The 72,089-nt window shown below is 43.9% G+C and overlaps 1 protein-coding gene across 1 annotated transcript; it reads right to left on the bottom strand.

The window, feature by feature from the left end:
- Nucleotides 1-2,803: 2,803 nt before the first annotated feature.
- On the bottom strand, nucleotides 2,804-48,644 carry LOC147980108 (uncharacterized). The gene is made up of 2 exons (XM_087515480.1): nucleotides 47,422-48,644; nucleotides 2,804-3,221 (listed from the first exon to the last, which is right to left on the bottom strand). Exons 1-2 carry the CDS (start codon nucleotides 48,642-48,644, stop codon nucleotides 2,804-2,806), a joined length of 1,641 nt encoding a protein of 546 aa, XP_087371606.1.
- Between the last annotated feature and the right edge of the window lie 23,445 nt (nucleotides 48,645-72,089).

Below are 72,089 nucleotides of genomic sequence, written 5' to 3' on the forward strand. Positions count from 1 at the left end.
AGCAAAGTGTTCTTGAGGGCACACGGGAATTTCATCTAGTCGCTTTCATCATCTTGGTTTGATTTGCGTTCGCTACTTTGATAATTTGATATGTGGGTGGACCGGTGCTTGGGTGTTGTTCTTACTTGAAAAAACCTCCCACTTATGATTAACCCCCTCGTGGGCATCCGTAACTACGAGAAAAGTATTAAGATAAAATCTAACCATAGCATTAAACATTTGGATCCAAACCGGTCCCTTACGAAGTAGCGCATAAACTAGGGTTTAAGCTTCTGTCACTCTAGCAACTCATCATCTAATAACTACTCCAAAATGCATTCCCTGAGGCCCAAAGATGGTGAAGTGTCATGTAGTTGACGTTCACATGACACCACTAAGGGAATCACAACATACATATCATGAAAATATCGAACGCATATCAAGTTCACATGATTACTGCAACATGACTTCTCCCATGACCTCAAGAACAAAAGTAACTACTCACAAATGATATTCATGCTCAAGATAAGAGGGTTATTAAATAACATAATGGATCTGCATATAATATTCCACCAAATAAACCATATAGTAATCAACTATAAGATGTAATCAACACTACTAGTCACCCATAGGTACCAATCTGAGGTTCCGGTACAAAGATTGAACACAAGAGATGAACTAGGGTTTGAGAGGAGTTGGTGCTGTTGAAGATGTTGATGGAGATTTCCCTCCCAAAGATGAGAGGGTTGTTGGTGATGACGATGGCTTCGATTTCCCCCTCTGGGAGGGAAGTTCCCCCCACGGAATCACTCCGCCGGAGGGCAAAAGTGCTCCTGCCCTAGTTCCGCCTTGAGACGGCGGTGCTCTGTCCTAGAAGTCCTCCTCTTATTTTTCTAGGTCAAAATGACTTATATACCAGAAGATGGGCACCGGAAGTGGGTGGGGCTGAAAACAAACCACCAGGGCGCGCCTGGGGGCCTGGCGCGCCCTGGTGTCTTGTGGTCACAAGGTGGCCCCCTCCGGTAGTTATTTGCTCCAGTATTTTTATATATTCCAAAATAATTCTCCGTAAATTTTTAGCTCATTTGGAGATGTGCAGAATAGGTATCTCTGACGTAGCTTTTTCAGGTCCAGAATTCCAGCTGCCGGCATTCTCCCTCTTTGTGTAAACCTTGCATATTATGAGAGAAAAGGCATTAGAATTACTCCACAAAGCATTATTATACATAAAAACATTATGAATAATAGTAGGAAAACATGATGCAAAATGGATGTATCAACTCCCCCATGCTTAGACCTCGCTTGTCCTCAAGCGAAAAACCGATATCGAAAAACATGTCCACATGCTTAGAGAGAGAGAGAGGCGTCGATAAAAACAAAATACAAACATAGCAGCATCATGCTTATTATTATAACAACAACAAACTTTATCATATAAATTCTCATGAACAAGTAACAATTCATCACAACATCAAAGTAAAAGCATAAAATCCACTAAAAACCAACAAACTATGTTCTCAGTCAACTTTGCAACTACAATTCATCATCTTTTCAGGAAGGGTCTCGCATCGGAGCCTTTTGGCAAGTCCACATAATCAACCATCATTTAATCTTCCATGATTGCTAACACTCACCTTATACCCATGAGCAAGAAGTTTCAATCACACACATAGAAATATAGGGGCTTATAGGTTTGCCTCCCAACGTTTTCACCTCAAGGGTGATGTCAACAATAATAACTCATGCTCACTCATATCCAACTGGATATATGTGTCTAGATCTTTCATCACCACATGATGCTTGCAAAAAGAGAAAATAAAAAAGGAATAGGGGAGAATACTTTGACTCTGGCATAAAAGTAAATAGATGAAAGTAAAAGATAGGCCCTTCGCAGAGGGAAGTAGAGGTTGTCATGCGCTTTTTGGTTTGTATGCCAAATCCCTTAATGCGAAAGAACATCATGTTATATTGTCCCTTATGATAGCAACCTTTATTATGCAGTCCGTCACTTTTATTACTTTGCCATCGCAAGTTCATACAACACTCAATTTTCTCACACTAAATGATCAAACACTTTTCGAACCAATTTTTATCGCCTTATTGCGCCGATGACAACTTGAAGGATCTTACTCAATCCATGGGTAGGTATGGTGGAATCTCAAAACAAGATTCGGGTTTAGGGTTTTTGGATGCACAGGTAGTATCTCTACTTAGTGTGGAATTTTGGCTAGCAAAGACATTGAGCAAGCACCACATGTTGAAGGATCTATGAAAATATAACTTTTGTGTGAATATGAACAAACATAAATCATTACATTGTCTTCCTTGGCCAACGTCAACAATTTTGACATATAATATTCAATGGGGGCTCACAATCATAAAAGATGTCCACGATAGTGTATTTGCATGTGAATCTTCTCTTCCCTTATTAATTCTTTCTTGAGTTGCATCATTGACCAATGATGTGTTTGTCAATCTCCAATAAATTTTACCACTTATACTTTTACTTATGTGATGTCACTACTTACCATAAGATTAGCATATGATCTTTTCCAATTATTTCATTTTATTTGATTGCAACATAAAAGTAAAGAAGCAAAAACTCAAACTAAACTTTATTATATAACTCTCGCTCAATTACATAGATAGATCACAAGAACTAATACTCGAAGATAGATCATGCTAAACTTTTATTCAACTAACTCATGATAAAACTAAAGATCGAACTAAAATAGGTAAAGGCGATAAAAGTGATGGTGATACGATACCGGGGCATCTCCCCCAAGCTTGACAAAAGCTAAGGGGAGTGCCCATACCCATGTACTCAAGTCTCCTTTAGTGGGGAAGATGATGATGGTGGTGGTGGTGAGGTCATGTTCTTCTTCTCCAGCTTGCGTCGGAGGCTAAAATTATCCTCCCTAAGATCCTCATTCTCTAGCTCAAGCTTTAATATCTTCTTGCATAATGCTGCCTTGCTATCTTGTAGAAAATGAGAAGGGATAGATTGGGTTTTAGTTTTGTTGGTGAGGCTTGACTTCTTGAGCTCCACATGTGTATCTCCAAGTTGAGGTAGTGTAACTTCATCTTCATCTGAGGATGCATCCTCCATATCATCCGGATCGATGTCCTCCTCATCCCTGAACCAAAAATATGGGAAGGTCTTCTTAAAGACATTTGGATTGAGAGGCTGGTGAGAAACATGCCTCTCTCCCTCTGAATCTTGAGACAACATATTTTTAGATCTGTTAGAAAGACAGCAAGAAACAAGAACAGAAGATTTCTCCGTGATGAAGTGGTCAATACGTTCGGGGGGTATACAAAGATTTTTTTATCTTGAGAAATAAGCAAACGTGAGGAAAACGGAGTCGGGAAGGTTCCCGAGGTGGGCACAACCCACCTGGGCGCGCCAAGGAGGGCAAGCGCGCCTTGGTGTATCGTGCCCTCCTCGGTTGCCTTCCTGATTGTTTCTTATTTTCCTAATTTTTGTTGTATTCCAAAACTAACAGAAAATTTTCGGAGTTCGTTTACTTACTGTATCACGTACCTCCTCTTTTTTAGGATTCTGGAGTGTTCTGGAAGGTTTCTTTTATGTGTTCTTCCGGTGTCATGGTTTGGATAATATTGCTTTCAACATTAATAGGCCTACCAGAGATATAATGTTTGATGCTTTGTCCATTGACCACCTTCGGGTTTGTACCTTCGGCATTATTGATCTTAATGGTTCTAGAACGGTAAACCTCTTCGATAATATAAGGTCCTTCCCACCTGGAAAGAAGTTTCCCTGCAAAGAATCTAAAACGAGACTTGTACAAAAGAACATATTCTCCAACTTTGAATTCCCGCTTTTGGATTCTTTTTCCATGCCATCTTTTAACTTTTTCTCTGAATAATTTGGCATTTTCATAAGCTTGGGTTCTCCATTCATCTAGTGAGCTAATATCAAATAACCTCTTTTCACCGGCAAGTTTGAAATCATAGTTGAGTTCTTTAATTGCCCAATATGCTTTATGTTCTAACTGAAGAGGCAAATGACAAGCTTTTCCATAAACCATTTTATAAGAAGACATACCCATAGGATTTTTGTAAGCTGTTCTGTAAGCCCAAAGTGCATCATCTAATTTCTTAGACCAATTCTTTCGGGACCTATTGACAGTGTTTTGTAATATTAATTTTATTTCTCTATTGCTAACAACTTGACCACTAGATTGAGGATGATAGGGAGACAACTCTATGTTTAACATCATATTTAGCAAGCATTTTACGGAAGGCACCATGAATAAAGTGTGAACCACCATCATTCATAAAATATCTAGGGACTCCAAACCTTGGGAAAATAATTTCTTTAAGCATTTTAATGGAAGTGTTGTGATCAACACTGCTAGTTGGAATAGCTTCTACCCACTTAGTAACATAATCAACAACAACCAAAATATGAGTATACCCATTAGAGGAAGGAAAAGATCCCATATAATCAAAACCCCAAACATCAAATGGTTCAACAACAACAGAATAATTCATAGGCATTTCCTGACGCTTACCGATATTACCAATTCTTTGACATTCTTCACAAGATAAGACAAACTTATGGGCATCCTTGAAGAGAGTAGGCCAATAAAAACCAGATTGCAATACCTTGTGAGCAGTTCTATCTCCCGCATGATGTCCTCCATAAGCTTCAGAATGACATTTCCGTAGGATTTGTTCCCGTTCATGCTCAAGTACACAATGTTTAATAATACCATCTACTCCTTCTTTATAAAGATGTGGGTCATCCCAAAAATAATGTCTTAAATCATAAAAGATTTTTTTTTTCTTTTGGTATGTGAAACTAGGTGGTATATATTTAGCAACAATGTAATTAGCATAGTTAGCATATGATACGTCTCCAACGTATCTATAATTTTTTATTGTTCCATGATACTATATTATCTGTTTTTGATGTTTTATATGCATTAATATGCAATTTTATATGATTTTTGGGACTAACCTATTAACCTAGAGCCCAGTGCCAGTTTATGTTTTTTCCTTGTTTTAGAGTTTCGCAGAAAAGGAATACAAAACGGAGTCCAAACGGAATGAAACCTTCGCGATGATTTTTCTTGGACCAGAAGGCATCCAGAGGACTTGGAGTGCAAGTTAGAGAAGCCACGAGGCGTCCACAAGGTTGGAGGGTGCGCCCAGGGGGGTAGGGCGCAGCCCCGCCCTTGTGGGCCCCTCGTGACTCCACCGACCTATTTCTTCCGCCTATATATTCTCAAATACCCCAAAACCTTCCAGGGGAGCCACGAAACCACTTTTCCACCGCCGCAACCTTATGTACCCATGAGATCCCATCTAGGGGCCTTTTCTGGCATCCTACTGGAGGTGGATTTGATCACGGAGGGCTTCTACATCAACACCATCACTTCTCCGATGAAGCGTGAGTAGTTTACCACAGACCGACGGGTCCATAGCTAGTAGCTAGATGGCCTCTTCTCTCTCTTTGATTCTCAATACAAAGTTCTCAATGTTCTTGGAGATCTATTCGATGTAATACTTTTTTGCGGTGTGTTTGCCGAGATCCGATGAATTGTGGATTTATGATCAGCTTATGTATGAATATTATTTGAATCTCCTCTGGATTCTTATATGCATGATTTGATATCTTTGCAAGTCTCTTCGAACTATCGATTTGGTTTGGCCAACTAGATTGGTTTTTCTTGCAATGGGAGAAGTGCTTAGCTTTGGGTTCAATCCTGCGGTGCTCGATCCTAGTGACAAAAGGGGAACTGACACGTATTGTATTGTTGCCATCGAGGATAACAAGATGGGGTTTTCATCATATTGCTTGAGTTAATCCGTCTACATCATGTCATCTTACCTAATGCGTTACTCTATTCTTATGAACTTAATACTCTAGATGCAGGCAGGAGTCGGTCGATGTGTGGAGTAATAGTAGTAGATGCAGAATCGTTTTGGTCTACTTGACACGGAAATGTGCCTATATTCATGATTATTGCCTTAGATATCGTCATAACTTTGTGCTTTTCTATCAATTGCTCAGCAGTAATTTGTTCACCCACCGTAATATTTTCTATCCTGAGAGAAGCCTCTAGTGAAACCTATGGCCCCCGGGTCTATTTTCCATCATATAAGTTTCCGACCTACAATTTTAGTTTCCTATTTACTTTCTTCGCAATCTTTTACTTTCCGTTCCATAAACCAAAAATACCAAAAATATTACTTTACCGTTTATCCATCTATATCAGATCTCACTTTGCAAATAACTGTGAAGGGATTGACAACCCCTTTGTCGTGTTGGGTGCAAGTTGGTGTTTGTTTGTGCAGGTATACGGTGGCTTGTTGCGTTGTCTTCTACTTGATTGATACCTTGGTTCTCAAAAGCTGAGGGAAATACTTACTCTACTTTGCTGCATCACCCTTTCCTCTTCAAGGGAAAAACCAACACAAGCTCAAGAGGTAGCAGCATACCAAGGTGTGTTGTGAGAAACAGTTGTTGCAGCTAGTTGTTCATCAGGAAAACTATCATCAATAGGTAGTGGGTCATCAAGAATATTTCCTAACCTAGAAAAGTTATCTGCTACGGGGTTCTCAGCTCCTTTCCTATCAATGATATGTTAATCAAATTCTTGTAGCAAGAGAACCCACCTAATGAGTCTAGGTTTAACATCTTTCTTTTCCATAAGATATTTTATAGCAGCATGATCAACGTGAACAATTACTTTGGAATAAACAATGTAAGATCTGAATTAATCACAAGCAAACACAACTGCTAAAAATTATTTTTTAGTAGTAGCATAATTTCTTTGGGCACTGTCTAGAGTTTTACTAGCATAATGGATGACATTTAATTTCTTATCAACTCTTTGTCCTAGAATAGCACCACCAGCATAATCACTAGCAACACATATAATTTCAAAAGGCAAGTTCCAATCAGGTGGTTGAACTATAGGTGCGGAAGTTAAGAGTTTCTTAAGTGTTTCGAAGGCTTCTACACAATCATCATAAAAAACAAATGGAATATCCTTTTGTAAAAGATTAATAAGAGGCCTAGAAATATTAGACAAGTCTTTAATAAACCTCCTATAAAAACTAGCACGACCAAGGAAACTACGAATACCTTTTATTTGGGACATGGCATTTTGTGAATTGCATCAACTTTAGCTTTATCCACCTCAATACCCCGTTCATAAATTTGATGCCCCAAGACAATACCTTCATTAACCATAAAGTGTCACTTCTCCCAATTCAAGATAAGATTAGTTTGTGCACATCTCTGCAAAACTCGATCAAGGTTGCTTAAGCAATCATCAAAAGAAGTTCCATAAACATAAAAATCATCCATGAAAACCTCAAGAATCTTTTCACAAAAATCAGAGAATATAGCAACCATGCATCTTTGAAAGGTAGCAGGTGCATTGCATAACCGAAAAGGCATACGTCTATAAGCCTAAGTTCCAAAAGGACAAGTAAAGGTGGTTTTCTCTTGATCAGGTTGTGAAACAGGTATTTGATAAAAACCAAAATATCCATAAAGAAAACAAAAGTGTGTATGCTTAGATAATCTTTATAGCATTTGATCAATAAAAGGCAGAGGGTAATGATCTTTTCTAGTAGCTTTATTTAATTTTCTAAAATCAATTACCATTCTATAACCAGTAACAATTCTTTGTGGAATAAGTTCATTTTTATCATTTGGAACAACAGTAATACCTTCCTTTTTAGGGACACAATGAACATGACTTATCCATCTACTATCAGCTCTGGGATAGATTATACCTACTTCTAGAAGCTTCAGTATTTCAGTTCTTACCACTTCTTTCATCTTAGGATTCAAACGCCGTTGCTGATGAACAACGGGTTTAGCATCATGTTCCATTTTAATCTTGTGCTGACAGAGAGTGGGACTAATGCCCTTAAGATCATCAAGACTATATCCAATAGGAGAACAGTGCTTCTTTAGAATTTTTAGTAATCTTTCTTCTTCATGTTTTGAAAGGTTAGCACTAATAATAATAGGATATATCTTTTTCTCATCAATATAAGCATATTTCAAAGTGTCAGGCAATTGTTTTAATTCAAACACATGATCACCTTTAGGCGGAGGAGGACCTCCAAGAGTTTCAATAGGCAAATTGTGTTTAAGTAGAGGTTGTTGTTCAAAGAATATTTTATCTATTTCATTTCTTTCACGCAAGTGCATATCATTTTCATGGTCAAGCAAAGGTTGTTCTAAAGGATCAGTAGGAGGCATAGCCATAGAAGCAAGACCAATTATTTCATACTTACTAGGTAATTCTTTCTTATGAGGTTATCTACTAAACTTGGAGAAATTAAAGTCATGAGACTCATCACCAAAGCTAACACTGACAGTTTGTTTATGGCAATCTATAGTGGCATTAACAGTGTTCAAGAAAGGTCTACCAAAGATTATGGGACAAAAGTCATCTTGTGGGGAACCAAGAACTAGAAAATCAGTATGGTATTTTATTTTCCCACACAAGACTGCAACATCTCTGACAATCCCAAGTGGTGTGTTGGTGTCTCTATTGGCAAGTTTAACAGTAACATCTATATCATTCATAATTTCTTGGTATTTAGATGCATTAAAACTAAGCACCCTTCCAGCCCTCTCAGGCCATCAGCATTTCTAATTGTTGGATCATCACTTTTAGTCGTTTTTGGCTGTCGGATTTGTTGTTAGTCCCACCTAAATCTGGTGTGCAGGCTGACACACGCGTCAGGCTGTGCTGGCCTTTTTGGGCCGCTGCCGCGGTGGCTTTTTTGGGTGTCTTACGTTCAATTGGGCCTACCGGACTACTTGGCCTGTACTAACATCCCGTCCAACATCGCAACACAAGCATAGAACCCTAAAACAACGAATGTTCGTGACCTGGTCTCTTTCGCTTTCGCTGCCAGACTGATGTGGGGTATCAGATTGCAATGGCGGCTACGCTGGGTGTGCAAGGACAAGGTGGACAGCCCCTCGATGGTCCGTTCGGTCGCACGAATGACGTTCGATTGCACAAACATGAGCGCCGCCACCAGATGGGGCGCGGACGCCAGCGACGTGGCCGGATGGGGTATGATAGTCAACAACCATGAAGTTTAATCATGAACGATGATTGACTGAGTCAGCGGACAGCGCCTCCGCTGCTGGGTTCTCCGTGAAGGCAGCGATGTTGGGTCATGATTGATTGATCTCCATGACCCATTGTTCTCCTCCCAAGCCCGCAGCTCTTGCCTCTGTCCAATCTACACAAGCCAGCAGCAACAAGGTGAGCGCCCCACCACCTCCCCCATATGCATTTTTTTCTTAGATCTTGCTCTTCGGTTCTTGCTGTTGATGGAAGGCAGCGTGTGTTATGGATATGTGTAAGTGTTTTGCAATTTTTATTGACGGAAAAGTTGTTGATTATATGTTTCCTTTGGAGCAACCAATCTATACATTGTTTGGTCATCTCCACCCCTCTGTGCTATGAAGCTTGATTTAATTGTTTCCACTAGATCATTTGTATTTTTTCATTTTATTGATAATATTATTGCTTGTTTACTATCTTATCATGACTGGAAAGTTGAAATGCTTAATTCTGATCCAAAATGGCATGATCCCAATCAAGACAAACTATGAATTCTACAAGTAAATAATTAAAATTTCATTTTTAGTCATCTCAGTAAGATATTCTGACTACCAATAAAATAGCATGGTACACATTTCATTGTTTAGTTGATGTCATGGGTACTAATTACGACATGTGTTTCTGATTAAAAAAAGCAATCGATGAGGGGATCCATGAGTGTTTCTTATTCGAACTACATGTATCTTCATATGCTGAATCGAGTCATACAATAATCAATGAGGGGATCCATGAATTGCGGAAGGCAGAGGCTACGAGCTGGAGCGTGGGATACTGCCGTCATTGTTGCCTCTGCTTGCATAGTCTGCTGCCATGCACATAACCCCCCGGTACATACCTATTAGGCACACAGATGAATGTGAGATTTTCATATAGTTCGAGGTTGCCTATTTTACCGGCTTGTGAGAATATCTCGTGTAAAATAATAGATGAGGGTAAAATGGTGATTAAGGCTCTTTTATCTCGCGTTGGTTGTCTGGTTGTGATGCTTTTAAATGAAAAGTGGATAATTACATTGACGGACAGATTCCTAATTCAATATATACATATTCTCATTTTAAATTAAGTCTAAGGATGACTGATTGAATGTATAAGCAAGTCGGTATTTATTGCATAAATGCCACCACATTTGGTGTTCTTGAGCTTATTTTCAGCTTGCACATTTTGTTGGGTCCTTGAGGCCACCTAGATTCTGATGAGAGGGGAGCTTGCACATTAGAAGCTAATAGTTTTTTTATCAAAAGATACTCAAGTTTTTATGTAGCATCAAGTGGCTGGCTTGCGATCTTCTTCACCATTTACTTTAGGTATCTCTCAGTTATAAAATTGGGTAAAGTTCATTCAGAAGAAGTGAAGCAACATGACTATGCTGGTGGTCATTTATATTAATTTTTTTGCAAACTATATCTCAATATATTCTTATATGTTTTATAAAGCAGGTGCCTAAATCGCTCCACCATTAGCATGTGGGGTGTATCGTAATTATCACAGACACATAACATGCATGCACATGCACGGAGAACTAAACAATTTAGGCAATTCTCATTTGACACATAGGTTTTATGTTCACAAATTCAAAGATATAGTAAGGACGGTTCCATAATCATACTCAGTTTAGGATTCTCAATTGATAGATGGTGTTCTCTTACTTATATTAGGAAACCGCCTCCTTGGGTACTATTGTTGTTTGCTTCAGCAATATATACCATGTTGTTGCTTAATAGGGAGCAATTATATCTACTTTTCTCGAGAGACTACCCATTTAGTTATTTCCTGGATTGACCTACCTTACTATTAATCACTTCGTTGATACTTCCATATAAGAAATTGTAAGTTGTTTGGCATGTAACACAACTTGACCGATTGTTTCACATTAACCTACTCACATTGGATATTGAGATTAAGAAACCTTTTCTTACTGTAGATTAGATCAAATTCTTCAACCGCAAATATGAGCAAGTACACCTTAAGACACAATGCCATTGCAAAGACATACCAGAAGAAAGCAAAGCATGGTCCATGAAATGATGTATAGTACTCCCTCCATTCTGCAATGAAAATGACAAGGGCTTTCTACACCGCCCAAAAGACAGTACTGCATTTCATAAGACCTTGATATCTACTCAAGATTGAATACAAAAAAAGAAAACAAGGTTGCAGATGCTTTGAGCAAAAGAGATTCTCTTATGATGGCAGTCACTGCAGTTACTCCTGCGTGGAGCTTTGGTGAGTACCACATACTCAGGGTTCTGGTTTTGTCGGTTTATAAGTTTTGATTTGTATTTTTTGTTTGGTGTGCACATAAATGATGTGTTGTTGTATATGTAGACATGTGTTCTTATGCTATAAATCATGGATTGGTTGTACCATGATTTGAGGAACATGGTTTTCTTCATTGTAATCTGAAATACTTCTGATTTCCAATCTTTTCTTTTAGATTTTCTAGGACACACAAGCCTAATATGAACATGGAGAAATAGCCACTTATGGAAATAAGTAGCATGTTCTTCTAGGATGGATAAAATAAACATACATATTTCATGCCTATATATATGAGTGAAAATGACTATCATTCTATCGTAAAAATGGACGGGTGTGGCAACACGTGCCATCAATGATCTAGCAAGGTAAAAGGAATAACACTCACGCTAGCACCTAAGTCACATAAACCAGGATAACAATAATCTCCTATTTTAACTGAGACAACAGGCATGCCAACAACAGGTCTATGTTTATCTTTTTCATCGGGTTTAGCAATTCTAGCAGCTTCATCGCAAAAATAGATAACATGCCCATCAATATTTTCTACCAGGAGATCTTTAATCATAGAAACACTAGGTTATCCTTTAATTTGCTTAGAGGGTTTAGGTGCTTTAATATTGCTTTTGCGAACCACAGTTGAAACCTTAGCATGTTCCTTTATCCTAACAAGGAAGCGTGGTTTTTCAATATAAGCAGTAGGCACAACTGGATCAACATTGTAAATGATAGTTTCATCTTTAACTATGATCGGTTCTTTAATAGGGGATGATATTTAAACTACTTCTCCTTAGGGAGATCAACATGAGTAGCAAATGATTCACAAAAAAGAGGCTACTATCTCAGAGTCAAGCCCATATTTAGTGCTAAACTTGTGAAAAGCATCGGTATTCATAAAGGATTTAACACAATCAAACTCAAGCTTAATACCTGACTCTTTACCTTCATCGAGTTCTGAATCTTCAGAGTTTCATTTAATTCTTTCTAAAAGATCCCACCTGAATTAAATAGGCTTCTTCATAAAAGATCTAGTACAAGAAGTATCGAGCATGGATTGATCATCACGAGAAAGCCGAGCATAAAAATTCTGAATGATAATTTCTCTCAAGAGCTCATGATTGGGGCATGAATACAACATTGACTAAAGCCTCCCCCAGGCTAGAGTGATACTTTCTCCTTCACGAGGCCAAAAATTATATATATATATATTTCTCTCATGAGCTCATGATTGGAATTATATATATATATATATAATTCCGATCATGATGAACTAGATGCATAGGATAATTTTTTTGGTGAAATTCCAATTTCAATTGATTCTAGTTCCAAGATCCAATATCATCGCATAGCCTATACCATGTCAATGCTTTTCCCTTCAAAGATAAATGGAGAACCTGATGGAAATATGCCCTAGAGGCAATAATAAAATGGTTATTATTATATTTCCTTAATCATGATAAAGGTTTATTATTCATGCTAGAATTGTATTGACCGGAAACTTAAATACATGTGTGGATACATAAACAAATACTGTGTCCCTAATGAGCCTCTACTAGACTAGCTCGTTGATCAAAAGATGGTTAAGGTTTCCTAACCATAGACATAAGTTGTCATTTGATAAATGAGATCACATCATTAGGAGAATGATGTGATGGACAAGACCCATCCGTTAGCTTAGCATATTGATCGTTCACTTTATTGCTATTGCTTTCTTAATGTCAAATACATATTCCTTCGACTATGAGATTATGCAACTCCTGGACACCGGAGGAATACTTTGTGTGCTATCAAACGTCACAACGTAACTAGGTGACCATAAAGATGCTCTACGAGTATCTTCGAATGTGTTTGTTGAGTTGGCATAGATCGAGATTAGGATTTGTCACTCTGAGTATCGAAGAGATATCTCTGGGGCCTCTCGGCAATACACATCATAAGAAGCCTTGCAAGCAAAGTGACTAAGGAGTTAGTTATGAGATGATGTATTATGGAACTAGTAAAGAGACTTGCCGGTAACGAGATTGAACTAGGTATGAAGATACCGACGATCGAATCTCGGGCAAGTAACATACCGATGGACAAAGGGAATAATGTATGTTGTCATAAGGTTTGACCAACAAAGATCTTCGTAGAATATGTAGGAGCCAATATGGGTATTGTTGGGTTTCGTAGTAATTTCAAAAAATTTCCTACGCTCACGCAAGATCATGTGATGCATAGCAACGAGGGGGAGAGTGTTGTCTACGTACCCAACGCAGACCGACTGCGGAAGCGGTGACACGACGTAGAGGAAGTAGTCGTACGTCTTCACGATCCAACCGATCAAGCACCGAAACTACGGCACCTCCGAGTTCGAGCACACGTTCAGCTCGATGACGATCCCCGGACTCCGATCCAGCAAAGTGTCGGGGAAGAGTTCCGTCAGCACGACGGCGTGGTGACGATCTTGATGTACTACAGCAGCAGGGCTTCGCCTAAACTCCGCTACAGTATTATCGAGGTATATGGTGGCAGGGGGCACCGCACACGGCTAAGGAATAGATCACGTGGATCAACTTGTGTGTTCTAGGGTGCCTCTACCTCAGTATATAAAGGAGCCAAGGGGGGAGGGGGGCGCCGGCCAGGGAGAGAGGCGCAGGAGGAGTCCTACTCCTTCCGGGAGTAGGACTTCCCCCCCAATCCTATTCCAACTAGGATTCCCAAGGGGGAAAGAGAGAGAGGGGGGCCGGCCACCTTCTCCTAGTCCTAATAGGACTAGGGGAGGGGGAAGTGGTGCAGCCACCTTGGGCTGCCCCTTTCTCCTTTCCACTAAGGCCCATGAAGGCCCATATGGCTCCCGGGGGGTTCCGGTAACCTCCTGGTAACCCGGTAAAATCCCGATTTCACCCGGAACACTTCCGATGTCCAAACATAGGCTTCCAATATATCAATCTTTACGTCTCAACCATTTCGAGACTCCTCGTCATGTCCGTGATCACATCCGGGACTCCGAACAACCTTCGGTACATCAAAATGCATAAACTCATAATGAAACTGTCATCGTAACCTTAAGCGTGCGGACCCTACGGGTTCGAGAACAATGTAGACATGACCGAGACACGTCTCTGGTCAATAACCAATAGCGGGACCTGGATGCCCATATTGGCTCCTACATATTCTACGAAGATCTTTATCGGTCAGACCGCATAACAACATACGTTGTTCCCTTTGTCATCGGTATGTTACTTTCCCGAGATTCGATCGTCGGTATCCAATACCTAGTTCAATCTCGTTACCGGCAAGTCTCTTTACTCGTTCCGTAATACATCATCTCACATCTAACATATTAGTTATAATGCTTGCAAGGCTTATGTGATGTGTATTACCGAGAGATCCCAGAGATACCTCTCCGACAATCGGAGTGACAAATCCTAATCTCGAAATACGCCAACCCAACATCTACCTTTGGAGACACCTGTAATGCTCCTTTATAATCACCCAGTTACGTTGTGACGTTTGGTAGCACCCAAAGTGTTCCTCCGGTAAACGGGAGTTGCATAATCTCATAGTCATAGGAACATGTATAAGTCATGAAGAAAGCAATAGCAACATACTAAACGATCGGGTGCTAAGCTAATGGAATGGGTCATGTCAATCAGATCATTCAACTAATGATGTGACCTCGTTAATCAAATAACAACTCATTGTTCATGGTCAGGAAACATAACCATCTTTGATTAACGAGCTAGTCAACTAGAGGCATACTAGTGACACTTTGTTTGTCTATGTATTCACACATGTATTATGTTTCCGGTTAATACAATTCTAGCATGAATAATAAACATTTATCATGATTATAAGGAAATAAATAATAACTTTATTATTGCCTCTAGGGCATATTTCCTTCAATCTCCCACTTGCACTAGAGTCAATAATCTAGATTACACTGTAATGAATCTAACACCCATGGAGCCTTGGTGCTGATCATGTTTTGCTCGTGGAAGAGGCTTAGTCAACGGGTCTGCAACATTCAGATCCGTATGTATCTTGCAAATCTCTATGTCTCCCACCTGGACTAGATCCCGGATGGAGTTGAAGCGTCTCTTGATGTGTTTGGTCCTTTTGTGAAATCTGGATTCCTTTGCCAAGGCAATTGCACCAGTATTGTCACAAAAGATTTTCATTGGACCCGATGCATTAGGTATGACACCTAGATCGGATATGAACTCCTTCATCCAGACTCCTTCATTCGCTGCTTCCGAAGCAGCTATGTACTCCGCTTCACATGTAGATCCTGCTACGACGCTTTGTTTAGAACTGCACCAACTGACAGCTCCACCGTTTAATGTAAACACGTATCCGGTTTGCGATTTAGAATCGTCCGGATCAGTGTCAAAGCTTGCATCAACGTAACCTTTTACGGTGAGCTCTTTGTCACCTCCATATACGAGAAACATATCCTTAGTCCTTTTCAGGTATTTCAGGATGTTCTTGACCGCTGTCCAGTGATCCACTCCTGGATTACTTTGGTACCTCCCTGCTAAACTTATAGCAAGGCACACATCAGGTCTGGTACACAACATTGCATACATGATAGATCCTATGGCTGATGCATAGGGAACATCTTTCATATTCTCTCTACCTTCTGCAGTGGTCGGGCATTTGAGTCTTACTCAACTTCACACCTTGTAACACAGGCAAGAACCCTTTCTTTGCTTGATCCATTTTGAACTTCTTCAAAATTTTGTCAAGGTATGTGCTTTGTGAAAGTCCAATTAAGCGTCTTGATCTATCTCTATAGATCTTAATGCCTAATATGTAAGCAGCTTCACCGAGGTCTTTCATTGAAAAACTTTTATTCAAGTATCCCTTTATGCTATCCAGAAATTCTATATCATTTCCAATTAGCAATATGTCATCCACATATAATATCAGAAATGCTACAGAGCTCCCACTCACTTTCTTGTAAATACAGGCTTCTCCGAAAGTCTGTATAAAACCAAATGCTTTGATCACACTATCAAAACGTTTATTCCAACTCCGAGAGGCTTGCACCAGTCCATAAATGGATCGCTGGAGCTTGCACACTTTGTTAGCTCCCTTTGGATCGACAAAACCTTCCGGTTGCATCATATACAACTCTTCTTCCAGAAATCCATTCAGGAATGCAGTTTTGACATCCATCTGCCAAATTTCATAATCATAAAATGCGGCAATCGCTAACATGATTCGGACGGACTTAAGCATCGCTACGGGTGAGAAGGTCTCATCGTAGTCAATCCCTTGAACTTGCCGAAAACCTTTTGCGACAAGTCGAGCTTTGTAGACAGTAACATTACCATCAGCGTCTGTCTTCTTCTTAAAAATCCATTTATTTTCAATTGCTTGCCGATCATCGGGCAAGTCAACCAAAGTCCATACTTTGTTTTCATACATGGATCCCATCTCAGATTTCATGGCTTCAAGCCACTTTGCGGAATCTGGGCTCACCATCGCTTCTTCATAGTTCGTAGGTTCATCATGATCTAGTAGCATGACTTGCAGAACAGGACTACCGTACCACTCTGGTGCGGATCTTACTCTGGTTGATCTACGAGGTTCAGTAGTATCTTGATCTGAAGTTTCATGATCATTATCATTGGCTTCCTCACTAACTGGTGTAGGTGTCACTGAAACAGTTTTCTGTGATGAACTACTTTCTAGTAAGGGAGCAGGTACAGTTACCTCGTCAAGTTCCACTTTCCTCCCACTCACTTCTTTCGAGAGAAACTCCTTCTCTAGAAAGGATCCATTCTTGGCAAGGAATGTTTTGCCTTCGGATCTGTGATAGAAGGTGTACCCAACAGTTTCCTTTGGGTATCCTATGAAGACACATTTCTCCGATTTGGGTTCGAGCTTATCAGGTTGAAGCTTTTTCACATAAGCATCACAGCCCCAAACTTTAAGAAACGACAACTTTGGTTTCTTGCCAAACCACAGTTCATAAGGCGTCGTCTCAACGGATTTTGATGGTGCCCTATTTAACGTGAATGCGGCCGTCTCTAGAGCATAACCCCAAAACGATAGTGGTAAATCAGTAAGAGACATCATAGATCGCACCATATCCAGTAAAGTACGATTACGACGTTCGGACACACCATTACATTGTGGTGTTCCGGGTGGCGTGAGTTGCGAAACTATTCCACAGTTTTTCAAATGTACACCAAACTCATAACTCAAATATTCTCCTCCACGATCAGATCGTAGAAACTTTATTTTCTTGTTACGATGATTTTCAACTTCACTCTGAAATTATTTGAACTTTTCAAATGTTTCAGACTTATGTTTCATTAAGTAGATATACCCATATCTGCTTAAATCATCTGTGAAGGTGAGAAAATAACGATATCCGCCACGAGCCTCAATATTCATCGGACCGCATACATCGGTATGTATGATTTCCAACAAATCTGTTGCTCTCTCCATAGTACCGGAGAACGGTGTTTTAGTCATCTTGCCCATGAGGCACGGTTCGCAAGTACCAAGTGATTCATAATCAAGTGGTTCCAAAAGTCCATCAGTATGGAGTTTCTTCATGCGCTTTATACCGATATGACCTAAACGACAGTGCCACAAATAAGTTGCACTTTCATTATCAACTCTGCATCTTTTGGTTTCAACATTATGAATATGTGTATTACTACTATCGAGATTCAATAAGAATAGACCACTCTTCAAGGGTGCATGACCATAAAAGATATTACTCATATAAATAGAACAACCATTATTCTCTGATTTAAATGAATAACCGTCTCGCATTAAACAAGATCCAGATATAATGTTCATGCTCAACGCTGGCACCAAATAACAATTATTTAGGTCTAATATTAATCCCGAAGGTAGATGTAGAGGTAGCGTGCCGACCGCGATCACATCGACTTTGGAACCGTTTCCCACGCGCATCGTCACCTCGTCCTTTGCCAGTGCCCGCTTATTCCGTAGTCCCTGTTTCGAGTTGCAAATATTAGCAACAGAACCAGTATCAAATACCCAGGTGCTACTGCGAGCTCTAGTAAGGTACACATCAATAACATGTATATCACATATACCTTTGTTCACCTTGCCATCCTTCTTATCCGCCAAATACTTGGGGCAGTTCCGCTTCCAGTGACCTGTCTGCTTGCAGTAGAAGCACTCAGTTTCAGGCTTAGGTCCAGACTTGGGTTTCTTCTCCTGAGCAGCAACTTGCTTGCCGTTCTTCTTGAAGTTCCCCTTCTTCTTCCCTTTGCCCTTTTTCTTGAAACTAGTGGTTTTGTTAACCATCAACACTTGATGCTCCTTTTTGATTTCTACCTCCGCAGCTTTCAGCATTGCGAAGAGCTCGGGAATAGTCTTGTTCATCCCTTGCATATTATAGTTCATCACGAAGCTCTTGTAGCTTGGTGGCAGTGATTGGAGAATTCTGTCAATGACGCAATCATCCGGAAGATTAACTCCCAATTGAATCAAGTGATTATTATACCCAGACATTTTGAGTATATGCTCACTGACAGAACTGTTCTCCTCCATCTTGCAGCTATAGAACTTATTGGAGACTTCATATCTCTCAATTCGGGCATTTGCTTGAAATATTAACTTCAACTCCTGGAACATCTCATATGCTCCATGACGTTCAAAACGTCGTTGAAGTCCCGATTCTAAGCCGTAAAGCATGGCACACTGAACTATCGAGTAGTCATCAGCTTTGCTCTGCCAGACGTTCATAACATCTGGTGTTGCTCCAGCAGCAGGCCTGGCACCCAGCGGTGCTTCCAGGACGTAATTCTTCTGTGCAGCAATGAGGATAATCCTCAAGTTACGGACCCAGTCCGTGTAATTGCTACCATCATCTTTCAACTTTGCTTTCTCAAGGAACGCATTAAAATTCAACGGAACAACAGCACGGGCCATCTATCTACAATCAACATAAACAAGCAAGATACTATCAGGTACTAAGTTCATGATAAATTTAAGTTCAATTAATCATATTATTTAAGAACTCCCACTTAGATAGACATCCCTCTAATCTTCTAAGTGATTACGTGATCCAAATCAACTAAACCATAACCGATCATCACGTGAGATGGAGTAGTTTTCAATGGTGAACATCTTTTATGTTGATCATATCTACTATATGATTCACGCTCGACCTTTCGGTCTCCGTGTTCCGAGGCCATATCTGCATATGCTAGGCTCGTCAAGTTTAACCTGAGTATTCTGCGTGTGCAAAACTGGCTTGCACCCGTTGTAGATGGACGTAGAGCTTATCACACCCGATCATCACGTGGTGTCTGGGCACGACGAACTTTGGCAACGGTGCATACTCAGGGAGAACACTTCTTGATAATTTAGTGAGAGATCATCTTATAATGCTACCGTCAATCAAAGCAAGATAAGATGCATAAAAGATAAACATCACATGCAATCAATATAAGTGATATGATATGGCCATCATCATCTTGTGCTTGTGATCTCCATCTCCGAAGCACCGTCATGATCACCATCGTCACCGGCGCGACACCTTGATCTCCATCGTAGCATCGTTGTCGTCTCGCCAATCTTATGCTTCCACGACTATCACTACCGTTTAGTAATAAAGTAAAGCATTACATCGCGATTGCATTGCATACAATAAAGCGACAACCATATGGCTCCTGCCAGTTGCCGATAACTCGGTTACAAAACATGATCATCTCATACAATAAAATTCAGCATCATGCCTTGACCATATCACATCACAACATGCCCTGCAAAAACAAGTTAGACGTCCTCTGCTTTGTTGTTGCATGTTTTACGTGGCTGCTACGGGCTTAAGCAAGAACCAATCTCACCTACGCATCAAAACCACAACGATAGTTTGTCAAATAGACTCCGTTTTAACCTTCGCAAGGACCGGGCGTAGCCATACTTGGTTCAACTAAAGCTGGAGAGACAGTCGCCCGCAAGCCATCTATGTGCAAAACACGTCGAGGGAACCGGTCTCGCGTAAGCGTACGCGTAAGGTTGGTCCGGGTCGTCTCGTCCAACAATACGGCCGAACCAAAGTATGACATGCTGGTAGGCAGTATGACTTGTATCATCCACAACTCACTTGTGTTCTACTCGTGCATATAACATCAACATAAATAACCTAGGCTCGGATGCCACTGTTGGGTTTCGTAGTAATTTCAAAAAATTTCCTACGCTCACGCAAGATCATGTGATGCATAGCAACGAGGGGGAGAGTGTTGTCTACGTACCCAACGCAGACCGACTGCGGAAGCGGTGACACGACGTAGAGGAAGTAGTCGTACGTCTTCACGATCCAACCGATCAAGCACCGAAACTACGGCACCTCCGAGTTCGAGCACACGTTCAGCTCGATGACGATCCCCGGACTCCGATCCAGCAAAGTGTCTGGGAAGAGTTCCGCCAGCACGACGGCGTGGTGACGATCTTGATGTACTACAGCAGCAGGGCTTCACCTAAACTCCGCTACAGTATTATCGAGGTATATGGTGGCAGGGGGCACCGCACACGGCTAAGGAATAGATCACGTGGATCAACTTGTGTATTCTAGGGTGCCTCTACCTCAGTATATAAAGGAGCCAAGGGGGGAGGGGGGCGCCGGCCAGGGAGAGAGGCGCAGGAGGAGTCCTACTCCTTCCGGGAGTAGGACTTCCCCCCCAATCCTATTCCAACTAGGATTCCCAAGGGGGGAAAGAGAGAGAGGGGGGCCGGCCACCTTCTCCTAGTCCTAATAGGACTAGGGGAGGGGGAAGTGGCGCAACCACCTTGGGCTGCCCCTTTCTCCTTTCCACTAAGGCCCATGAAGGCCCATATGGCTCCCGGGGGGTTCCGGTAACCTCCCGGTAACCCGGTAAAATCCCGATTTCACCCGGAACACTTCCGATGTCCAAACATAGGCTTCCAATATATCAATCTTTACGTCTCGACCATTTAGAGACTCCTCGTCATGTCCGTGATCACATCCGGGACTCCGAACAACCTTCGGTACATCAAAATGCATAAACTCATAATGAAACTGTCATCGTAACCTTAAGCGTGCGTACCCTACGGGTTCGAGAACAATGTAGACATGACCGAGACACGTCTCCGGTCAATAACCAATAGCGGGACCTGGATGCCCATATTGGCTCCTACATATTCTACGAAGATCTTTATCGGTCAGACCGCATAACAACATACGTTGTTCCCTTTGTCATCGGTATGTTACTTGCCCGAGATTCGATCGTCGGTATCCAATACCTAGTTCAATCTCGTTACCGGCAAGTCTCTTTACTCGTTCCGTAATACATCATCTCACAACTAACATATTAGTTATAATGCTTGCAAGGCTTATGTGATGTGTATTACCGAGAGGGCCTAGAGATACCTCTCCGACAATCGGAGTGACAAATCCTAATCTCGAAATACGCCAACCCAACATCTACCTTTGGAGACACCTGTAATGCTCCTTTATAATCACCCAATTACGTTGTGACGTTTGGTAGCACCCAAAGTGTTCCTCCGGTAAACGGGAGTTGCATAATCTCATAGTCATAGGAACATGTATAAGTCATGAAGAAAGCAATAGCAACATACTAAACGATCGGGTGCTAAGCTAATGGAATGGGTCATGTCAATCAGATCATTCAACTAATGATGTGACCTCGTTAATCAAATAACAACTCATTGTTCATGGTCAGGAAACATAACCATCTTTGATTAACAAGCTAGTCAAGTAGAGGCATACTAGTGACACTTTGTTTGTCTATGTATTCACACATGTATTATGTTTCCGGTTAATACAATTCTAGCATGAATAATAAACATTTATCATGATTATAAGGAAATAAATAATAACTTTATTATTGCCTCTAGGGCATATTTCCTTCAGTCTCCCACTTGCACTAGAGTCAATAATCTAGATTACACTGTAATGATTCTAACACCCATGGAGCCTTGGTGCTGATCATGTTTTGCTCGTGGAAGAGGCTTAGTCAACGGGTCTGCAACATTCAGATCCGTATGTATCTTGCAAATCTCTATGTCTCCCACCTGGACTAGATCCCGGATGGAATTGAAGCGTCTCTTGATGTGTTTGGTCCTTTTGTGAAATCTGGATTCCTTTGCCAAGGCAATTGCACCAGTATTGTCACAAAAGATTTTCATTGGACCCGATGCACTAGGTATGACACCTAGATCGGATATGAACTCCTTCATCCAGACTCCTTCGTTCGCTGCTTTCGAAGCAGCTATGTACTCCGCTTCACATGTAGATCCTGCTACGACGCTTTGTTTAGAACTGCACCAACTGACAGCTCCACCGTTTAATGTAAACACGTATCCGGTTTGCGATTTAGAATCGTCCGGATCAGTGTCAAAGCTTGCATCAACGTAACCTTTTACGGTGAGCTCTTTGTCACCTCCATATACGAGAAACATATCCTTAGTCCTTTTCAGGTATTTCAGGATGTTCTTGACCGCTGTCCAGTGATCCACTCCTGGATTACTTTGGTACCTCCCTGCTAAACTTATAGCAAGGCACACATCAGGTCTGGTACACAGCATTGCATACATGATAGATCCTATGGCTGATGCATAGGGAACATCTTTCATATTCTCTCTACCTTCTGCAGTGGTCGGGCATTTGAGTCTTACTCAACTTCACACCTTGTAACACAGGCAAGAACCCTTTCTTTGCTTGATCCATTTTGAACTTCTTCAAAATTTTGTCAAGGTATGTGCTTTGTGAAAGTCCAATTAAGCGTCTTGATCTATCTCTATAGATCTTAATGCCTAATATGTAAGCAGCTTCACCGAGGTCTTTCATTGAAAAACTTTTATTCAAGTATCCCTTTATGCTATCCAGAAATTCTATATCATTTCCAATTAGCAATATGTCATCCACATATAATATCAGAAATGCTACAGAGCTCCCACTCACTTTCTTGTAAATACAGGCTTCTCCGAAAGTCTGTATAAAACCAAATGCTTTGATCACACTATCAAAACGTTTATTCCAACTCCGAGAGGCTTGCACCAGTCCATAAATGGATCGCTGGAGCTTGCACACTTTGTTAGCTCCCTTTGGATCGACAAAACCTTCCGGTTGCATCATATACAACTCTTCTTCCAGAAATCCATTCAGGAATGCAGTTTTGACATCCATCTGCCAAATTTCATAATCATAAAATGCGGCAATCGCTAACATGATTCGGACGGACTTAAGCATCGCTACGGGTGAGAAGGTCTCATCGTAGTCAATCCCTTGAACTTGCCGAAAACCTTTTGCGACAAGTCGAGCTTTGTAGACAGTAACATTACCATCAGCGTCTGTCTTCTTCTTAAAAATCCATTTATTTTCAATTGCTTGCCGATCATCGGGCAAGTCAACCAAAGTCCATACTTTGTTTTCATACATGGATCCCATCTCAGATTTCATGGCTTCAAGCCACTTTGCGGAATCTGGGCTCACCATCGCTTCTTCATAGTTCGTAGGTTCATCATGATCTAGTAGCATGACTTGCAGAACAGGACTACCGTACCACTCTGGTGCGGATCTTACTCTGGTTGATCTACGAGGTTCAGTAGTATCTTGATCTGAAGTTTCATGATCATTATCATTGGCTTCCTCACTAACTGGTGTAGGTGTCACTGAAACAGTTTTCTGTGATGAACTACTTTCCAGTAAGGGAGCAGGTACAGTTACCTCGTCAAGTTCCACTTTCCTCCCACTCACTTCTTTCGAGAGAAACTCCTTCTCTAGAAAGGATCCATTCTTGGCAACGAATGTTTTGCCTTCGGATCTGTGATAGAAGGTGTACCCAACAGTTTCCTTTGGGTATCCTATGAAGACACATTTCTCCGATTTGGGTTCGAGCTTATCAGGTTGAAGCTTTTTCACATAAGCATCACAGCCCCAAACTTTAAGAAACGACAACTTTGGTTTCTTGCCAAACCACAGTTCATAAGGCGTCGTCTCAACGGATTTTGATGGTGCCCTATTTAACGTGAATGCGGCCGTCTCTAGAGCATAACCCCAAAACGATAGTGGTAAATCAGTAAGAGACATCATAGATCGCACCATATCCAGTAAAGTACGATTACGACGTTCGGACACACCATTACATTGTGGTGTTCCGGGTGGCGTGAGTTGCGAAACTATTCCACAGTTTTTCAAATGTACACCAAACTCATAACTCAAATATTCTCCTCCACGATCAGATCGTAGAAACTTTATTTTCTTGTTACGATGATTTTCAACTTCACTCTGAAATTATTTGAACTTTTCAAATGTTTCAGACTTATGTTTCATTAAGTAGATATACCCATATCTGCTTAAATCATCTGTGAAGGTGAGAAAATAACGATATCCGCCACGAGCCTCAATATTCATCGGACCGCATACATCGGTATGTATGATTTCCAACAAATCTGTTGCTCTCTCCATAGTACCGAAGAACGGTGTTTTAGTCATCTTGCCCATGAGGCACGGTTCGCAAGTACCAAGTGATTCATAATCAAGTGGTTCCAAAAGTCCATCAGTATGGAGTTTCTTCATGCGCTTTATACCGATATGACCTAAACGACAGTGCCACAAATAAGTTGCACTTTCATTATCAACTCTGCATCTTTTGGTTTCAACATTATGAATATGTGTATTACTACTATCGAGATTCAATAAGAATAGACCACTCTTCAAGGGTGCATGACCATAAAAGATATTACTCATATAAATAGAACAACCATTATTCTCTGATTTAAATGAATAACCGTCTCGCATTAAACAAGATCCAGATATAATGTTCATGCTCAACGCTGGCACCAAATAACAATTATTTAGGTCTAATATTAATCCCGAAGGTAGATGTAGAGGTAGCGTGCCGACCGCGATCACATCGACTTTGGAACCGTTTCCCACGCGCATCGTCACCTCGTCCTTTGCCAGTGCCCGCTTATTCCGTAGTCCCTGTTTCGAGTTGCAAATATTAGCAACAGAACCAGTATCAAATACCCAGGTGCTACTGCGAGCTCTAGTAAGGTACACATCAATAACATGTATATCACATATACCTTTGTTCACCTTGCCATCCTTCTTATCCGCCAAATACTTGGGGCAGTTCCGCTTCCAGTGACCTGTCTGCTTGCAGTAGAAGCACTCAGTTTCAGGCTTAGGTCCAGACTTGGGTTTCTTCTCCTGAGCAGCAACTTGCTTGCCGTTCTTCTTGAAGTTCCCCTTCTTCTTCCCTTTGCCCTTTTTCTTGAAACTAGTGGTTTTGTTAACCATCAACACTTGATGCTCCTTTTTGATTTCTACCTCCGCAGCTTTCAGCATTGCGAAGAGCTCGGGAATAGTCTTGTTCATCCCTTGCATATTATAGTTCATCACGAAGCTCTTGTAGCTTGGTGGCAGTGATTGGAGAATTCTGTCAATGACGCAATCATCCGGAAGATTAACTCCCAATTGAATCAAGTGATTATTATACCCAGACATTTTGAGTATATGCTCACTGACAGAACTGTTCTCCTCCATCTTGCAGCTATAGAACTTATTGGAGACTTCATATCTCTCAATTCGGGCATTTGCTTGAAATATTAACTTCAACTCCTGGAACATCTCATATGCTCCATGACGTTCAAAACGTCGTTGAAGTCCCGATTCTAAGCCGTAAAGCATGGCACACTGAACTATCGAGTAGTCATCAGCTTTGCTCTGCCAGACGTTCATAACATCTGGTGTTGCTCCAGCAGCAGGCCTGGCACCCAGCGGTGCTTCCAGGACGTAATTCTTCTGTGCAGCAATGAGGATAATCCTCAAGTTACGGACCCAGTCCGTGTAATTGCTACCATCATCTTTCAACTTTGCTTTCTCAAGGAACGCATTAAAATTCAACGGAACAACAGCACGGGCCATCTATCTACAATCAACATAAACAAGCAAGATACTATCAGGTACTAAGTTCATGATAAATTTAAGTTCAATTAATCATATTATTTAAGAACTCCCACTTAGATAGACATCCCTCTAATCTTCTAAGTGATTACGTGATCCAAATCAACTAAACCATAACCGATCATCACGTGAGATGGAGTAGTTTTCAATGGTGAACATCTTTTATGTTGATCATATCTACTATATGATTCACGCTCGACCTTTCGGTCTCCGTGTTCCGAGGCCATATCTGCATATGCTAGGCTCGTCAAGTTTAACCTGAGTATTCTGCGTGTGCAAAACTGGCTTGCACCCGTTGTAGATGGACGTAGAGCTTATCACACCCGATCATCACGTGGTGTCTGGGCACGACGAACTTTGGCAACGGTGCATACTCAGGGAGAACACTTCTTGATAATTTAGTGAGAGATCATCTTATAATGCTACCGTCAATCAAAGCAAGATAAGATGCATAAAAGATAAACATCACATGCAATCAATATAAGTGATATGATATGGCCATCATCATCTTGTGCTTGTGATCTCCATCTCCGAAGCACCGTCATGATCACCATCGTCACCGGCGCGACACCTTGATCTCCATCGTAGCATCGTTGTCGTCTCGCCAATCTTATGCTTCCACGACTATCACTACCGTTTAGTAATAAAGTAAAGCATTACATCGCGATTGCATTGCATACAATAAAGCGACAACCATATGGCTCCTGCCAGTTGCCGATAACTCGGTTACAAAACATGATCATCTCATACAATAAAATTCAGCATCATGCCTTGACCATATCACATCACAACATGCCCTGCAAAAACAAGTTAGACGTCCTCTGCTTTGTTGTTGCATGTTTTACGTGGCTGCTACGGGCTTAAGCAAGAACCAATCTCACCTACGCATCAAAACCACAACGATAGTTTGTCAAATAGACTCCGTTTTAACCTTCGCAAGGACCGGGCGTAGCCATACTTGGTTCAACTAAAGCTGGAGAGACAGTCGCCCGCAAGCCATCTATGTGCAAAACACGTCGAGGGAACCGGTCTCGCGTAAGCGTACGCGTAAGGTTGGTCCGGGTCGTCTCGTCCAACAATACGGCCGAACCAAAGTATGACATGCTGGTAGGCAGTATGACTTGTATCGTCCACAACTCACTTGTGTTCTACTCGTGCATATAACATCAACATAAATAACCTAGGCTCGGATGCCACTGTTGGGTTTCGTAGTAATTTCAAAAAATTTCCTACGCTCACGCAAGATCATGTGATGCATAGCAACGAGGGGGAGAGTGTTGTCTACGTACCCAACGCAGACCGACTGCGGAAGCGGTGACACGACGTAGAGGAAGTAGTCGTACGTCTTCACGATCCAACCGATCAAGCACCGAAACTACGGCACCTCCGAGTTCGAGCACACGTTCAGCTCGATGATGATCCCCGGACTCCGATCCAGCAAAGTGTCGGGGAAGAGTTCCGCCAGCACGACGGCGTGGTGACGATCTTGATGTACTACAGCAGCAGGGCTTCGCCTAAACTCCGCTACAGTATTATCGAGGTATATGGTGGCAGGGGGCACCGCACACGGCTAAGGAATAGATCACGTGGATCAACTTGTGTGTTCTAGGGTGCCTCTACCTCAGTATATAAAGGAGCCAAGGGGGGAGGGGGGCGCCGGCCAGGGAGAGAGGCACAGGAGGAGTCCTACTCCTTCCGGGAGTAGGACTTCCCCCCCAATCCTATTCCAACTAGGATTCCCAAGGGGGGAAAGAGAGAGAGGGGGGCCGGCCACCTTCTCCTAGTCCTAATAGGACTAGGGGAGGGGGAAGTGGCGCAGCCACCTTGGGCTGCCCCTTTCTCCTTTCCACTAAGGCCCATGAAGGCCCATATGGCTCCCGGGGGGTTCCGGTAACCTCCCGGTAACCCGGTAAAATCCCGATTTCACCCAGAACACTTCCGATGTCCAAACATAGGCTTCCAATATATCAATCTTTACGTCTCAACCATTTCGAGACTCCTCGTCATGTCCGTGATCACATCCGGGACTCCGAACAACCTTCGGTACATCAAAATGCATAAACTCATAATGAAACTGTCATCGTAACCGTAAGCGTGCGGACCCTACGGGTTCGAGAACAATGTAGACATGACCGAGACACGTCTCTGGTCAATAACCAATAGCGGGACCTGGATGCCCATATTGGCTCCTACATATTCTACGAAGATCTTTATCGGTCAGACCGCATAACAACATACGTTGTTCCCTTTGTCATCGGTATGTTACTTGCCCGAGATTCGATCGTCGGTATCCAATACCTAGTTCAATCTCGTTACCGGCAAGTCTCTTTACTCGTTCCGTAATACATCATCTCACATCTAACATATTAGTTATAATGCTTGCAAGGCTTATGTGATGTGTATTACCGAGAGGGCCCAGAGATACCTCTCCGACAATCGGAGTGACAAATCCTAATCTCGAAATACGCCAACCCAACATCTACCTTTGGAGACACCTGTAATGCTCCTTTATAATCACCCAGTTACGTTGTGACGTTTGGTAGCACCCAAAGTGTTCCTCCGGTAAACGGGAGTTGCATAATCTCATAGTCATAGGAACATGTATAAGTCATGAAGAAAGCAATAGCAACATACTAAACGATCGGGTGCTAAGCTAATGGAATGGGTCATGTCAATCAGATCATTCAACTAATGATGTGACCTCGTTAATCAAATAACAACTCATTGTTCATGGTCAGGAAACATAACCATCTTTGATTAACGAGCTAGTCAACTAGAGGCATACTAGTGACACTTTGTTTGTCTATGTATTCACACATGTATTATGTTTCCGGTTAATACAATTCTAGCATGAATAATAAACATTTATCATGATTATAAGGAAATAAATAATAACTTTATTATTGCCTCTAGGGCATATTTCCTTCAGGTATCCAGGTTCCGCTATTAGTTATTGACCGGAGAGGTCTCTCGGTTATGTCTACATAGTTCTTGAACCCGCGGGGTCCTCACGCTTAACGTTCGTTGACGATATGGTGTTACATGAGTTATATGATTTGGTGACTGAATGTTGTTTGGAGTCCCGGATGATATCACGGACATGACGAGGACCTCCAGAATGGCCTGGAGGTAAAGATTGATATATAGGACGGTACTATTTGGACACCGAAAGAGTTTCAGGGAGTACCGGGTAGTCATCGGGTCATCGGAAGTTGTTTCAGTAAGCCCCCGTGAAGTTTATGGGCCATATGGGCCAAGAGAAGAGAGCACACCAGCCCACAAGGGGCTGGTGCACCCCTCTATGGCAGCCGGACCTAGGGGAGAGAAGTAAAGATGGGAATAGGTCTCCTCCTTCCTTCCCTGTCCTCCTCTTTCCTTTCCCCTTAGGGGAATTGTCAGTGTCAAAACCGGTGGATCTCGGGTAGGGGGTCCCGAACTGTGCGTCTAGGTCGGATGGTAACAGGAGGCAGGGGACACGATGTTTTACCCAGGTTCAGGCCCTCTTGATGGAGGTAAAACCCTACGTCCTGCTTGATTAATATTGATGATATGGGTAGTACAAGAGTAGATCTACCACAAGATCAGAGAGGCTAAACCCTAGAAGCTAGCCTATGGTATGATTGTTGTTTGTCCTACGGACTAAACCTCCCCGGTTTATATAGACACCGGAGAGGGCTAGGGTTACACAGAGTCGGTTACAATGGTAGGAGATCTACATATCCGTATCGCCAAGCTTGCCTTCCACGCCAAGGAAAGTCCCTTCCGGACACGGGACGAAGTCTTCAATCTTGTATCTTCATAGTCCAGGAGTCTGACCGAAGGTATAGTCCATCTATCCGGACACCCCCTAATCCAGGACTCCTTTAGTAGCCCCTGAACCAGGCTTCAATGACGACGAGTCCGGCGCACAGATTGTCTTCGGCATTGCAAGGCAGGTTCCTCCTCCAAGTACTTCATAGAAGATTTTGAACACAAAGGTAGTGTCCGGCTCTGCAAAATAAGTTTCCACATATTGCTATAGAGAGAATAATACTTACACAAATCTAATCTGCTGACGCATTCCGCAGCGTGACATCACACCATGGCCAAGTCTTTATTCGAATCATTTTACTATCCCACCTCAGCGCGTTTAGCGAGGCGGTTTCCTTGGCACGTCTTGTTAAAGCAGAGATCGTGTCCCCTTATTCCGGGATTCTCATCAATACGGGTGTGGGTAACCCAACCGCGCCATTGACTATGGCGCTTGGGAGATAAGCGAGTTTTATCAGGCTGGTGGGGGCGCATAGTCGCGTCCGCCCATATAAGGGGATAAGGATCCACCTTCTCATCCGCGCCTTCTTCCTCCTTTGCCTATCCATTTCCGCGCACTCGAGCTCCAGCGCCCAAGTCCGCACACCCCACCTCAACCTTCTCCAGCCATGTCCGGAGCGGGAGGCAAGTGGATGGTCTCCTCCGTCACGGAGGGACACATCAAAAAACTAAGGAAGGCCGGATACTTGTCTAATGACATTGCGCACCGGCTTCCCGAAGAGGGGCAGCTCATCCCCACCCCTAGGCCTCATGAGAGGGTGGTGTTCCTCCCCCATTTCCTCCGCGGACTGGGCTTTCCTCTCCACCCATTTGTCCGGGGGCTCATGTTCTACTATGGCCTGGATTTCCACGATCTGGCCCCGAACTTTGTCCTCAATATCTCGGCGTTTATCGTCGTGTGTGAGGCTTTCTTCTGCATCCGCCCCCATTTCAGCCTATGGCTCAAGACTTTCAACGTCAAGCCGAAGGTGGTGCGCGGCACTCAGGCGGAGTGCGGAGGCGCCATCGTGGGCAAGATTCCCAACGTCCTATGGCCCGAGGGCTCCTTCGTGGAGTCCCTAAAGGGGTGGCAATCGAGGTGGTTTTACATCACCGAGCCGCGCGACCCTGAATGGGTCGCAACCCCCGAGTTCTGATCCAGACCCCCTACGCGGCTCACCTCCTGGAAAGAGACGGGCCTGTCGTGGGGTAAAGCAGGAGAGCTGACCGGACTCCAAACATGCGTCCAAACCCTGGTGGACAAGAAGCTCAAACTTGTCAACGTAGTCCAGGTTATGCTCATCCGCCGGATTCTCCCGTGTCAACAACGGGCTTTCAACCTGTGGGAGTTCGAACCGGCGTAGCACCAAACTCTGAGCATGCTCTTCGACACGACGTACGAAGATGCCTGGAAGGTGCTTTTCAAGGGTGCCGAGGCCCCCGCATCCGCTACCGAGGATCGCGGATTCAGCACGCAGCGTCGCGCTCGTGCGATAAGCTATTCTTACCTTTTACAGGGTATTAGTTCTTCATAGTTTGACTCTATGCGGGATCTAAGCTCCCTTACCTTTGACAAGATTGGCAGGAGACGTCCGGACAGATCAACTGTCTGGCTCCTTTGCCCGAAGGCCCAGCGGACGCTCGCTTGGCGAAGCTGCTGGTTCCGGCACCCTATGTGGTGCCGGAGAAGAAGGCCAAGAAGAAGGCCACGGGGACTCGAAAGAGTGCCCGACGCCTGGGGGCGTCGGATTCATCATCGACAACTCCAAGACGCACTCCTCCCGTGAAGACGACGAGGAGGAAGAAGTGACCTCTCCCCCTCCAGCGGGGGGAGAGAAGAAAAGGAAGGCCGCCCCAACTGGGGAGGCCGAAGGGTCCAAGAAGGGGAAAACCCTTCCTCCGGATGGCCCCACTAACGCCGACGACGGCGAAGAGGAGTGGCTGCACAGGGCCAAGCCCCTGGCGAGATCGTAAGTGTCCGAATACCAGAGTGATTCATAGTATTCCTCCATTGCACAGCTTTTCCTTATGTCAAACATGTTTATGCAGTCCGCCCAAGGCCGGGCTCGATGAGTCGTCGGGCGGCTCCCTGGATTCGTCGGATGTGAATTCACTTCCGACGGCTTCCTCCCCCACCCTACGGACGACGTCGAGGTGGCGTCCCAACAGGTTCCAAGCCAGGAGGAGGTGGTCCTGGAGGCGCCGCAAGGCGACCTCCCGGACTCCAGGCGTAGAGGGGATAGAACCCCCAAGGGCACAGCGCCGGAACCTTCAACGGTTCCGGACTCCGGTAGGCAGCCTCCTTCCAAGAGGGGCAAGCCTACCGAGCCGGTGACCTCCGTCCAACTGGAGGCACCGGACAATTTGCTGGAGGTACTTAAAGGCGCCTCCATCGACGAGGAGCACCGCACTATTATGAGTGCGGTGATCGAGAAGGTTCAGTCCGTCAAGAGCGGACTGACTGAAGCTTGTGCCAGCCTTCTAATAGGCTTTGAGGTAAGTAAAGAATAAAAATATTACCGCATAGACAGTAGTCCCTGATGCTCTGTTCGGCGTTTGGAAAGAAAAGCCAAATAGAGGATCTAATAACATTCACAGGAGTCTAACATAATCAAGTCAATATGCGTATGCAGGCTTCGCTGCTGGCCTCCGCCACACTGACTGCGGAGGTGGATACGCTGAAGCAAAACCTCACGCGGTCCAAGAACGAGCTCGGCCATACCAAGAGGCAACTCGAGGAGAAGGAAGGTAAGTAATACCTTGCGCAATTATATAGAGAAGATGTGGTTGCAAAAAATGACAGGATCAACGTGCTATTATAGGGGCCACGACCGAGGTGGCAACCCTTAAGCAAGTGCTGTCCGAGGCCGAAAACAGAGCGGCCGCGGAGCGCACGGAGAGAGAGAAGCAGGAGGCGCGGGTGGAGGAGGTGCAGAAAGAGCTCCAGGCTCTCGTGAAAAAACACGAGAGTTTGGAGCTTGACTCAAAGACGCAAGCGTCCGAGCTTGCGGCAGCCCTCAAAGCGCGAAGTCTGCCCAGGCCGAAGCCTAGAAAGCCCTCAAAGAAATTGACATGATGAAGAAGATAGCGGTGGGTAAGGCATTCATTATGCAAAGCAAGCACGTGAAAGTGAATTACTTGTTACTTACCCGAGTCTGGAGCTCTCCAGGAGCATTCACAGATTTGCCCCGCAGTGCGTCTGATGCCGCCGCCTACTATCGAGCCGAGGAGGGGAGCTCGACGGAGAAGGTGTTCTGGTCTGAGTATGCTGAGGCCAGACACCTGGTGCCTCTGAGCGACCAGCTGAAGCAAATGGTCGAGCTCCACAAGGTGGCCGAACAGGCCATAAAGGGCCTCGTAGTTCGGCTTTGGCCTGGAGAGGCTCTGCCTGGGAGCTACTTCGGGCTGGTGAGGCGGCTGGTGGATGCCTGTCCACGGCTTGAAGTAATCAAGCGCTCCGTCTGCATCGAAGGTGCCCGTAGGGCGCTTTCCCGTGCGAAAGTGCACTGGGGCAAGATGGATGCGGAGAAGCTGGTGAAGGATGGGCCGCCGCCGGGCAAGAGCATCGCGTCCCAGAAGCGTATTATGAGGGCGTCCTAAAGGGTGCCCACCTTATAGCGGATGAATGCTCCAAAGATGTAATTTTTGAGTAAACTCGCATTTGTGATCATGTACGCTGAAAACTTGTTCATATGCGCTAAGCAACACTTTTGAATTTAAAATATTACCTTCTGTGCGGCCGTTTATCAAATTTGAGAGATGGCGAGTCGTCGGCTTCTGCCCCCATGCCACGAGTGCTGGGGTGTTCGAGATAAACATGAGCGCTCTTTTTCCCATTCTTGGGTCCTTCGAGGGAGGCGCTCAACACAATGAACAAGGCAATCGGACTATAATGCTTGAACACTCTCACTTAGCCATAGAATTCTATAATTTTAAATTTCGGCAAAGCCCCTAGTGTTCGGAAGACCGAGTTCGGGGCGCTATCCACGCCTAGGCCGGACAAAGCCGACTCCTCTCTCTAAGCGGCATAAGTCTTTAGGGACTCGAAAACCTCTCGAACAGCGACCAGCTCTCGCCTCATCATGACGGTCAGTTTTAGCTTTCTCTACTAAGGTGGTTAGCCAGCTCAACTGGGGCGCAATCACAGCAGTTCTCCTAGTGCTACCTTAGCCGATATAACGGAACTTAAGGTACCAAAACATAGGAGCTAGGCAAACCCAACTATTGACTCAAGACATGATTCGGAGCCGATGCATATAATGATATAAGTTCGGGGTGTTGCACTTGTGAAAGTGTTCGGACTTCTCACACCGTATCGTGGGGTACTTAAGCTCCTGGCGTATTGGCCGTACCAAAATGTACGGGTGCAACATGTCATGAATGAACATATATTCGTAAAAAAAGGTAATGCAATAATAGACGGAAGCTATGCATTGTTTATTTAAAAAAGCTGCGATCAAAGCAGGACGATACAAATAGTGCAATAAGCAAAAGATGGGACTATTTAACATGTCCTTTCCAGGGGCGAGCTGCGGAATGGCATGTGAAACAGGTATACTACTCGTTATAGAGACCACCTTAGAGTTCCATAGCACGGCGTAGCTTTCTGCTTCCCTGGGTGTATCGTTTGTGCGGCAATTATACTGCCGGACAAGCCTTCCGAAGAATGGAGTCCTGAAAATAAGAGAAAATTAAGAAATCGGCAGCCCCTAGTGCGGTTTAAGCCGCGTTTTGGGCGTGCCGTGATGGTGCCCCTCCCCCTGTGCCCATGGTATTTCCAGAGCATAGTTATGTACGCGCAACACTGGTTTCGCAAGTTCGCGAGGGCTGGGGTTGGGGCCGCATTGCTACACTTGCTCTGAACGCGCCGGGCGGTCTTGGTGTAGGTTACTCCGGGCGCGCTTGACGGTGTCCAGATGTTTAATGGCCGGACTAGAGAATTGCCTTGATAGGCTGCTTTGTACTTCCGCTGTGATAGCCGCCGTATGCTCCTCCGTTCGGAGAGAGCATTCAGTGTTTCCATTGACCGTGATGACGCCTCGAGGGCCTGGCATCTTGAGCTTGAGGTATGCGTAGTGCGGCACCGCATTGAACTTGGCAAATGCGGTTCGCCCGAGCAGTGCGTGATAGCCACTGCGGAACGGGACTATGTCGAAGATTAACTCCTCGCTTCGGAAATTATCCGGAGATCCGAAGACCACTTCAATTGTAACTGAGCCTGTGTAGTTGGCTTCTACACCTGGTATGACGCCTTTAAAGGTCGTTCTGGTGGGTTTAATCCTCGAGGGATCGATGCCCATTTTCCGCACTGTATCCTGATAAAGCAGGTTCAGGCTGCTGTCGCCGTCCATAAGGACTCTAGTGAGGTGAAATCCGTCAATAATTGGGTCTAGAACCAATGCGGCGAATCCGCCATGACGGATGCTAGTGGGGTGGTCCCTTCGATCAAAAGTGATCGGGCAGGAAGACCATGGGTTGAACTTTGGGGCGACTGGCTCCATCGTGTATACGTCCCTTAGCGCACGCTTCCACTCCCTCTTGGGGACGTGGGTTGCGTATATCATGTTCACCGTCCGCACTTGTGGGGGAAAACCTTTCTGTCCACTGTTGTTCGGCGGTTGGGGCTCCTCCTCGTCATCGCTATGCAGCCCCTTGTCTCTACTTTCGGCATTTAACTTTCCTGCCTGCTTGAACACCCAACAATCCCTGTTGGTGTGATTGGCTGGTTTTTCGGGGGTGCCATGTATCTGGCATGAGCGGTCGAGTATTCGGTCCAAACTGGACGGGCCCGGAGTATTTCTTTTGAATGGCTTTTTCCGCTGACCGGGTTTAGAGCCTTTGAATCCGGCATTAACTGCCATATCCTCAGCATTGTCGCCATTAATGCGGCACTTTTGCTTGTTGCGACGCGACCTGCCACTACTGTCCTTGGTATCCGAATTACCAGGGCTCTTGGTCATGTTATTGCTGCAAGCTAGCCAGCTGTCTTCTCCCGTGCAAAAGCGGGTCATAAGTGTCGTGAGGGCTGCCATAGATTTCGGCTTTTCCTGTCCTAGGTGCCGTGCAAGCCACTCGTCGCGGATGTTATGCTTGAAGGCTGCTAGGGCCTCTGCGTCCGGACAGTCGACAATTTGATTTTTCTTGGTTAGGAACCGTGTCCAGAATTGTCTGGCCGATTCCTCTGGCTGCTGAATTATGTGGCTTAGGTCATCGGCGTCTGGTGGTCGCACATAAGTGCCCTGGAAATCGTCGAGGAATGCGGCTTCCAGGTCCTCCCAACAACCAATTGATTCTGCTGGCAAGCTGTTAAGCCAATGCCGAGCTGGTCCTTTAAGCTTGAGTGGGAGGTATTTGATGGCGTGTAGGTCATCACCGCGGGCCATGTGGATATGAAGGAGATAGTCCTCGATCCATACCGCAGGATCTGTTGTGCCATCGTATGATTCGATGTTCACGGGTTTGAAACCCTCGGGGATTTGATGATCCATTACTTCATCTGTGAAGCATAGTGGGTGTGTGGAGCCTCTGTATTGGGCTACATCACGACGCAGCTCAAACAAGCTTTGTCTACTGTGTTCGGCCCGGCCGGATTTACTGTATCTGGCGTGACGAGTACCGTCTCGCGCCGTGGGGTGCCCACGTGATCTGTAGATCGATCTTGTTTGCCTTGCCTTGTCCTCCAATATATCTCGCAGGTCTAGCGCGTTTTCTCATGCATTGGTATTTTTTGAGCGGCGCCGGGGTGCGACTTGAGTGGAGGGACAAGAGGCCTCTCTGTCGCGGCCACGGGGTGGCCGGTCGGCCGCATCATGCGCTGGTGATGTAGGTTTAAGTGCTTCCTCCTCTAATTGGGGTAGCAACCTGCGCTTTGGGTAGCTCTTGGAGGAGTGTTCGAGTTCATACTCTTCGGCCGCAAGGACTTCAGTCCATCTGTCGGCTAGCAAATCTTGATCAGCTCTAAGCTGTTGCTATTTTTTCTTGAGGTTGCTCGCCGTGGCCATAAGCCTGCGTTTGAAACGCTCTTGTTCGACGGGATCCTCCGGCATGACAAATTCGTCATCGTCGAGGCTTGCCTCGTCTTCGGAGGGAGGCATATAATTATCGTCCACGACCTCTTTGTCTGCCGCTCTCTCATGAGGGCTGGCTTCTCTATCCTCCTGTGCTGAATCGTGCTGGAGGTGGTTGTCTTCGGCACTGTCAGGGGTGTTATTATCCCCGTGCCGGAATCACCGTTTTTGTTTTGGAGGGATTTATAGCGGCGCCGCTGACGCGGGCGCTTAGGCTACTTCTTGGAGGGGTCATCCTCCGCTGTTCCATCGCCATTGCCTTCTTTTGGGGTGTCCATCATGTATATATCATACGACGAGGTGGCTTTCCAGTGCCCTATAGGCGCTGGTTCTTGATCGTCTCCTGCATCGGCGTCCATACCGTCGATGTCTTCGGAGTCAAAGTCGAGCATGTCGGTTAAATCATCGACAATGGCTATGAAGTGGGTGGTGGGTGAGCTTTGAATTTCTTCATCATCCGCATCCCAACCTTGCCGACCATACTCCGGCCAGGGCTCTCCTGACAAAGAGAGAGACTTTAGTGAATTCAGAATATCGCCGAAGGGCGAGTGCTGAAAGATGTCCGCGACGGTGAACTCCATGATCGGCGCCCAATCGGGTTCGAGCGGTCGGGGTGCGGAGGGCTCGGAGTCTGGAGAGGAGTCCGGCTCCTTGGAGTCACGGGCTTCGCAGAGAATAGGGCTGGTGTTCGGCTCGATCACCATAGAGATTGCAGCCCCTGGGGCAGTGTCTAACCACCCATCCTCGGTTGGTGTGATCGGCTCCGAGCTAGGGGTCGGAGCGGACACAGGTGTGGCCTCCAGGGCACTGTTCGACGGCAGAGCTAAATCATGCCCATCGTGACAGTGCGGCGCGCTCGGCTGTGGCTCGAATCCGTCGAAGATCAAGTCTCCGCGGATGTCGGCCGTGTAGTTCAAACTTACCAATCTGACCTGATGGCCAGGGGTGTAGCTTTCGATCTGTTCCAGATGACCAAGCGAATTGGCCTGCAGTGCAAAGCCGCCGAATACGAAGATCTGTCCGGGAAGAAAAGTCTCACCCTGGATCGCATCGCTGTTGATGATCGGAGAAGCCATCGGGCCTAAAAGTGATGACACAGAGGAACTCTCAATGAAAGCACCAATGTCGGTGTCAAAACCGGCGGATCTTGGGTAGGGGGTCCCGAACTGTGCGTCTAGGTCGGATGGTAACAGGAGGCAGGGGACATGATGTTTTACCCAGGTTCGGGCCCTCTTGATGGAGGTAAAACCCTACGTCCTGCTTGATTAATATTGATGATATGGGTAGTACAAGAGTAGATCTACCACGAGATCAGAGAGGCTAAACCCTAGAAGCTAGCCTATGGTATGATTGTTGTTTGTCCTACGGACTAAACCTCTCCGGTTTATATAGACACCGGAGAGGGCTAGGGTTACACAGAGTCGGTTACAATGGTAGGAGATCTACATATTCGTATTGCCAAGCTTGCCTTCCACGCCAAGGAAAGTCCCTTCCGGACACGGGACAAAGTCTTCAATCTTGTATCTTCATAGTCCAGGAGTCCGGCCGAAGGTATAGTCCGGCTATCCGGACACCCCCTAATCCAGGACTCCCTCAGGAATTATGGTAGGGGGGCAAGCCAGGGCAGGAGCCCTAGGGCCGGCCGGCCAACTTTGTGGTGCGCCTGGCTGCCTCCCCTCTCCTCCCACCTATATATATGTGGGAGGGGGCGCCACACATAGGCCACGACATTCTCTTAGCCGTGTGCGGCGCCCCCTACACAGTTTCGTTCCCCGGTCATATTTTCATAGTGCTTAGGCAAAGCCCTGCGAAGATAGCATCACCACCACCGTCACCATGCTATCGTGCTGCCGGAACTCATCCACTACTTCGCCATCTTGCAGGATCAAGAAGGCGAGGACATCACCGAGCTAATCGTGTGCTGAATGCGGAGGTACCGTACGTTCGGTACTTGATCGGTTGGATCGAGAAGAAGTTTGACTACATCAACCGCGTTAACAAACGCTTCCGCTTATGGTCTACGATGTTACATAGACACACTCTCCCTCTCGTTGCTATGCATCTCCATGGATAGATCTTGCGTGTGCATAGAATTTTGTTTTGTTTTCCACGCAACATTTCCCAACAGTGGCATCCGAGCCAGCTCTATGCGTAGATGATATGCACGAGTAGAACACAAAGACTTGTGGGAGGTGATAGTCATACTACTTACCACCAATGTTTTATTTTGATTCAACAGTATTGTGGGATGAAGCGGCCCATGTTGGGGAACGTAGCATACAATTTCAAAAAATTTCCTACGAACATGCAAGATCTATCTAGGAGATGCATAGCAACGAGATGGGAAGAGTGTGTCCACGTACGCTCATAGACCGAAAGAGGAAGCGTTATGTTAACGTGGTTGATGTAGTCGAACGTCTTCACGATCCAACCGATCCAAGTACCAAACGTACGACACCTCTGTGTTCAGCACACGTTCAGCACGATGACGTCCCTCGAGCTCTTGATCTAGTAGAGGGTCGAGGGAGAGTTTCGTCAGCACGACAGCGTGGTGACGGTGTTGATGATGTGACCCACGCAGGGCTTCGCCTAAGCACTACGAAAATATGAATGAGGTGGTAAACTGTGGTGGGGGGCACCGCACACGGCTAAGGAACTATTGATGTGTGATACGTCTCCAACGTATCTATAATTTTTGATTGTTCCATGCTATTATATTATCAACCTTGGATGTTTTATATGCTATTTTATATGATTTTTGGGACTAACCTATTAACCTAGAGCCCAGTGACAGTTTCTGTTTTTTCCTTGTTTTAGAGTATCGTAGAAAAGGAAAATCAAACGGAGTCCAATTGACCTGAAACTTCATGGAACTTATTTTTGGACCAGAAGAAGCCCACGGAGTATCGAAGTTGGACCAGGAGAGTCCCGGGCTGCCCACGAGGGTGGGGGGCGCGCCTCCCTGCCTCGTGGACAGCCCGGAGGTCCACCGACGTACTTCTTCCTCCCATATATACCCATATACCCTAAAAACATCCAAGAGCAGAATAGATCGGGAGTTCCGCTGCCAGAAGCCTCTGTAGCCACCGAAAACCAATCTTCATCATCCCAGTGCTCTCCATGACGAGGAGGGAGTAGTTCTCCCTCGGGGCTGAGGGTATGTACCAGTAGCTATGTGTTTGATCTCTCTCTCTCTCTCTCTCTCTCTCTCTCTCTCGTGTTCTTGAGGTGGCACGATCTTGATGTATCGCGAGCTTTGCTATTATAGTTGGATCTTATGATTTTCTCCCCATCTACTCTCTTGTAATGGATTGAGTTTTCCCTTCGAAGTTATCTTATCGGATTGAGTCTTTAAGGATTTGAGAACACTTGATGTATGTCTTGCGTGGGATACCTGTGGTGACAATGGGGTATTCTATGGTCGACTTGATGTATGTTTTGGTGATCAACTTGCGGGTTCCGTGACCTTGGGAATCTATGCATAGGGGTTGGCACACGGTTTCGTCTTGACTCTCCGGTAGAAACTTTGGGGCACTCTTTGAAGTACTTTGTGTTGGTTTGAATAGATGAATCTGAGATTGTGTGATGCATATCGTATAATCATACCCACGGATACTTGAGGTGACATTGGAGTATCTAGGTGACATTAGGGTTTTGGTTGATTTGTGTCTTAAGGTATTATTCTAGTACGAACTCTAGGGCTGTTTGTGACACTTATAGGAATAGCCCAACGGATTGATTGGAAAGAATAACTTTGAGGTGGTTTCGTACCCTATCATAATCTCTTCGTTTGTTCTCCGCTATTAGTGACTTTAGAGTGAGTCTTTGTTGCATGTTGAGGGATAGTTATGTGATCCAGTTATGTTATTATTGTTGAGGGAACTTACACTAGCGAAATTATGAACCCTAGGCCTTGTTTCAACGCATTGCAATACCGTTTGTGCTCACTGTTATCATTAGTTACCTTGCTGTTTTTATATTTTCAGATTACAAAAACCATTATATACTATCCATATACCACTTGTATCACCATCTCTTCGCCGAACTAGTGCACCTATACAATTTACCGTTGTATTGGGTGTATTGGGGACACAAGTGACTCTTGGTTATTTGGTTGCAGGGTTGCTTGAGAGAGACCATCTTCATCCTACGCCTCCTACGGATTGATAAACCTTAGGTCATCCACTTGAGGGAAATTTGCTACTGTCCTACAAACCTCTGCACTTGGAGGCCCAACAACGTCCACAAGAAGAAGGTTGTGTAGTAGACATCAAGCTCTTTTCTGGCACCGTTTCTGGGGAGGTTAGCGCTTGAAGGTATATCTTTAGATCTTGCAATCGAGTCTTTTAGTTTCTTGTTTTATCACTAGTTTAGTTTATAAAAGGAAACTACAAAAAATGGAATTGAGTTTACCTCATACGCTTCATCTTTTTAATATCTTTTGTGTGTATGATGGGAAGGAAAATTGTGCCAAAGTGTTAGAATAAGAATGCATTAAAATGTTTGGCACTAAATCTTTGAATGATGAGCATGCTTGCAATGTTGTTAGTATGAATTCCTTGAATATCTATGATGCTAATGATATGCAAAGCCACAAGCTTGGGGATGCTATGTTTGATGAATATGATATTTTTAGTCCCCCAAGTTTTGATGTGCAAATTTATTATGATGATAGCATGCCTCCTATTTATGTTGATTATGTTGATGAAAGTGGTTTCAGAGAGGTCATGACTTTATTGAGTGATGAATCCACTATTTCGGAAGAGGTTCCAATTGATTATGAGAACAAAGTTGCTATCTATGATGATTATTGTGATGACTTGTATGCTATAAAGAATAATGATATCCATGAAAATTGTCATCATGATTTTAATTTTCAATTGGATTATGCCTCACATGATAGTTATTTCGTTGAGTTTGCTCCCACTACTATTGATGAGAATAGATTTGCTTATGTGGAGAGTAATAAATTTTCTATGCTTGTAGATCATGAAAAGAATGCTTTATGTGATAGTTATATTGTTGAATTCATTCATGATGCTACTGAAAATTATTATGAGGGAGGAATATATGCTTGTAGGAATTGCAATAATATCAAGTTTCCTCTCTATGTGCTTAAAGTTTTAAAGTTATGCTTGTTTTGCCTTCCTATGCTAGTTGATTATTGTTCCCATAAGTTGTTTGCTCACAAAATCCCTATGCATAGGAAGTGGGTTAGACTTAAAAGTGTTAGTCATATTCTTCATGATGCTCTCTTTATGTTTCAATCCTTATATTTTATGTGAGCATCATTGAAATCATCATGCCTAGCTAGGGGCGTTAAACGATAGCGCTTGTTGGGAGGCAACCCAACTTTATTTTTGTTCCTTGCTTTTTTGTTCCTGTTTAGTAATAAATATCTCATCTAGCCTCTATTATGGTTGTGTTTTTTGTGTTTAATTAGTATTTGTGCCAAGTAGAACCTTTGGGAAGACTTGGGGAAAGTCTTTGCGATCATGCTGTAAAAAACAGAAACTTTAGCGCTCACGAGAATTGCTGCCGTTTTTATTGGAGAGTGCTATTTAGTTAATTCTTTTTGCAGATGATTAATAGATAAATTCCTCATGTCCAGCAATTTATTTTAGAATTTTTGGGGTTCCAAAAGTTTGCTTAGTTACAAATTACTACAGACTGTTCTTTTTTTTTTGAGGTACAAGAGTAACAAAATTACTCTTCAGCCAACCCAAAGTCGGCAGTCAGGTCGCCCAACAGGTCGTCCGGTACTCCCGGCACACATAGCAGGTCTCCCATCATCATAGAACGGGCAGCCAGTAAATGGGCCATCATTTTCTTCTTCCTATTGGCGTGCTGAACTTTCACATTGCTGAATTTTGTGAATTCCTGTTTGATATCCTCGATCACTAGAAAGCATGCCGACAAACACCTGCCCCCCAAGTTCAGATTAAACTCCATGGCTTTGCAATCCGTTTCCACTATGAGGGGGCCATTGTGCAGCTCCGACATCACACTCAGGCCAGCTAGGATTGATTGCGCCTCAGCTTCCTCTACAGATTTGCAATGCCCCCTCGTTCGGATAGAGAGAAGAGAACCACACCCCGATGGTCGCAAGCGATTGCACTGACCTGAGATGACCCATCAGCAGCCAAAAATCCCGCATCCGTGTTAAGTTTAACTGTACCCGCCTCTGGGGGGTCCCAATGATCGGTTGCAGACGCCTCAGACTCCCCCCATGAATACACATCCTGGGTCCCTGAACTGCACCATGTCCTACCTGGACTAGAGCATTTTTGCCTTTGGGATCAGGAGCACTCCCAACCAAACATTTGTGGAGATCCTCCTCATACTGTAACAAGAAAACTGAGGATCGATAGATTGACTCCTTCCCTATACTATGGGTGCAGTCGTCTCAAAGAAACCAACATCGCCAAAGTAGTAGCAGGATTCTAGTTCTGGTCTCTTGGTTGCAAGGACCAAGCAAGTTCTGCAGCCAGTCCTCGCCCGTGTTCCTGAAGAGTTGCTCGCCCGGGAGGTTCCAGTGGTTCCTCATGGCATGTCTCAATCCTCTACTCTTCGTACAGGTTACGACAGCATGGAATTCATCCTCCTCACCCGCCACACATATGTTACACGTGCTGTCTGATTCTAGAGTACGCTTCCACCTATTCCTCTTTGTGGCCAGAGTGCCAGTTGCGACCCTCCACCCGAAAACCTTCACTTTCTCTAGCACTTTGGCCTTCCAAATTATGTCCCAAATGCTCCGATCGTCAGCCTCACCTAACGATCTAGAGGTAGTGGTATTTGATTGATTTCGGATCGAAACCGCCAGTCTATACGCACTCCTCACCGAGAACACGCCCGACTTTTCGTTGTGCCAGGCCAACATATCGGAGCCCCCTGTTCTAGGAAGTTTTATGCTACAGATCTCCTCTGCATCAAACCTATAGAATAATTGGTGAATCAGCTATGTGTTCCAAACGCTGCCATCGGGTTGCATCAATTGATTGACCCAATGTAGTCTGGACCTTCGAATGAACTTGACTGGGTTTAGGCCTTTTCTTTGAGGTATCCAGTTGTCTCTCTGGATGTTTATCTTCCTCCCATCACCAATTCTCCAAATTAGTCCTGCTTTTAGAAGTTCCAGTTTGTCCTCAATCCCACGCCATACAGGAGAGGCCTCAGATGCAAAGACCGTATCAATAAGCTCCCCGTGTGGGTAGTACTTAGATTTTAGTACCCGTGCACATAAGCTGTCTGGACGTTGGATCAATCTCCATGCTTGCCTATCTAGAAGGGCTTGGTTGAAGAGACTCATGTCCCTAAACCCAATGCCCCCTCCACTCTTGGGTTTAGTCATCCGATCCCATGCCATCCAATGGACTTTTCGGTGCCTATTTTCCTCTCCCCACCAGAAATCTCTGATTAGTCTTTCATACTTATCACAGAATCCTTATGTCATCTTAAACACACCCATACAGTAGGTGGGGAGGGCTTGTAGTACAGATTTTATAAGGGTTTCTTTTGCAGCATGGGACATATATCGCTCATTCCAGTCAGAACATCTATTGACGAATCTTTCCATGATTGGTTGAAATTGCTCTTCTTTCATTCGGCCCTCCGGGGTGGGCAGCCCTAGATATTTGCTTTCAAAGGTAGATGCCGTGATTTGCAGTTCAACTTTCACCTCGAGTTGATTTGAGACTGGTCATATCTCGCTAAACAAAACCGAGCACTTGTTCTTACTCAGTAATTGTCCCAAGCCCTTTTGGAATCTTTCTAGAATCTCTACGATGGTTTTTGCTTCTTCTTTGCAAGCCTTGAACAAGATCAGACTGTCATCAGCAAACAACAAATTTGAGATGCCCGGGCTCCCCCTTGCTATTTTTATTGGAGTGATCCCTTCCGTCCGGATCTCCATGTCCATCAGATAGGACAACCCCTCAGCAACGAATAAAAACAAATATGGACTTAGCGGATCACCCTGCCATAGTCCTCTCGAGGGGTAGAAAATTTCTAGGAGCTCTCCGTTAACCTTGACAGAATACCTCACTAACTTCACACAACACATTACCCACCCAATCCATTGCGTGTCAAAACCCAATTTTGACAGGGCCGCCTCTAGAAAGTCCCAGTCCACCCTATCATAGGCTTTTGCCAAATCCAATTTGAGAGCACATTGGGTGTTGGCCGGCTGCCTACTATGCTGAATTTTATAGAAGCATTCAAAAGCAATGGTGGAATTGTCCGTTATCAGGCGACCTCGGATAAAAGCGCTTTGTGTTTCAGATATGAGCTCATCCAACAAAGGTCTAAGTTGATTTACCAGACATTTGGAAATCACCTTGTAAATCATGTTACAAAGGCTTATAGGGCAAAAATCCTTCATGTATTCCGGGTTGTTTTTCTTTGGAATTAGGATGATAACCGCATCGTTTATTCCTTCCGGCATGGACCCCTCTTTGAAGAAATTCAGAACTGCATTTACCACATCCTGCTTAACTGTACTCTAGTTTCTTTGGAAAAATCTCGCGGGGAAACCATTCGGACCGGGAGCTTTCAGGGGACCAATCTAAAAGAGTGCATCACTTACTTCCTTCTCCATGAATTCCTTAACTAAAGACTCATTCATCCCAGCAGTAACCTTCTCATTCATGTAGTTGGTGATCATATTTGGGTCCAGACGCACTTCCTTTGTGTATAAGTCCTTGAAGAAATTTGTGGTCATCTCCTGCAGTTTTTCCTTGTTTTCCACCAACTCGCCATTCTCATCTTTTAATTTGTTGATTGTGTTCTTTTTGCGTCTCCATGATGCCTTATGCTGGAAATACCTTGTATTCCTGTCTCCGTCCCGCAGCCAGAGAGCTCTCGATCGTTGTCGCCACATCATCTCCTCACGATGGAGTAGCTCGTCCAAATTTCTCGAAACTGTCTTGATTTCCTTATATCTTTCTGGCGAAGGGGTGCATTTCCAAAGGATCTCAAGCTGCTTCCTTAGTGCACTAGTTTGTTTTATTATAGAACCAAACTTCATCCTTGCCCAAGTGCTCAGAGATTGCTGGAGTTCTACTAATTTTGCCGATATGTCAGACAGATTAGCGCCTGGGTTTCTCTTGTGCCATGATTCCATTATAGCGTCTGACAATGAGTCCAACCTTTCCCACATGTGTTCATAGCGGAATGCTTTATTCACAGGCCTCCATTCTTTCCTTGAGCCAAATCTGAGAAGGAGAGGAAGGTGATCCGAACGTGAGGAGCAGATGTGCTCGATTGAGGCTTCCAGAAACAAGGCACTCCATCGATGGTCTGCCACTCGCCAGTCTATCCTTGCCTTCACATTATTAGCCCCCTCTTGCTTATTATCATATGTCCATTTCGGGCCCTTAAAGCCTAGATCGAGCAAGCTGCAGTCCGCTAGCAGGTCTCTAAAATTTTCCATGTTCTTCTCGCTTCTCTAGGCACGAGAAAAATGTTCATGCTGCCATGCCACTTCATTAAAGTCACATATCATTAGCCATGGTTCGGTTGATAAAGGTCTAATTCTTCTCAGTAAGTCCCACATATGGTGTCTCTCGCTCGCTTTCGGTTCGCCGTATATAAAGGTGCCACGCCATTGCCGGCAGTGAGGGTTCAGACGAATTAACACATCGATGTAACGCGGGCCAACAGCGAGCTTCTTTATTTCAACTTGCTCATCATAGAATAGAGCAATACCTACACTCTTTCCTTTCCCAACATGGGAGATGCAGAACTTAAGGCCTAGCCTGCTACACAACTTATTGACACATTCCTCGCTGCTTCTAGTTTCAGAGATAAAGACTAAAGACGGACGGTAGGTATGGACTAGGCATACAAGCTCTTGAACTGTCCGGGCCTGTCCGAGGCCCTGACAGTTCCAACTGATTATCGTCATGGCTCCTGGCGGGTGCTAACAGGCGCACCCACCAGTTGACCGAGAGCCCCTAGCTCGGTAGCTTCCTGTCCGCCATTCTGTCCAGTGTTACGCTGCCCTTCAGCTTGTTCTCCCCCTTCTTCTTTTTGTATTGTTCAGAATCCACACTTCCCTCTATAGGTTTGGTCGCCCCTTTCTTCTCCTGCTCACCCGCATCCCTCTTGCCCAGCACTGACCCGCGTTGCGCCTGTCCTCCTCCCTTGCTTCTGGGTGAAACCTTCTTAAGTTTGTTGCCTCCCCCTTTGCCCGCTGTGTTGCCCTCTGATGATCCTTAGTGTTTGCCTCTAACACTACAGCCTGAGTTTTTACCTGCCCCAGTTCATCGCCCATCTTCCTGATCTTTCCTCCTTCTTCCAGCTCCTTAGTCCTCTCTTCCTCCCTACCTGAATTCCGTGGAGCACCTGTCCATGCACCATCACTGTATTTTGTTGGTCGTCCTCCGGAACAACAGAGCCATTTGCCTTAGCTCCCTCTTCAGTTGTGTCCAGGCCCCTTTGCTGCACAGGCTCAAAACCAGGAGGGAACTTTGGGCCCTCAAGCTCAGCCCTCGCACCATTCCACACCGGGGTGGAGGGCACCGGCTGGGGCAAAACTGTTTTGGCAGGTACAAGTCTGGCCCCGCTGTCCACCACTCCTGCGGTATCTAGCCGTATAGCACTCACGACCGCGATTGCTTCCTGCACCAAAGGGTCTGCCAGCACATCTTCAGGCACGCTGCCATACCTCACTGTCGCCCCCTTTTGTGTAGCCAAGAGCCGGTCACCCCCTCTGTCTGACTCGAACAGCAAGAAACGCCTAGCGCTACTAGCTTTTGGGACTACAACTCCACCCCTACTATGACTCCTCTTAAAAGGTGAAGCGCACATTGCTGCCGAAAATCTCATCTCTTGGAGACCATCGGGCAGCTTACAATCGCGCTGGCCGTGCCCTAGGTGGCCACATGAGCTACAAAACCTCGGGAGTCTCTCATATTTTACATTCAGCTTATACAACTTTCCCTCAGCTCTATCATAAATTTCTATCTTACTGCGGATTGGTTCATCAACATCATGGTTTATGCGCACACGCATGTAATCACCCCAGATCCTATCCTCCCTATCAGCATCCACCTCAAGCACCTCTCCAAGTTCAGCCCCAATCTCTCTGGCAACAGGTTCAAAAAGCATGATTGGTGGGGCATCATAAATACGAGCCCACATCGGCATGTGGGCAACCACCACGTCACCCGGTCGAGCACTCCCGTCCACGCCCACCATGAGGAAGGCATCGCCCTTGTGTGTCCAAGGGCCGTTGTTGAGGATGAAACGAAGATCTCCTTCCCTCTCAAACTCAAGGAGGAAGCGGTTGTTCTTCAAGGGGGTATAGTTAAGCCGCCCCCGAAGACCCCACTTGCTCTTGAGCTCGTTGAACAAGCCCACGATGCCGAAGATTTGCACCGAGAAGAACAACCCAACGGCTATCCATCTCGAACGCATGGCCGCGCGCTCCCGCGCCAGGTCCAGCTGGACGATGCTTGCCGCCCGCACCCCCATATTGATGGGGAACACAGGGGCAACAACATGCTCAATCTCATCCAGCCTTTCTCCCTTGCTCCCTCCAGTGCCGTGCCGGCCGGGGGTGCGGATGGTGTCGCTGCAGCTCCCGGATGGGCCACCTCGGAGGAGTGGACGCCCCCCAGTGTCGGTTTGCCATTGGAGGCCACCTCCTCACCGGGGTTCATCCCCTCCTTGCCCTTGCGCTGTCCCTGATCAGCCATGGTGGTGGTATTCTTTTGCGGTTGGGCACTACACTCAAGAGCGATGAGCATAGATGTTCCCCTTTGGTCCTTTATAGCATCCTGAATCCTACTATGTGGCACCATATCGCTCTTGATCACCGACTGATTCACTGCCCCCCTTGCGCGATCTGGTTTGTGGTTGACACAATCTTTATCCTTTCCTCTATCTGGCGGCTCCGATTTCAGATCCGGCCCTTTGTATAATTCCTTTGTGACATGATTTCTCTCCAAACTTGCAATACCCAAATCCTTTCTTACCAATTCCCTTTTAGATCTAATCCTTTTCTACTCCCCTGCTAGCGGATTCGGGAATCATACCTGTGATTTGTTTCTTTCCTGATCGCCCTGCTTTTTCTTTCTCTGCCAATCTCCTCACCGCCTCCCTCGCTTTGATCCATACTTCACGCATGCCCAGTGGGTCTTTCTGATCCAGATCCCGAGCTTTGCACCCTCCTCGTGCATCCTTTCTCTCATACCTCGATCCATCCGCCGTGTATCCGTGGACACAGAGATCGGCGGACGATCGCCTCGGGGTCGCCCCGACCGGGGCTCTGTAATTTACGCGGGCCATCGAATGATTTTAGTTCAAGACAGTTACTACAGACTGTTCTGTTTTTGACAGATTCTGTTTTTCATGTGTTGTTTGCTTATTTTGATGAATCTATGCCTAGTAAAAGAGTTTATAAACCATAGAGAAGTTGGAATACAGTAGGTTTAACACCAATATAAATAAAGAATGAGTTCATTACAGTACCTTGAAGTGTTGTTTTGTTTTCTTTCGCTAACGGAGCTTACGAGTTTTCTGTTAAGTTTTGTGTTCTGAAGTTTTCAAGTTTTGGGTAAAGATTCGATGGACTATGGAATAAGGAGTGGCAAGAGCCTAAGCTTGGGGATTCCCAAGACACCCCAAGGTAATATTCAAGGACAACCAAAAGCCTAAGCTTGGGGGTGCCCCGGAAGGCATCCCCTCTTTTGTCTTCGTTCATCGGTAACTTTACTTGGAGCTATATTTTTATTCGCCACAAGATATGTGTTTTGCTTGGAGCGTCATTTTATTTACTTTTGTTTTGCTTGCTGTTTGAATAAAATACCAAGATATGAAATTCTTAAATGTTAGAGAGTCTTCATATAGTTGCATAATTATTTGACTACTCATTGATCTTCACTTATATCTTTCGGAGTAGTTTGTCGTTGCTCTAGTGCTTCACTTATATCCTTTTAGAGCACGGTGGTGGTTTTATTTTATAGAAATAATTGAACTCTCGTGCTTCACTTATATTATTTTGAGAGTCCTAAACAGCAAGGTAATTTGCTTTGGTTATGAATTTAGTCCTAATATGATGGGCATCCAAGATGGGTATAAAAAAAACTTTCATATAAGTGCATTGAATACTAAGAGAAGTTTGATACTTGATGATTGTTTTGAGATATGGAGATAGTGATATCAAAGTTGTGCTAGTTGAGTAGTTGTGAATTTGAGGAATACTTGTGTTGAAGTTTGCAAGTCCCGTAGCATGCACGTATGGTAAACGTTGTGTAACAAATTTGAAACATGAGGTGTTATTTGATTGTCTTCCTTATGAGTGGCGGTCGGGGACGAGCTATGGTCTTTTCCTACCAATCTACCCCCTAGGAGCATGCGCGTAATGCTTGTTTTTGATGACTTGTCGATTTTTGCAATAAGTATGTGAGTTCTTTATTACTAATGTTGAGTCCATGGATTATACGCACTTTCACCTTTCCATCATTGCTAGCCTCATTGGTACCGTGCATTGCCCTTTCTCACCTTGAGAGTTGGTGCAAACTTTGCCGGTGCATCCAAACCCCGTGATATGATACGCTCTATCACACATAAACCTCCTTATATCTTCCTCAAAACAGCCACCATACCTACCTATTATGGCATTTCCATAGCCATTCCGAGATATATTGCCATGCAGTGTTCCACCGTTCCGTTTATTATGACACGCATCATCATTGTCATATTGCTTTGCATGATCATGTAGTTGACATCGTATTTGTGGCAAAGCCACCATGCATAATTTATCATACATGTCACCCTTGATTCATTGCCCATCCCGGTACACCGCCAGAGGCATTCATATAGAGTCATACTGTGTTCTAGTATCGAGTTGTAATCTTTGAGTTGTAAATAAATAGAAGTGTGATGATCATCATTAATAGTGCATTGTCCCCCCCAAAAAAGAGAAAGGCCAAAAAAAGGAAAAAAAAAGAAAGGCCAAATAAAAAAAGAAAAAAAAGGAAAGGCCAAAAAATAAATAAATAAAAAGGGGCAATGCTACTATCCTTTTACCACACTTGTGCTTCAAACATGCTCTTCATGATAGAGAGTCTCCTGTTTTGTCACTTTCTTATACTAGTGGGAAATTTTTCATTATAGAACTTGGCTTGTATATTCCAGCAATGGGCCTCCTCAAGTGCCCTAGGTCTTCGTGAGCAAGCAAGTTGGGTGCACACCCACTAGTTTCTTTTGTTGAGCTTTCATACATTTATAGCTCTAGTGCATCCGTTGCATGGCAATCCCTACTCCTTGCATTATCATCAATCGATGGGCATCTCCATAGCTCATTGATTAGCCTCGTTGACGTGAGACTTTCTCATTTTTGTCTTCTCCACATAACCCCCATCATTATACTCTATTCCACCCATAGTGCTATATCCATGGCTCATGCTCATGTATTGCGTGAAAGTTGAAAAAAGTTTGAGATTACTAAAGAAGGAAAACAATTGCTTGGCTTGTCATCGGGGTTGTGCATTATGAGAGCATTCTTGTGTGACGAAAATGGAGCATGACCAAACTATATGATTTTGTAGGGATGAACTTTCTTTGGCCATGTTATTTTGAGAAGACATGATTGCTTAGTTAGTATGCTTGAAGTATTATTATTTTTATGTCAATATTAAACTTTTGTCTTGAATCTTATGGATCTGAACATTCATGCCAAAATGAAGAGAATTACTTAGAGAAATATGTTAGGTAGCATTCCACATCAAAAATTCTGTTTTTATCATTTACCTACTCAAGGACGAGCAGGAATTAAGCTTGGCGATGCTGATACGTCTCCAACGTATCTATAATTTTTGATTGTTCCATGCTATTATATTATCAACCTTGGATTTTTTATATGCATTTATATGCTATTTTATATGATTTTTGGGACTAACCTATTAACCTAGAGCCTAGTGCCAGTTTCTGTTTTTTCCTTGTTTTAGAGTATGGCAGAAAAGGAAAATCAAACGGAGTCCAATTGACCCGAAACTTCACGGAACTTTTTTTTGGACCAGAAGAAGCCCACGGAGTATCAAAGTTGGACCAGGAGAGTCCCGGGCTGCCCACGAGGGTGGGGGGCGTGCCCACCCCTTGGGCGCGCCCCCCTGCCTCGTGGACAACCCGGAGGTTCACCGAGGTACTTCTTGCTCCCATATATACCCATATACCCTAAAAACATCCAAGAGTAGAATAGATTAGGAGTTCCGCCGCCAAAAGCCTCCGTAGCCACTGAAAACCAATCTAGACCCGTCCCGGCACCCTGCCGGAGGGGGGGAATCCCTCTCTGGTGTCCATCTTCATCATCCCAGTGCTCTCCATGACGAGGAGGGAGTAGTTCTCCCTCGAGGCTGAGGGTATGTACCGGTAGCTATGTGTTTGATCTCTCTCTCTCTCTCTCGTGTTCTTGAGGTGGCACGATCTTGATGTATCGCGAGCTTTGCTATTATAGTTGGATCTTATGATGTTTCTCCCCCTCTACTTTCTTGTGATGAATTGAGTTTTCCCTTTGAAGTTATCTTATCGGATTGAGTCTTTAAGGATTTGAGAACACTTGATGTATGTCTTGCATGGGATGACAATGGGGTATTCTATGATCCACTTGATGTATGTTTTGGTGATCAACTTGCGGGTTCCGTGACCTTGGGAATCTATGCATAGGGGTTGGCACACATTTTCGTCTTGACTCTCCGATAGAAACTTTGGGGCACTCTTTGAAGTACTTTGTGTTGGTTTGAATAGATGAATCTGAGATTGTGTGATGCATATCGTATAATCATACTGATGACCCACAAGTATAGGGGATCTGTCATAGTCCTTTTGATAAGTAAGAGTGTCGAACCCATCGAGGAGTAGAAGGAAATGATAAGCGGTTTCCAGCAAGGTATTCTCTGCAAGTACTGAAACAACTGGTAACATATAGTTTTGTGATAAGATAATTTGTAATGAGCAACAAGTGACAAAAGTAAATAAGGTGCATCAAGGTGGCCCAATCCTTTTTGTAGAAAAGGACAAGCCTGGACAAACTCTTATATGATGTAAAGCGCTCCCGAGGACACATGGGAATATCGTCAAGCTAGTTTTCATCACGTTCATATGATTCGTGTTCGGTACTTTGATAATTTGGTATGTGAGTGGACCAGTGCTTGGGTGCTACCCTTACTTGGACAAGCATCCCACTTATGATTAACCTCTATTGCAAGCATCCACAAATACAACAAAAGTATTAAGGTAAACCTAACCATAGCATGAAACATATGGATCCAAATCAGCCCCTTACGAAGCAACGCATAAACTAGGGTTTAAGCTTCTGTCACTCTAGCAACCCATCATCTACTTATTACTTCCCAATGCCTTCCTCTAGGACCAAACAATGGTGAAGTGTCATGTAGTCGATGTTCACAAAACACCACTAGAGGAGAGACAACATACAGCTCATCAAAATATCGAACGAATACCAAATTCACATGACTACTAATAGCAAGACTTCTCCCATGTCCTCAGGAACAAAAGTAACTACTCACAAAGCATAAACATGTTCATAATCAGAGGGGTATTAATGTGCATATAGGATCTGAACATATGATCTTCCACCAATTAAACCAACTAGCGTCAACTACAAGGAGTAATTAACACTACTAGCGACCTACTAGCACCAATCCTGGACTTGGAGACAAGAATTGGATACAAGAGATAAACTAGGGTTTTGAGATGAGATGGTGACGATGAAGATGTTGATGGAGATTGCCCTCTCCCGATGAGAGGAGCGTTGGTGATGACGATGGTGATGATTTCCCCCTCCGGGAGGGAAGTTTCCCCGGCAGAACAGCCCCGCCAGATCCCTAGATTGGTTCCGCCAAGGTTCCGCCTCGTGGCGGCGGAGTTTCATCCGAGAAGATGGCTTATGATTTTTTCCCATCGAAAGACTCCATATAGCATAAGATGCCCACCGGAGGGCCACCAGGGGGTCCACGAGGTAGGGGGGCACGCCCAGGGGGTAGGGCGTGCCCCCCACCCTCGTGGGCAGGGTGTGGCCCCTCTGGTGAAGTTCTTATGCTCAGTATTTTATATATATTTGGAAAACATCATTCGTGAAGTTTCAGGACTTTTGGAGCTGTGCAGAATAGGTCTCTAATATTTGCTCCTTTTCGAGCCCAGAATCCAGCTGCCGACATTCTCCCTCTTTATGTAAATCTTGTAAAATAAGAGAGAATAGGCATAAGTATTGTGACATAATGTGTAATAACAGCCCATAATGCAATAAATATTGATATAAAAGCATGATGCAAAATGGACGTATCAACTCCCCCAAGCTTAGACCTCGCTTGTCCTCAAGCGAAAAGCCGAAATCGAAAAATATGTCCACATGTTTAGAGATAGAGGTGTCGATAAAAAATAAAATACGGACATGAGGGCACCATGATCATTCTTAGAACAGCAACTTATATAATTCTTGTCATATGATTTCTTATGCTAGAGTAATAATTCAATCACAATATCAAGTATGAATCGTAAACTTCATTGAAAACTAACAAACTATAATCTCAGTCATTGAAGCAATTGCAATTTATCATAACATAGGAAAGAGTCAATGTATAAGAGCTTTTCAGCAAGTCCACATACTCAACTATCATATAATCTTTCACAATTGCTGACACTCACGCAATACTTATGGGTATGGAGTTTTAATCGGACACAGAGAAAGATAGGGGCTTATAGTTTTGCCTCCCAACGTTTTACCTCAAGGGTAATGTCAACAGTTATAGTTCATGAAAACTCACATCCAATTAGCCATATATACCAAGATCTTTCCAACATATTGTGCTTGCCAAAGGATAAAATGTAAAAAGGAACGATGAAGATCACCATGACTCTATTGCAGTATAGGAGATAAAAGTAAAAGGTAGGCCCTTCGTAGAGGGAAGCAGAGGTTGTCATGCGCTTTTATGGTTGGATGCACAAAATCCTAATGCGAAAGAATGTCACTTTATATTTCCACTTGTGATATGGACCTTTATTATGCAGTCTGTCGCTTTTATTACTTCCATATCACACGATTGTGTAAAGCTTATTTCTATCACACCAATCAATCATACATATTTAGAGAGCAATTTTCATTGCTTGCACCGATGACAACTTACTTGATGGATCTTACTCAACCCATAGGTAGGTATGGTGGACTCTCATGGCAAAACTGGTTTAAGGGTATTTGGAAGCACAAGTAGTATTTCTACTTGGTGCAATGAATTTGGCTAGCATGAGGGAGAAAGGCAAGCTCAACATGTTGGAGGATCCAAGACAATATAATTTGTCTCAGATGTAAGTAAACATAACCCATTATGTTGTCTTCCTTGTCCAATGTCAACTCTTTAGCATGTCATATTTTAATGAGTGCTCACAATCATAAAAGATGTCCAAGATAGTACATTTATATGTGAAGACCTCTCTTTCTTTATTACTTCCTATTAATTGCAATGATGACCAAAACTATGTTTGTCAACTCTCAACAACTTTTATTCATCATACTCTTTCTATGTGAGCTCATTACTCTCCATAAGAGTCACATGATCTCTTTGTTTCTTTTTATTTCTTTCTCTTTTCCTTTATTCACTTAGGATCATGGCCAAATAATCAAGCCCTTGACTCAACACTAATCTTTATTATATAGCTCACGGACTCGATTACATAGAGGGGTAATAAAGCAAAACTCACAACTAGATCATACTAAGAACTTTTATTCTACTAGATCAAGATATTACCAAAAGGATCAAACTAAGAAAAACGGTAAAGATAAAAGTGATGGTGATACGATACCGGGGCACTCCCCCAGGCTTGGCAGTTGCCAATTCGAGTGCCCATACCAGATACTCAATTCTTCTTTGTTGGTGGAGACGGTGGTGATTTTGTTGATGGCATAGGCTTCTTCCTTAATTTGCGTTTGAGGACAGAATTTTGGTCCCTCGGGTCCTCGATCTCCTGTTCCAGGCTCAATACCTTTTTGCATAGTTCCTGCTTGTTTTCCTGCAAGAGGCAAAAAGGGATAAACTCGATCTTAGATTTCTTTACTCTATTCGTGAGGCTTGACTTTTTGAACTCCACATGCATGTCCCCAGGTTGAGGTAGTGGGACTTCCTCTTCATCTGAGCTCGTCTTCTTCTTCTTCTTATTCCGTGGTCCAACCATAATGCTACACATCCCCATAGACCTTAGGATCTGCAAGGTAATCAGCCACATAGCTTTCTCCTTCCGAATTCTAGGACGACATGTTGCTTTGTCTGTAGCAGGACAGCTCAAAACAAAGACAAGAGATTTTTGCGTGATACGGGATTCAAAACCCCCAGGAGGTTATATAATGAATTTTTACCGACCAAAATACGTGTCCTATAAGAAAACGGAGTCTGGAGAGCACACGAGGTGCCCACGAGGTAGGGGGGCGCCCGGGGGGTAGGGCGCTCCCTCCACCCTCGTGGAGCTCCCGTGTCCTTTCCGGACTGCTGCTTATTTTTCTATTTTTCTAAATATTCCAAAACGGAGAAATATTGCCTTAAAAACTATTTTGGAGTTGGTTTACTTACCGTACCACATACCTATTCCTTTTCGGAGTCTGAAACATTCCGGAAAGTGTCCTTTATGTATTCCTCTGGGGTTACGGTTTCGATAACATTGGTTTCAACATTTATGGGATTACCTGAGATATAGTGTTTGATTCTTTGACCATTCACCACCTTCGGATTGGTGCCTTCGAAGTTGTTGATTTTTATGGCACCAGAACGGTAGACCTCCTCGATAACGTAAGGGCCTTCCCATTTAGAGAGGAGTTTTCCTGCAAAAACTCTTAAACGAGAGTTGTGTAACAATAGATAGTCACCTACATTAAACTCACGCTTTTGTATCCTTTTGTCATGCCAACTTTTAACTTTTTCTTTAAACAACTTGGCATTTTCGTAGGCTTGGGTTCTCCATTCATCAAGTGAGATAATATCAAATAACCTCTTCTCACCGGCAAGTTTAAAATCATAATTAAGTTCTTTAATAGCCCAATAAGCCTTGTGTTCTAGTTCAAGAGGTAAGTGACATGCTTTTCCATAGACCATTTTATACGGAGACATACCCATAGGATTTTTATATATGCAGTTCTATAGGCCCATAATGCATCATCTAGTTTCTTGGACCAATTCTTTCTAGACCTATTGACAGTCTTTTGCAAAATTAATTTGAGTTCTCTATTACTCAATTCTACTTGACCACTAGACTGAGGGTGATAAGGGGATGCAATTCTATGACCCACAAGTATAGGGGATCTATCGTAGTCCTTTCGATAAGTAAGAGTGTTGAACCCAACAAGGAGCAGAAGGAAATGATAAGCGGTTTCCAGCAAGGTATTCTATGTAAGTACTGAAACAAGTGGTAACGAATAGTTTTGTGATAAGATAATTTGTAATGAGCAACAAGTGACAAAATTAAATAAGGTGTAGCAAGGTGGCCCAATCCTTTTAGTAGCAAAGGACAAGCCTGGACAAACTCTTATATGATGTAAAACGCTCCCGAGGACACATGGGAATATCGTCAAGCTAGTTTTCATCACGTTCATATGATTCACGTTCGGTACTTTGATAATTTGGTATGTGAGTGGACCGGTGCTTGGGTGCTGCCCTTACTTGGACAAGCATCCCACTTATGATTAACCTGTATTGCAAGCATCCGCAAATACAACAAAAGTATTAAGGTAAACCTAACCATAGCATGAAACATATGGATCCAAATCAGCCCCTTACGAAGCAATGCATAAACTAGGGTTTAAGCTTCTGTCACTCTAGCAACCCATCATCTACTTATTACTTCCCAATGCCTTCCTCTAGGCCCAAACAGTGGTGAAGTGTCATGTAGTCGACGTTCACATAACACCACTAGAGGAGAGACAACATACATCTCATCAAAATATTGAACGAATAGCAAATTCACATGACTACTAATAGCAAGACTTCTCCCATGTCCTCAGGAACGAAAGTAACTACTCACAAAGCATAAACATGTTCATAATCAGAGGGGTATTAATGTGCATATAGGATCTGAACATATGATCTTCCACCAATTAAACCAACTAGCATCAACTACAATGAGTAATGAACACTAGTAGCAACGTACTAGCACCAATCCCGGACTTGGAGAGAAGAATTGGATACAAGAGATAAACTAGGGTTTTTGAGATGAGATGGTGCTGATGAAGATGTTGATGGAGATTTCCCTCTCCCGATGAGAGGAGCGTTGGTGATGATTTCCCCCTCTGGGAGGGAAGTTTCCCCAGCAGAACAACCCTGCCAGAACCCTAGATTGGTTCCGCGAAGGTTCCGCCTCGTGGCGGTGGAGTTTCGTCCGAGAAGATGGCTTATGATTTTTTTCCCATCGAAAGACTCCATATAGCAGAAGATGGCCACCGGAGGGCCACTAGGGGGCCCACGAGGTAGGGGGCGCGCCCAGGGGGTAGGGCGCGCCCCCACCCTCGTGGGCAGGGTGTGCCCCCCTGGTGAAGTTCTTGCGCTCAATATTTTTTATATATTTCGAAGACATCATCTGTGAAGTTTCAGGACTTTTGGAGCCGTGCAGAATAGGTCTCTAATATTTGCTCCTTTTCCAACCCAGAATCCAGCTGCCGGCATTCTCCCTCTTTATGTAAACCTTGTAAAATAAGAGAGAATAGGCATAAGTATTGTGGCATAATGTGTAATAACATCCCATAATGCAATAAATATTGATATAAAAGCATGATGCAAAATGGACGTATCACATACCCGCGGATACTTGAGGTGACATTGGAGTATCTAGGTGACATTAGGGTTTTGGTTGATTTGTGTCTTAAGGTGTTATTCTAGTACGAACTCTAGGGCTGTTTGTGACACTTATAGGAATAGCCCAACGGATTGATTGGAAAGAATAACTTTGAAGTGGTTTCGTACCCTACCATAATCTCTTCGTTCATTCTCCGCTATTAGTGACTTTAGAGTGACTCTTTGTTGCATGTTGAGGGATAGTTTTATGATTCAATTATGTTAGTATTGTTGAGAGGACTTACACTAGTGAAAGTATGAACCCTAGGCCTTATTTCCACACATTGCAATACCGTTTACGCTCACTTTTATCACTTGCTACCTTGCTGTTTTTATATTTTCAGATTACAAAAACCATTATCTACTATCCATATACCACTTGTATCGCCATCTCTTCGCCGAACTAGTGCACCTATACAATTTACCGTTGTATTGGGTGTGTTGGCAACACAAGAGACTCTTTGTTATTTGGTTGCAGGGTTTCTTGAGAGAGACCATCTTCATCCTACGCCTCCTACGGATTGATAAACCTTAGATCATCCACTTGAGGGAAATTTTCTACTGTCCTACAAACCTCTGCACTTGGAGACTCAATGACGGTGATCATGTTGCTACTGGAACAGGGCTTCGCCTAAGCACCGCTACGATATGACCGAGGTGGATTATGGTGGAGGGGGGCACCGCACACGGCTTGGAACAATCAACTTGTGTGTTCTAGGGTGCCCCCTGCCCCCGTATATAAAGGAGCAAGGGGGGAGACCGGCCGGCCCTAGTGGCGCCCAAGGAGAGGAGGAATCCTCCTCCTAGTAGGAGTAGGATGCATCCTTTCCTAGTCCTAATAGGAAGGAGGAAGGGGAAGGAAAGCGAGGGAGAGGGAGAGGGAAAGAGGGGCCACACCCCCTTCCCCTAGTCCTATTCGGACTCCCCATGGGGGGGGGCACCTCCTAGGCTACTGCCCTCTCTCTCCCCTAAGGCCCAATACTTCCCCGGGGGTTCCGGTAACCCCTCCGGCACTCCGGTTTTGTCCGAAATCACCCGGAACACTTCCGATGTCCGAATATAGTCATCCAATATATTGATCTTTATGCCTCGACCATTTCGAGACTCCTCGTCATGTCCGTGATCATATCTGGGACTCCGAACTACCTTTGGTACATCAAAACACATAAACTCATAATACCGATCATCATCGAACGTTAAGCGCGCGGACGCTACGGGTTCGAGAACTATGTAGACATGACCGAGACTCATCTCCGGTCAATAACCAATAGCGGAACCTGGATGCTCATATTGGTTCCTACATATTCTATGAAGATCTTTATCGGTCAAACCGCATAACAACATACGTTGTTCCCTTTGTCATCGGTATGTTACTTGTCTGAGATTCGATCATCGGTATCTCAATACCTAGTTCAATATCGTTACCGGCAAGTCTCTTTACTCATTCTGTAATGCTACATCTTGTAACTATCTCATTAGCTACATTGCTTGCAAGGCTTATTGTGATGTACATTACCGAGAGGGCCCAGAGATACCTCTCCGACAATCGGAGTGACAAATCCTAATCTTGATCCATGTCAACTCAACAAACACCATTGGAGACACCTGTAGAGTACCTTTATAATCATCCAGTTACGTTGTGACGTTTGGTAGCACACAAAGTGTTCCTACGGTATTCGGGAGTTGCATGATCTCATAGTCATAGGAACATGTATAGTTATGGAGAAAGCAATAGACACAAACTAAACGATCATCCTGCTAAGCTAACGGATGGGTCAAGTCAATCACATCATTCTCTAATGATGTGATCCCGTTAATCAAATGACAACTCATGTCTATGGTTATGAAACATAACCATGATTGATTCAACGAGCTAGTTAAGTATAGGCAAACTAGTGACACTATGTTTGTCTATGTAGTCACACATGTACTAAGTTTCCGGTTAATACAATTCTAGCATGAATAATAAACATTTATCATGATATAAGGAAATATAAATAACAACTTTATTATTGCCTCTAGGGCATATTTCCTTCAGTCTCCCACTTGCACTAGAGTCAATAATCTAGTTTACATTGTCATGTGATTTAACACCAATAGTTTACATCTTTATGTGATTAGTTAACATCTCGATGTGACTAACACCCTAAGGGTTTACTAGAGTCAATAATCTAGTTCACATCGCTATGTGATTAACACCCAAGGAGTGATCATGTTTTGCTTGTGAATGAAATTTAGTCAATGGGTCTGCCATATTCAGAGCCGTATGTATTTTGTAAATTTTCTATGTCTACAATGCTTTGCACAGAGCTACTCTAGCTAATTGCTCCCACTTTCAATATGTATCTAGATCGAGACTTAGAGTCATACAGATCGGTGTCAAAGCTTGCATTGATGTAACTCTTTACGACGAACTCTTTGTCACCTCCATAAGCGAGAAACATTTCCTTATTCCACTAAGGATATTTTTGACCGCTATCCAGTGATCCACTCCTGGATCACTATTGTACCCTCTTGCCAAACTTATGGGGAGGTACACAATAGGTCTGGTACACAGCATGACATACTTTATAGAACCTATGACTGAGGCATAGGGAATGACTTTTCATTCTCTTTCTATTTTTTCTGCCGTGGTCGGGTTTTGAGTCTTTACTCAACTTCACACCTTACAACACAGGCAAGAACTCCTTCTTTGACTTTTCCATTTTGAACAAAATCTTGTCAAGGTATGTACTCATTGAAAATATATCAAGTGTCTTGATCTATCTTTATAGATCTTGATGCTCAATATGTAAGTAGCTTCATCGAGGTCTTTCTTTGAAAAACTCTTTTCAAACACTCCTTTATGCTTTCCAGAAAATTCTACATTATTTCCGATCAACAATACGTCATTCACATATACTTATCAGAAATGCTGTAGTGCTCCCACTCACTTTCTTATAAATACAGGCTTCACCACAAGTATGTATAAAACCATATGCTTTGATCACTTTATCAAAGTATATATTCCAACTCCAAGATGCTTGCACCAGTCCATAGATGGATCGCTGGAGCTTGCACACTTTGTTAGCACCTTTAGGATTGTCAAAACCTTGTTGTTGCATCATATACAACTCTTCTTTAAGAAATCCATTAAGGAATGCAGTTTTGACATCCATTTGCCAGATTTCATAAAATGTGGCAATTGCTAACATGATTCGGTCAGGCTTAAGCATCGCTACGAGTGAGAGAATCTCATCGTAGTCAACATCTTGAACTTGTCGAAAACCTTTTGCGATAATTCAAGCTTTGTATATAGTAATACTATTATCAGCGTCTGTCTTCCTCTTGAAGATCCATTTATTCTCAATGGCTTGCCGATCATTGGGCAAGTCAACCAAAGTCCACACTTTGTTCTCATACATGGATCCCATCTCAGATTTCATGGCCTCAAGCCATTTTGCAGAATCTGGGCTCATCATCGCTTCCTCATAGTTTGTAGGTTTGTCATGGTCTAGTAACATGACTTCCAGAAAGCATTACCGTACCACTCTGGTGCGGACCATACTCTGGTTGACCTACGAGGTTCGGTAGTAACTTGATCTGAAGTTTCATGATCATCATCATTAGCTTCCTCACTAATTGTTGTAGGAATCACTGGAACTGATTTCTATGATGAACTACTTTCCAATAAGGGAGCAGGTACAATTACCTCATCAAGTTCTACTTTCCTCCCACTCACTTCTTTCGAGAGAAACTCCTTCTCTAGAAAGGATACATTCTTAGCAAGAAAATATCTTGCCTTCAGATCTGTGATAGAAGGTGTACCCAACAGTCTCCTTTGGGTATCCTATGAAGACACATTTTTTGATTTGGGTTCGAGCTTATCAGGTTGAAGCTTTTTCACATAAGCATCGCAGCCCCAAATTTTAAGAAAAGACAACTTGGGTTTCTTGCCAAATCACAGTTCATAAGGTGTCGTCTCAATGGATTTAGATGGTTCCCTATTTAATGTGAATGCAGTTGTCTCTAATGCATAACCCCAAAACGACAGTGGTAAATCGGTAAGAGACATCATAGATCGCACCATATCTAATAAAGTGCGGTTACGACGTTCGGACACACCATTACGCTATGGTGTTCCAGGTGGCATGAGTTGCGAAACTATTTCGCATTGTTTCAAATGAAGACCAAACTCATAACTCAAATATTCTCCTCCACGATCAGATCGTAGAAACTTTATTTTCTTGTTACGATGATTTTCCACTTCACTCTGAAATTCTTTGAACTTTTCAAATGTTTCAGACTTATGTTTCATCAAGTAGATATACCCATATATGCTCAAATCATCTGTGAAGGTTAGAAAATAAGGATACCCGCCGCGAGCATCCACACTCATTGGACTGCATACATCAGTATGTATTATTTCCAACAAGTCTGTTGCTCGCTCCATAGTTTAGGAGAACGGAGTCTTAGTCATCTTGCCCATGAGGCATGGTTCGCAAGCATCAAGTGATTCATAATCAAGTGATTCCAAAAGCCCATCAACATGGAGTTTCTTCATGCGCTTTACACCAATATGACCCAAACGGCAGTGCCACAAATAAGTTGCACTATCATTATTAACTTTGCATCTTTTGGCTTCAATATTATGAATATGTGTATCACTACGATCGAGATCCAACAAACCATTTTCATTGGGTGTATAACCATAGAAGGTTTTATTCATGTAAACATAACAACAATTATTCTCTAACTTAAATGAATAATCGTATTGCAATAAACATGATCAAATCATATTCATGCTCAACGCAAGCACCAAATAACATTTATTTAGGTTCAAACTAACCCCAAAAGTATAGGGAGTGTGCGATGATGATCATATCATTCTTGGAACCACTTCCAACACACATAGTCACTTCACCCTTAATTAGTCTCTATTCATTCTGCAACTCCCGTTTCAAATTACTACTCTTAGCAACTGAACTAGTATCAAATACCGAGGGGTTGCTATAAACACTAGTAAAGTACACATCAATAACATGTATATCAAATATACCTTTGTTCATTTTGGCATCCTTCCTACCCGCCAAGTATCTAGGGGTAGTTCCACTTCCAGTGACCATTTCCTTTGGAATAGAAGCACTCAGTGTCAGGCTTGAGTCTAGCTTTGGGTTTCTTCACGGGAGTGACAACTTGTTTGTCATTCTTCTTGAAGCTCCCTTTCTATTCTTTTGCCCTTTTTCTTGAAACTAGTGGTCCTGTAAACCATCAACACTTGATGCTCTTTCTTGATTTCTACTTTCGCCAATTTCAACATCACAAAGAGCTCATGAATTACTTTCGTCATCCCTTGTGTATTATAGTTCATCACGAAGTTCTAGTAACTTGGTGATAGTGACTAGAGAACTTTGTCAATTACTATCTTATCTGTAAGATTAACTCCCACTTGATTCAAGCAATTGTAGTACCCAGACAATCTTAGCACATGCTCACTGGTTGAGCCATTCTCCTCCATTTTGCACACAAAGTAATGTCAGAGGTTTCATACCTCTCGACACGGGCATGAGTATGAAATACCAATTTCAACTCTTGGAACATCTTATATGCTCCGTGGCGTTCAAAACATTTTTGAAGTCCCGGTTCTAAGCCGTAAAGCATGTGCACTAAACTATCAAGTAGTCATCATACCGAGCTTTGTCAAAACGTTCATAACGTCTGTATCTGCTCATGCAATAGGTCTGTCACCTAGCGGTGCATCAAGGACATAATTCTTCTGTGCAGCAATGAGGAAAATCTTCATATCACAGACCAAGTCCGCATCATTGCTACTAACATCTTTCAACAAAGTTTTTCTCTAGGAACATATCAAAATAAACAGGGAGCAACATCGCGAGCTATTGATCTACAACATAGTTATGCAAATACTATTAGGACAAAGTTCATGATAAATTAAAGTTCAATTTAATCATATTATTTAAGAACTCCCACTTAGATAAACATCCTCTAGTCATCTAAATGGTCACGTGATCCAAATCAACTAAACCATGTCTGATCATCATGTGAGATGGAGTAGTTTTCAATGCTGAACATCACTATGTTGATCATATCTACTATATGGTTCACGCTCAACCTTTCGGTCTCCAGTGCTCTGAGGCCATATCTGCATATGCTAGGCTCGTCAAGTTTAACCCAAGTATTCTGCGTGTGCAAAACTGGCTTGCACTCATTGTATGTGAACGTAGAGCTTATCACACCCGATCATCACGTGGTGTCTCGGCACGACGAACTGTCGCAACGGTGCATGCTCAGGGAGAACACTTGTACCTTGAAATTTAGTGAGGGATCATCTTATAATTCTACTATCGAACTAAGCAAAATAAGATGCATGAAGATAAACATCACATGCAATCAAAATATGTGACATGATATGGCCATCATCATCTTGTGCCTTTGATCTCCATCTCCAAAGTACCGTCATGATCTCCATCGTCACCGGCATGGCACCATGATCTCCATCATCTTGATCTCTATCAACGTGTCGTCACATGGTCGTCTCGCCAACTATTGCTTTTGAAACTATTGCTATCACACAACGATAAAGTGAAGCAATTGTATGGCGCTTGCATCTTATGCAATAAAGAGACAACCATAAGGCTTCTGCCAGTTGCCGATAACTTTGTTACAAAACATGATCATCTCATACAATAAAATTTAGCATCATGTCTTGAGCATATCACATCACAACATGCCCTGCAAAAACAAGTTAGACATCCTCTACTTTGTTGTTGCAAGTTTTACGTGGCAGCTACTGGTTGAGCAAGAACTGTTCTTACCTATGCATCAAAAACCACAACACGGTATAGTGATTGCTTTTTGATCTTCAGAAAGAACCCTGTTCATTGAATCTGATTCAACTAAAGTTGGAGAAACTGACACCCACCAGCCACCTGTGTGCGAAGCACGTCGGTAGAACCAGTCTCGCGTAAGCGTACGCGTAATGTCGGTCTGAGCCACTTCATCCAACAATACCTCTGAATCAAGAAACAACTAGTGACGACAAGCAATATGTATATACCCATGCCCACAACTCCTTTGTGTTCTACTCGTGCATATAGCATCTACGCATAAACCTGGCTCGGATGCCACCGTTGGGGAACGTAGTAATTTCAAAATTTTCCTACACACACTCAAGATCAAGGTGATGCATAGCAACAAGAGGGAAGAGTGTTGTCTATGTACCCTCGTAGACCGTAAACAGAAGCGTTATGACAACGCGGTTGATTTAGTCGTACGTCTTCACGATCGACCGATCCCGACACTGAAGGTACGACACCTCCGTGATCTGCACACGTTCGGCTCGATGACATCCCGTGAACTCATGATCCAGTAGAGCTTCGAGGGAGAGCTTCGTCAGCACGACGACGTGATGACGGTGATGATGTTGCTACCAGAACAGGGCTTCGCCTAAGCACCGCTACGATATGACCGAGGTGGATTATGGTGGATGGGGGCACCGCACATGGCTTGGAACAATCAACTTGTGTGTTCTAGGGTGCCCCCTGCCCCCGTATATAAAGGAGAAAGGGGGGAGGCCGGCCGTCCCTAGTGGTGCCCAAGGAGAGGAGGAATACTCCTCCTAGTAGGAGTAGGATTCATCCTTTCCTAGTCCTACTAGGAAGGATGAAGGGGGAAGGAAAGAGAGGGAGAGGGAGAGGGAAAGAGGGGCCACGCCCCCTTCCCCTAGTCCTATTCGGACTCCCCTTGGGGGGGCACCTCCTTGGCTGCTGCCCTCTCTCCCCTAAGGCCCACTAAGGCCCAATACTTCCCCGGGGGGTTCCGGTAACCCCTCTCGCACTCTGGTTTTCTCTGAAATCACCCGGAACACTTCTGGTGTCCGAATATAGCCGTCCAATATATCGATCTTTATGCCTCGACCATTTCGAGACTCCTTGTCATGTCCGTGATCATATCCGGGACTCCAAACTACCTTCGGTACATCAAAACACATAAACTCATAATACCGATCGTCACCGAACATTAAGCGTGCGGACTCTACGGGTTCGAGAACTATGTAGACATGACCGAGACTCATCTCCGGTCAATAACCAATAGCGGAATCTGGATGCTCAAATTGGTTCCTACATATTCTATGAAGATCTTTATCGGTCAAATCGCATAACAACATACGTTGTTCCCTTTGTCATCGGTATGTTACTTGCCGAAGATTCGATCGTCGGTGTCTCAATACCTAGTTCAATCTCGTTACCGGCAAGTCTCTTTACTCGTTCCATAATGCTACATCCCGTAACTAACTCATTAGCTACATTGCTTGCAAGGCTTATTGTGATGTACATTACCGAGAGGGCCCAGAGATACCTCTCCGACAATGGGAGTGACAAATCCTAATCTTGATCCATGTCAACTCAACAAACACCATCGGAGACACCTGTAGAGCACCTTTATAATCACCCAGTTACGTTGTGAAGTTTGGTAGCACACAAAGTGTTCCTCTGGTATTCGGGAGTTGCATGATCTCATAGTCATAGGAACATGTATAGTTATGGAGAAAGCAATAGCAACAAACTAAACGATCATCGTGCTAAGCTAATGGATGGGTCATGTAACATCCCAAATTTTCAATTTGGAATGTTACACAATAGATCATCATTGCATACCATATTTTATTTGCATTTTGGTTGATCCTAGAAATTTTATGCAACTCAAGGACCCTCGGAGAGAGTTGGGGATTTCGTTATTTTCATATTTGAGTTTTCTCAAATTTTGGAAGTAGGATCATTTGATCTTATTTATTTTATCTTCAATTATTTCTATTATCAAAATATGAGAGAGGGAATAAAATGACTTTCCCAAAATAAAGAAATATGGAGGATTTAATAAAAAATCAAATAAGATTTTATTTTGGTTTTATTTGCTATTTTATTTGAATTTAGGAAAAATGCGCGTTTTTCAAAACTGCATTTAGGCCCCAAATAAATGTTCATCCTGTGCGTCTTGATTTTAGAAGACGGGGAAAATTTATTTCGGGATTTTTGGAGTCCATTTAGTTTTCCTTTTGTTTTTTTCCAAGCGTAATTATTTAAAAAAAAATCCGAACCGACTTTGGGCTGTAACCGGCCAGGACTCCGCCTGGCTGAGGCCTTTAAGTACCGCCGCCCCAGGTCGCCCCCAGCCCACCACCGCGCCCCTCCTGAAACCCTAGCGCCAGGAGCCGCCGCCGCCGCCTCCCGCCGCCGCCGCCGCCAGCCACCGCCACCCCGCCGTCGCCGTGCCGCCGCCGCCGGAGTTCGTCGCCGACGAGGTCGAGCCGCCCGCCGGTTTTTTAGAAAACCAATCGGTTTTCACCGGGGTTTTTCGGTTTTTTTGATTCGATTTTTTAGATAGATCGGTTTTTTCGGTTTAGTCAATTAGCGAGCATTCGCTCGTTCGTTCGTTTTAACGAACGCGTTCATCGTTTAGATCCAGATAACGAACGTTCATTCGTTAATCTGTTCGTCGTTTTTCTTTTTCTCGGATTAAATCCGCGATTTTTCTGATCGTGATTTCTGATCCGATTTTCGTTCTAGTATAACTTTTCGCTCGTTTATCGGAATCAGGCGATTCAAGCGCCTGGAGTTTCGCCATGAAACCCTCTTTCCGTTTAACCAAATCAAACATGTTTTTGCCTCAGCAAAAAATGCCCTAGATCCATAATAGTAAATGAAGCCTGTTTCTTTTGCCGTTTGTCTTTCGTTGCTTCATTCGATTTGGCTCTTTTTGCCAACCGGAGTTCTTAAGTTGAACTTTCTGGTTAGATCTCTTATTTGAGTTTTACCTGTGCATTAGTTGAGTACTTATTGTATGCTTGTTTGTTTGCGATAGAGTACCCGGAGTGCGCCGCTTGCTACTTCGAATCGCTAGGTTTTGCGGATCATCAGCAAGGCAAGTAACACTTTGATCATACCTCCTACTACCCAGTTTTTATTGCATTAGATCAATCCTCACACCTTGCATGTCTAGGATCTAATTAAATTGTGGGTTTGGGAAGTAGATGAGGTAGTACCTATCACCTGTTATCTATCAAACCTTTGGGAGTTACTTCTACGTTTGCTTATTATGCCATGCTATGCTAGTAGACGTGGATTGGGTGAGTGAAATCCATGACAGATGTGAGCTTGTTTAATTAATGGTTTATCTAAGGTGGCAACTTAAATACACATCTGGGTGGATTGAGGCACCTGGGTATTCCAGCGATTGCTTGTTTTTCTTTTGGACCGCCACCCAGGCTCAAAGGGATCATGAGATTATTCATGCTAGAAACTTCCGTGTGCAGCCACAAGCTACTATGGGCTCTAGCATAGTTGAGCAAGTCGTCCGAACTCTTACAGTGGTAGACTAGCAGATGTAGGGGAAAGTAGGTGTAACGGTCTACCCGATCGTAAGGTGCAAGCGCTTCTGAAAGACTATGTCTCGGTCATCCGTTTCTCAAACACCATGTAGTGCGAGAATCCCAACGGAGGAGATCGAGTCTTGTGGGGAAAAGTGCGCAAACCTCTGCAGAGTGTATAAACTAATCATGGTTAGCCGTGTCCCTGGTTATGGACATCTTGAGTATCTAGTACTTGGATTATCATGTGAATCTCATCATGTTACTCTAAATTAATATTGTTGGGTTTATTGATGTTTCTTAATTGGGGTTGAGAATGCTGTCAACCATTCTCAATGTTTAACAACTACCATGACAACTAAATAAAATTTATTCCTTTACAGTAGGGAAAAATTGGCTTTACGAAAAACTGTAACCATAGAGCTTTCCACCAGCCAAATATGCATGTAGTATAGTCTTATTCTTTCATTGCTCTCTACGTGTTACATTGCCAGCATATTCCATGTGCTGACCCGTTTTGGGCTGCAACGTTCATGTTGCAGACTTTTCAGACGATGAGTAAGGTGCCTTTAGGTCGTGGTTCTATACTCAGTGATGCCGTTGGAGTTGATGGACTCACTTATCTTCCAAGCCTTCCGCTGTTATCGTTATTGTAATAAGTTCTCTTTTGAGACTCGATGTAATAAGTGTGTGATTGCTACTCTGTTATAAATCCTTCAAGTACTGTGTGGTGTCAGCATTACTGATCCAGGGATGACACCGGAGCATAGAGATTGGACCGTTTGAGGTCTGGTCGCTACTAGATGGTATCAGAGCACACGCTGACTGTAGGACACGACCACTAAGCTAAAACCCTAGATCACTACTCACTCTCTTCTCATTCCGACTCCTCATCTTTTCTACTCTTTTAGGATGGCGGATGCAAGGAACAAGTTCACACAACCGGATGCAGATACACCCTTCGGACGTCACTTGAAGGAAGTCACTAGATATCTGAACATAGGAGTACCAAGCTTCACCGGAACCTACAACGCCACATTACCTAGAGAGGAGCACTGGATGATTCAAGTTCAAGTCCCCGGAAGGACGTTCATGCCAGTCTCTGAGCCCATAGAGTTTTCTTTTGATGCACCAACCTGGAGTCTAGGAAAGAGCATGGCAGCTCACATCGCCATGGGACGCATTGGAGAAGTTTACTGCAATGATCTCAAGGATACTATCTGCCAGATTTGTGGGTGACGAGATGAGCACTAGGAGATGATCAGCACCAGGAAGGACAGCTCAATTGCAGCTTTTATCTAGGAGTTAAACCAACACATTCGACGTCAGGAGAACCAGATGTGCGCAGACATGATAGATCTGAAGAAGGCAAGGACAAGAATCACGGAACTGGAGGAAGAACTCAAGGCTACACGTGAAGATTATGAAGAGGAAATCGAAGTATTAGTGGAGAAGAATGACGATCTGATCAAGAAGATCAGAATGTTCATGGGAGGCCCTACACCAGTAGAAGAAGACGAAGAACCAAAGGAGATTCGCCCGGAAGACTACATCATCATCGACGACACCGACTCGGATCCAGATGATAGCGATGATGACTATGTTGATGAAGCAGGAGCAAATATCATGGAGTCTGCAACCGAAGAATATTTCTTGTAGACCACCCCATCAGTAGTAGTAGTCCACCATGTAAATATAGTAGTCCGAGCACTTTTGCGATAGTTTGATCGATTGTATGCCCTTGTTTGATTGAATGAAGTGAATTGTTGCTTTTGCCTCATGTGCATATGGGTAGTGTTTTCTCTCTAGACCCCTCTCTATTCTTAAATCTCATCTTTTCTAAACCTTCAGATGCCTCCGAGATGTGACCCCGGATTTACCTTCCCACCGGAGCTCACTCAGTTGATCCAGCAGCAGAACACGTTGATGCGGTTGCTAGTCCAGAATCAGAATTAGGGGAACAACAACAACAACCCACCACCACCACCACTTGTTGATCACTTAGCCTGTTTTCTTAGGCTGAATCCGCCGGTGTTTTCCAGTAGCACCGAGCCAATAGTAGCAGATGATTGGCTCCGCAAGACAGCAAGGGAGTTGACCATGGCAGGATGCACAGATGCGGAAAAGGTGAAGTTTGCCGCACATCAGCTTGAAGGACCCGCAGCATCATGGTGGGAGAATTTCACCGCCACTTTCCCAATCAACACTGTCACATGGGACCAGTTTCAGCAGGCTTTCCGTACTGCCCATGTTTCAGCAGGAGCTATGGCCATGAAGAAGCGAGAGTTTCGCAACTTGCGCCAAGGAGGACGGACAGTTGGCTAGTATGTGGAGGAATTTAGTAAGTTAGCATGTTATGCCCCAGATGACGTTGCTATGGATGCAGCTAAGCAGGAGAAGTTTCTGGAAGGACTGAATGATGAGTTGAGCATGCAGTTGATGGTAGCAACCTTCAACAACTACCAGGAGTTGGTAGACCGTGCTCTCATGATTGAAGGGAAGCATCAGCAGATTGAGAACCGCAAGAGGAAGTATGGACAAGGGAAGTACAATTCTGGAGCTCAGCAGAAGCCACGTTTTACCCCTAGACCGGGAGGACATTTTCAGCATACCCATGGAGGAGGTAGCTCGCACAATCACAATGGCACCAAGAATGGTAATGGGAATGGAGGAAGCAACGGCCAAAACCGTACCAACCCATCAACCCCAGCCAAGAGAGAC

This window comes from Triticum urartu, chromosome 3A (genome assembly GCF_056163025.1).
Source record: "Triticum urartu cultivar PI428250 chromosome 3A, HENAU_Tu73, whole genome shotgun sequence".
Lineage (NCBI taxonomy): Eukaryota > Viridiplantae > Streptophyta > Magnoliopsida > Poales > Poaceae > Triticum > Triticum urartu.

Coding starts and splice junctions, on each gene's coding strand:
- LOC147980108 (XM_087515480.1), bottom strand. CDS start 48,644: ATGGGGGTGCGGGCGGCAAGCATCGTCCAGCTGGACCTGGCGCGGGAG. Junction 3,222..47,421: donor TGGGCGATGAACTGGGGCAG/GTAAAAACTCAG, acceptor TCTTTCTAACAG/ATCTAAAAATATGTTGTCTC.